The sequence below is a fragment of the Phodopus roborovskii genome, unplaced genomic scaffold (genome assembly GCF_943737965.1).
Source record: "Phodopus roborovskii unplaced genomic scaffold, PHOROB, whole genome shotgun sequence".
Taxonomy (NCBI): domain Eukaryota; kingdom Metazoa; phylum Chordata; class Mammalia; order Rodentia; family Cricetidae; genus Phodopus; species Phodopus roborovskii.
The window spans coordinates 14,713,317-14,774,962 of record NW_026126636.1 but is presented as its reverse complement, the minus strand read 5'-3'; the positions used below and the strand labels follow the sequence as shown (position 1 = coordinate 14,774,962).

The following is a 61,646-nucleotide window of genomic DNA, read 5'->3' as shown; positions in this document are numbered from 1 at the left end:
ATTACAGCTGGTTGTGAGCGACCTAACATGGATGCTAGGAGCCAGACTCAGGTCGTCTGGAAGAGCAGTCATGGCTCTCAACTCTCAGCTGCTGAGCCATCTCTCCAGCTCTATCTATTTATATTTATTTATTGAGACAGGGCTTCTCTGTAGCCTTGGCTGGTCTGGAACTCACAGAGGTTCACCTGCTTCTGCCTCCTGGATGCTGGGATTAAAAGCTTGGTCCACTACACCCAGATAATTTTTTTTTAATTTATTTAATAGATAGCCACACAAAAATCCCAGAACTGAGAAAAGGAAGTGGACACAAAGTCCCGTGCCTAACCAAGAAGCTATTTGCAACTGATAGCTGCTGAGAAAGACAGAATCAGCTTTTTCCAGTGGAGTGTCATGGATATACCAACCATACTCCAGGAGGGGGCTCATGCATGCCCTTGAGTAGTTGACCAGTACAAAATGACTCCAGCCAGGTAGTGGTGGCACACACCTTTAATCCCAGCACTCAGGAGGCAGAGTCCAGCCTGTCTACAGAGCGAGTTCCAGGACAGCTAGGACTGTTTCACAGAGAAATGCTGTCTTGAAAAACCAAAACCAAACCAAAAAAAAAAAAAAGGACTTTATGTTACTTTATGTTTTTTTCTATGTGTGTGTTTTGTTTTGTTTTCTGATGGCTTTTTTTTTTTTTTTTTTTTTTTTTTCTCTTTTTTTAAGTATGTTTGTCTTGATTTTTGTGTTTTGGGTTTTTGTTGTTTTTTTCCTTTTTTTTTTCTGAGAGAAAGAATCTGAAGCTAAATGGATGGGGAAGTGGGAAGGATCTGGGAAGACTTGGGGAAGGGGAAAGAATTTGCATAAATATATATTGCATAAAAAATTTTATAAATATAGATTATTAAAAATGTTATTGGCCAGGCAGTGGTGGTGCATACCTTTAATCCCAGCACTCAGGAGGCAGAGGCAGGTGTATTTCTGTGAGTTCAAGGGCAGCCTGGTCTACAAAGTGAGTTCCAGGACAGCCAAAGCTACACAGGGAAACCCTATGTGAAGAACCCAAAATAAGAGGAAAAAAAATTTACTTTAAAATGTTTTAGCCGGGCAGTGGTAGCACATGCCTTTGATCTCAGCACTCGGGAGGCAGAGGCAGGCGGATCTCTGTGAGTTCGAGGCCAGCCTGGTCTACAGAGAGAGTTCCAGGACAGCCTGCAAAGCCACAGAGAAACCCTGTCCCAAATAAATAAATAAATGATCTCTGGACTCCTTTGTGACTTACCCAGTCTGTGGTCTCCTGTTTGCCGCAGCAGAACACAGACTGAGACACACTCAACACCCTTTTTCTGGCTTGTGATGTCTCTGTAACCCCATCTCTTTGATCCTAGGCCTTAAATTCTGCTACATCTCCAGTGTGTTGGCACTAGGACTTTAGGCTTTGTTGTGTGAGCCTTTAGTCTCTTATCTTTCATTTTCCCTAGACATGTGAAATATGTTTACCTCCCAAGTCTCATGAGTCTCCTCTCTCCTTCCCAGAAGGAGTGCTTCTGAAATGAAACCTCTCTCTGAGAGGAGAAAAGTAAGAGAAACTGAGGTGGCTAGCATAGGTATTTGGGACTAGGGACACCTGTTGTCTCAGCACCACGGAGTTTCAGAAGTTTGAAGCCATCCTCATGAGTTCAAAGCCAGCCTCGGCTGAGCACCAACTGCTCTTCTAGAGGTCTTGAGTTCAAATCTCAGCAACCACATGGTGGCTCACAACCATCTATAATGAGATCTGGTGCTCTTTTCTGGCCTGCAGACATACATGGAGGCAGAATGTTGTATATGTAATAAATAAATATGTAAATATATATATGTATATATATATAATATGTACATTAATATACATAACACATACATTGAGGGGCCAATGAGATGGATCAAGGAGTAAACATATTTGCTGAATGGGCCTGGCTACCTGGGTTTAATCTTGAAACTCAGATCAGTAGGTAAAGTCCTTGCCATGTAAAGTTGAGGTAGGGAGTCTGGTCTGCAGACTCCATGCAGAGGTGTGGGGGGGGTGTGGGGAGCTGGGGGATGTTGGAGAGGCAGTTCACTGTGTAAGGATGCTGCCACCAAACCTGACAACCCAGGTTAGATCTCTGGGACTCACAGGATAAAAGGCAAGAACTATTCCTGCCACTTGACCTCTGACAGGTCCTACATGTGTTAGAGCTGCGCCCTTACACAGACAAATAAATAAAGATATACATTTTTAAAATTGTATATTTACTTTTGTTTGGTTGGGGTTTTGTTTTTGTTTTTGAGACAGGATCTCTCTACATTGCCCACCCTGGCCTGAAACTGACTTTGTAGACTTGGCTGGCCTTGAACTCACAGAGATCCACCTGCCTCTGCCTCTCTAGTGCTGGAACAAAAGATGTGTCCCACTGTGCCTGGTTCATGCATGTAATTAAAATAATAATAATAAAATAAAAACTGGCCATAGTGGTTTGCCAGTAATCTCAATGCCAGAGAGCCTGGCGGGACTCATTGGTCAGCATGGTCTACTTCATAAATTCCTGGCTGGTTACAGACCCTGTATCAAAATTCAGGGTAGGTAGTACCTGAGAAAAGGCCCCTGGAGCTGTCCTCTGGCTTCCACCTACATGCACACACACAGGCACACATTCTAGCACACATAAGTGCACCTCCCCCAAAACAAAAACACATAAATACAAGGGGCAATTATAGCCAGTGTTTATGGGGATAAGAGCCCCAGCAGCCACACTCAGAAAGAGGAAGTGTAAGAATTTGCAGAGTCATCCCAAACCTGGCATGTGGAAATGCAATGGGGAGCAGCCAGTAGCAAAAAAACAAACAAAACCAGTAAAACCCAAAGCTCTAAGATGCCAGGAAGACTTGGGATGACTCCCTGTGGTGCTGGGAAATCTTGTGAGGTCTTTGAACCAGGAAGAATAAAAGAAAAAGATGCTCAGTAACAGGAAGTAAATACTAAAGCCTGGGTGTGCCACTGGGCTGTGGTGACACATTCTCCTTTAATCTCAGCATTCAGGAGGCTGAGGCAGATGGAGAGTTCCAGACCAGGTAGGGCTGCATAGTGAGACCCAAGAGAGAGAACCAAACACACACGTGAGCGAGCACATAGAAAGACACATACACACAGAGAGACACAGAAAGACAATGAATGGTGGCTATGTTTGCTCATGCCTGTCATCCCAGCCCCAGCTCTCAGGAAGCAGAGGCAAACAGGATTGCTGCAGGTGTAAGGCTAGCTCTGTGTATACAGAAAGTTCCAGGCCTGACAGAACTCAGTAGTGAGACTCTGTATCAAAAAACAAAATCAAGCCGGGCAATGGTGGCCCACACCTTTAGTCCCAGCACTCAGGAGGCAGAGGCAGGCGGATCTCTGTGAGTTCCAGGACAGCCAGGACTACATAGATACACTCGTGTCTCGAGAAATCAGAGCTAAGGATGCAGCTCAGTTGGTAGAGTGCTTGCCTAGAATTCATAAAGCCGCAGTTTCTGCCCCCAGCACCCCCTTAACCAGATGTGATATTGCACACCTGGAGAGTCGGAGCAGGAGAGCAGAAAGAAAGACACGGGAATTTGAGTCCATCTTGGGACACAGGAGACCCTGTCTCAAACAAATGGAGGGAGACCGGCAAAGAAAGGGAGGAGGAAGGAGGTGGAGAGCCATGAAAATATTAGTATTAATATTAGTCTGGGTCTTTTTTCTCTATCTCTGTCTCCCTCCTTTACTTTCTGTCTCCTCTCTCTTTTCAGGCTCTTCATATGTGCCCCCAGGCTGGCCTCACGCTGGCATCCATCTTCCTGCCTCATCCTCCCAATGTCTGGGATTACAGGCACGCACCGCACCGGGGGACGGCCAATTTCTCGACTCATTTATTCATTAACATGACCCATAGACATATGAATGCCCAGGGACCCCGAGAACAGAATACCTGGAATCATCTCCAATCGCATAGATTCAAGAGATCGGAAGGCAGCGGTTGTAATGGTAGAGTGTTTGCCTGGCACAAGGCCCTGGATCCTGTCCTAACACTGAAAGAGAAAAAGACTATGACCATCCCCGCGCTCCCCCACCACCCAAAAAACAAAACAAAACCCTTAAGATTTCAGCTCAGAAAGGTTTGAGCTCAGATGTCAACTCTAATGCAAAAATAGTAGTAGTTGTCTGCAGTTGTAGCAAGGAAGACCTCTGATAACACGGATCTAGAGATCTATATACAGCCTGAAGATGTCTCATTAAACTCAAGTCCAGTCTTGGCTTGTTGGTTCCTTTCCAGAGGCTCCAGACCAGAATCCACTTGCTGACATTTTACAAATTATTACATTTTTATTGGGTGTGTGTGTTTGTGTGTCTGTGTGTCTCTGAGTGTGTGTCTCTGTGTGTTTGTGTGTGTGTTGGTGTGTACACATTGGACCTAAGAAGTTTTCTTCTTCTAACATGTGGGTTTTGGAGACTGAACTTGGGTTGTCGGACTGAGCAGCAAACAACTTGAACCACTGAGCCTTGTGAGGTGGAGTTCCTCACAGAGCCCTGTCTGGCCTCACTTCCCTATTGCCGAAGCTGATTACGAATTTCTTCTCCTCCAGAATGCTCAGTTTACAAATCCTCCTTCATCCATTGCCTTGTCATCTCTGTGAGGCTTGTGACCTCTCCTTCCCTCTCTCCCTCCTCTCCCTCCCTCGCTCAAGTCCACCTTCTGACTCACACCAGCATCTTCGCACCTCCCTCTCTGCTTCTGACCCTTGGGGGCATGGGGCTCAGTTGGTAAAGCAATTGCTTCCCAGCATAAAGGCCAGAGTGTTAAAAAATAAATAGGGCTGGAGAGATGGCCTGGAAGTTAAGAGCACTTACTGCTCTTGTAGAGAACCTGGGTTGCCAGTACCTACACAACAGCTGGCATACTCTTCTGGCTTCCTCTAAAGTCATGCGCGGGCGCGCACGCGCGCACACACACACACACACACACACACACACACGCACGCACGCACACACACAGGCTAAACACTCGTGAACACAAAATTAAGTAAAAAATATGAAAAATTAGCCTGGTGATGGTGGTATTCTCATTTAATCCCAGCACCCAGGGAGGGAGTGCTGTGAGTTCAAGGCCAGCCTGGTCTACAGATGAAGTTCCAGGACAGCCAGGGTTATACAGGGAAACCCTGTGTCAAAGTCTAGGAAAACCAAAGTGGGGGGGAATGACAGCTGAGTGTTTTCACAACAGTCCCTTCCTCTCTCTCTCCCTCTCTCTCTCCCTCTCCACTTTTGGCAATGCTAGGTATTAGTCCCCCCCACCTCTAATTTTTTGTTTTGAGACAGTTTTATGTAGCCCAAGCTACTCTCGACCTCTCGATCCTCCTGTCTCAGCACTCCCAAATTCAGGAATTACAGGTATTAGCTACACACCCAGCTTCCAGACTGTTTCTTAACTAATGACAAGTTAATAGCTTTAGAGAAAGCCCAGGGATGTCCTCTTTGGCTGGAGCTCTCTGTCTAGCTTAACATATAAGCCCTGCTCCTGCTTTGGGGTACAGGGATCCTCCTACATTGCCTCCTAATGCTTCTGGGAGCTGGAGAGATGGCTCAGCGGTTAAGAGAACTGACTGCTCTCCCAGAGCACTGGGTTCAATTCCCAGTCATGTCAGTTCACAACTCCAGTTCAGGGCACATTCTCACACAGGCATGCACGCAAAACAACAGTGTACCTAAAATAAAGTTGAAAAAAAAAAAAAAAAGACATACTTCTGCCTCTACGTCCCTGAGTCCCTCACAGATCTTGATCTGGATCTCCATGTCTTCAACACCTTCTTCTTTTGGTGGCCCATTCTTACATCTTTTCAAAAACCCTGGCTTTGGTAGCATTAGCAACTGTAGCCCTGAAAGGCAGATAGATGGCTGGGTGACTGATTCTTGCAGGCAACATGGAAGACAGGAGAGGTAGGGTGGAGGAGGGGCTGTGTATAGGAGGATTTGACGCTGGGGAAAAGAGGGAGGCAGACAGAACCTCAGATCCCAGAGCCCTTCCCAGAAAGCCTGATGCCCCCAGTGGGTAATGAGGCACCGACATTTCCCACAGGCAAATATCCGGAGCTAGGAAGCCTGAGAGAGGGGGCTAGGGGTCGGGGAGGGGAGAAACATTGTAACTGCGTGGCGGGTTGGAGGTTTCCTTTGGGAATGATGGGAATGCTTTAGAATTAGAGGTGATGGTTGTGTTGTCACTGGACCATGTTCTTTATTTATTGCTTGGTTTATTGTTTTGAGACAGAGCCTCATGTTGCCCATCTCCACATTGGTTAGCAGAGGGACAGAAAAGAAAACAGGAAGAAAACGACCACACCTTGTTTTGTTTTGTGTGTATGTGTGCTTGTGCGAACACTTTCATCTGTGTATGTGTGTGCACATGGCTGGGATCACTGTGTGCACACGGAGGCCACAAGAACAACTGTCTGCCTATGAAAAACAGTTTTCTTTCTATCTCCATTTTCTCCCTTGCTTCATTTTTTTTTAAATTAAAACATTTTATTTTGCCGGGCAGTGGTTTCACAAGCCTTTAACCCCAGCACTTGGGAGGCAGAGGCAGGCAGTTCTCTGTGAGGTCGAGGCCAGCCTGGCTACAAAGCCAGTTCCCGGAGAAACCCTGTCTCGAAAATGTGTGTGTGTATGAATGTCTGTGTGAGGGTGTTGGGTCCCATGGAAATGAAGTTGCAAACAATTGTGAGCTGCCATGTGGGTGCTGAGAATTGAACCTGGGTCCTCTGGAAGAACAGTGCTCTTAACTGCTTAGCCATCTTTCCAGGCCCTCTCCCCTATTTCTTAAGTGATTGATATTACTATGCCCTTCAGCAAATCTTTAAAAGAAACTATTATGCTTATTTTGTGTGTGTGTGTGTGTGTGTGTGTGAGAGAGAGAGAGAGAGAGAGAGAGAGAGAGAGAGAGAGAGAGAGAGAGAGAGAGAGGCTTGGATGCAAGTGCCTTTATCTAGTGAATCATTTGACTGGCTCCAGTAAATCTTTATCAAATGACAATGATGGAAACCTGTGCCTGTGATCCCAGTGCAGGAAAGGTAAAGGTAAGAAGGCCACTTCAAGGACAATTTGTGCACAAATTACAGGGCAATGCCTGTGACGGGAGACACTATCTCAAGCAAATAAACCAAAAAAAAAAAAAAAAAAAAAAACCCAAGCCAGATTTGACATTTTCCCCAGAGGTTGGCCAGACTGAAACAAAGTGAATTGATGGAGGGAATAGATAAGGGTGAAATTACGGAAGTCAAGGAAGACAAACAATTTGCGAATGGAGTGGTTGGTATGAGTGTGCGAGGGCGGGGGGTGTGCCTTATTAGAAAGTCAGATTTTAATCTAGGAATGTGTTAACTGCAGCAACCAGCGATGTCAGATCTAAGAAGTACTCATTGCCCAAATTTCTCCTTTCTGGTTTTTTTTTTTTTTTTTTTTTTTTTTTTTTTTTTTTTTAAAGATAAGGTTTCTCTGTGTAACAGTCCTGGCTGTCCTGAAACTCATTTTGTAGACCAGGCTGGCCTCGAACTCACAGACATCCAAGTGCCTGTGTCTGCTGAGTGCAGAGGATTAAAGGTATGCACCACCACTGCCTGGCCCACACTTCTGTCTTTAAGAGGGATTTGCTTTGTGGTCCTGGCTTTGTTGTGAGGTATTGGTGTATGCATTGGTGTTTGGCCTGTATGTATGTCTGTATGAGGGTGTCAGATCCCCTGGAACTAGAATGATAGACAATTTTGAGCTGCCATGTAGCTGCTGAGAATCAAACCTATGAAAGTCTTTAGTAACCCTCCAGTGACAATGTAGCATGAGCTTTTCTCAGAGTGAGCTTCTTCTTCTTCTTTTTTTTTTTTTTTTTTTTTTTTTTTGTTTGTTATTTGTTGTTGGTGGTGGTGGTTTTTCGAGTTTATATTTCTATGTGTAGCTTCGGAGCCTGTCCTGGAACTCACTCTGTAGACCAGGCTGGCCTGGAACAAACTCACAGAGGTCGGCCTGCTTCTGCCTCCCGAGTGCTGGGACCAAAGGCATGAACCACCAACACCCGGCTTCCGGGTGAGTTTTTAAGCACTGAAACCATGTCTTGGACTGACATATTTTAGTTAACAAGAACAGTTCACCAGAAGCAGAACTCCAGAAGCCAAAAAGCAAGGTTAGTAATACATTTGCCAACTTTCCCAGGACCGTGGACTTCGGTGGATTTTAGAGTTTTGTTCTCATTTTTGCAGGTTGCTGCCTATGTGCTGGAGTTCTAAAGTCATCATGGCATGGGTTGTGCTAAGGCTTGGGGGCCCGTCACAGCTTACTTCTGCCTGTGGGGTGATAGTCAACATATACACCAAAGTCAGGTGCAATCCTGTGGCCCCTGCACTCTGTGGTCTGAGGCAGGAAGATTCTTGGATTTAAGGACAGACTAAGCTATATAGTCACTTCCAGGCCAGCTGGGGCTATAAGAAACCGTCTCTGAAAAGCACAAAAAGTGCCAGGGGCGGGGCGGGGCAGGGTGGGGCGGGGTGGGGGCATTGGTGGTGCACTGCTCTGATCCTAGCACTCTGGACTCAGAGGCAGGAGTAAGGAGTTAGGTTTTCCCCTGCCAGCCTGGACCCACCACGGTGGCAGCCCCAAATAACACACACAGAGACTCTGTATTTGATATAATGCTGTTGGCCAGTTACTAGTTTCTTATCGGATAGCTCTGTCTTAATTATTAACCCATTTCTATTAATCTAAGTGTTTCCACGTGGTCTCATCTTACCGGAGAAGAGCCAGCTGGCATCTGCTCTCCCCAGTCTCTCCATGCTGACTCCTCCTTACTACTTCCTCGAATCCTCCTTGTCTCCTAGTCCCGCCTATCTTGCTTTCCTATTGGCCAACAGCGCTTCATTCCTTAACCAGTATTCTGTAAACATATTTACAGAATGACATCTCCCATCATCATCTCCTCTTTTCAAGGCCAGCCTGGTTTATGGAGTGAGTTCTGGGACAGCCAGTGCTACACAGATGGTGTAATTCGGTTGGTGGGGCTCTTCCTACTGGTAGGAAAGCCCTGGGTTTATAACCCAGCACCAAGTAAACTAAGCATGGGGGAGGGCGGTGACACCCACACCTGAAGAAGAAGGCTGAAACATCAGGAATTCACAGAGACCAGCCTGGGATACGTGAGATCTTGTCCCGACTTCGTCTCCTCCCACCCCCGACCCAAGATGATGGCAAAAGGCCTCAGTGTTCAGGCCGCTTTTTCTTCCAACAAGAAGATGAGCCACAAGCCTCACCCCCGGAGCCTGTTCTCTGACCACAAGCTACACCCTTATCCTGGAATCTACTTCAACAACATTCTGGAAGTGACTTTGTGGGTTTTTTTTTTTGTGTGTGTGTGTCTTCTTCTTCTTCTTCTTCTTCTTCTTCTTCTTCTTCTTCTTCTTCTTCTTCTTCTCCTTCTTCTTCCTTAAATGTATTCTTACTAGTTGCTGGAAACCCTCATACAATGGTTTCTTTACATTATTTATATTTTATTTGAATTGTATATGTGTTTTGCCTACATGTTTATATGTACGCCGTATGCATGCCTGATGCCTGTGGAGACCAGAAGAGGGTGTTGTATCCCCTGGAACTAGAGTTATAGAGCATTGTGAGTTGCCACGGTGTGGATTCTGGGACTTGAACCTCGGCCCTCTGATCCTTAGGGGGTTCTTTTTGTTTGTTCTTCCCTTTATGTTTATTGGTATTTTTCCTGCTACAGACAAGTATGAGGGGTCACATGGGTGCTGGGAATTGAACCTGGGTCCTCTGGAAGAGCAGCCAGTGCTTTTAACCACTGAGCCATCTCCATCCCCTTCCTTTCTTTTTAAAAGCACTTTTTTATTACATTCATTTATTTATTTAGGTGGGGAGGGGTATGTCTGTGGAAGTCACAGGACAGTTTTCAGGAGTGGGCTCTCTCCTCCCAGGGACCCCACTGTGGTCCTTAGGCTTGGAAGCAAGCACCTCTACCTGTGGAACCATTTTTCCCACCCTGGTTTCTAATTACATTCTTTTCCTTGTGTAAAAGTCTTCCCCAATAGTTTATCGGAGAAGCTGTCTTTTCTCCAATGTAAGCTTGAGACACTTTTGTCAAAAATGAGATGACCAGGGACGGTTAGCCGCCTTGATCTTATGAGCCACCTCTCCGGTCCTCTCCACCATGTTTATTAAGACAGGGTTTCTCACTTGAGCCCAGAGCATATGGATTCGAAGACTCTCGCTACAAAGTTTGCTTGAAAATCCCAGCTCCACTTCCTGAGCCCTGGGCTTTGCTCAGAATTTATACAGGTTCTGTCTGTAGTTTCCATTCTCTTTTGTTTGATTTTGCTTTTCTGAGACAGGGTTTCTCTGTGTTGCTTTGGAGGCTGTCCTGGAACTCGCTCTGTAGACCAATCTGGCCTCGAACTCACAGAGATCCACCTGCCTCTGCCTCCCCAGTGCTGGGCCTAAAGGCGTGGGCCACCACCGCCTGGCGACCATGGCAATTCTTATAAAGGAAAACATTTCATTGGGTCTGGCTTACAGTTCCAGAGGTTTAGTCCATTATCATCATGGGAGAACATGGCGGTGTGCAGGCAGACATGGTGCTGGAGAAGGAGCCAAGAGCTCTACATCAGGATCTGCAGGCAGCAGAATGAGAAACGTGTGTGTGTGTGTGTGTGTGTGTGTGTGTGTGTGTGTGTGTGTGTGTGTGTGTTGGGGCGGGGAAGTAGTTTGAGTATACATGAGACTCAGAGCCCGCCCCCTCACAGGAATACACTTTCTCCAAGAAGGCCACACCTACCTACCGGAGCAAGACCACGCCTCCTAATAGTGCCTAACCAGTCTCCATGGACCAAGCATCCAAACACATGAGTCTTTGGGGGGTAATTCCCATTCAAACCACCACAGCTGCCATTGCCGTGGTGATATATCACTAGTCCTGGCTCTGGAAGTCCATTTCTCCTAAGCTGATAACCAAAGAAGCTACAGCAGGGTCATCCTGTTAGGGGCTGCTACAGTGCAGTACCCAGGCCTGATTCCCCCTCTACGGGCCCTAGATTTGGTCAATGTGGTGGCACCAAAGATGATGTAGAAAGTGTCTTGGAACCCAAGAGGGGTAAGGGTGGGTAGCACGGGCCTCAGAAACCTGGAAGTGTACCAATGTGTGCTGTTTGTTTTGTAGACAGAACTGTGAAGCTGAGAGATGGTGAAACACCTCCCCAAGGCCACAGAACAGTGCAAAGCCTTCGGCCTCACTAAAAACAAAATGTTCAGGTTGGGCATAATGGCGCACACCTTCAATCCCAGCACTCTGGAGCAGAGGCAGGGGGATCTCTGTAAGTTCAAGGCCAGCCTGGTGTACAGAGTGAGTTCCAGGACAGTCAGAGCTGTCTATTGTCTCAAAAAAAGAAGTTAGCGTATTTTAACTACTTTATTCTGTGTGTGTGTGTGTGTGTGTGTGTGTGTGTGTGTGTGTGTGCATGTATGATGAGGCACAGGCCCCCGCATGCATGCACGTGGAGGTCAGAGGACACCCTGCATGAAGGAGTCTGTGTTATTCTTCTCATGGACCCTGGAGGCAGACGCCTTTTACCCAGCCTCACTTGAGTCCGTTGGTCCTTCAGTTCTAAATGCATTGTCCTAACCCTTCGGAACAGACAACTCAGGGAAAACAAAAACAAAGGCTGCTTGCTCCGTGCATGGAGCTTATTTGTTTGGACGTAATTATGATACGCTGCTAATTATATTAGCAGGACTGAAGGGGGGGGAGCGATCCTAATTACAGGGGTTTCCCCAGGGGAGCGCCCCATGAGTCAGGCAGAGCTCGACTCCAAAGTCCCAACTTCTCAGCATCCCCTCTTTACCGCCCTGTTCATACGCGGGACAAGAAAACTTCACAGAGGTCTTGTAGGTGCAATTTCAAATTTCACAGAGTTCTTGTAGGTGCAATTTCCAAAACGATAAGGTACGTTGTGGGAGGGGGGGGAGAGAGAGAGAGAAGTCTTTCTTGCCAAGCAGGGCTGGCAATGAAGTTCAGTTGCCGGGGCAACCAGCGGTCTCGCGGGGCCGAGGGCAGTCAGCGGTGGCGCGCGCGCACTCACCCTCTTTCCTTCCTGCTTCGCTCTGAGGTTTTTTTTTTTTTTTTTTTTTTGCCCTCCTGAAGCTGAAAGAAAGGGAAATGGAGCTCGGTGACGGACGGACGTCTTAGCTAATGGAAGCATGGGCCTGAGAAAGGCCAACCAATGGCACGCGAAGTTTGGAGCCGGCAGAGCCCGCCCTCCTTTCCACTTGGACCTGAATAACCTGACCCAGACGGAGCTTGTCTCGGAGCGACGGCGCTTTGAGCCAATGACAGCATTGATTTGGGGCGGTGCGGGAGGAGGGGGCGGGCCACGTCTCTACGGCAACGGCTGAAGGACAGGGGCGCGAGCCACTAGTTGCAGCCCGCTGGGTTTATTGACAGCGTGGGCGTGGCGGGGTTTTGTCGGGGCACCGACTGGGGGCCCGGAGAGGCGGGCGGGGAGGGACCAAAAAAAAAAAAAAAAGGGGAGCAATGAGATCCGGCCAATAAGAGCGTCGCGGGTTTCGTAGCAACGGGGGAGTGACGGCGAGCTGGGCCAATAGGAGTTCGCGTCGGCCGTCGGGGCGGCGCGGCGGCAGTGGTGTCTGCCGAGAGCCGGAGGAGGCGGTGGGAGGTGGAGGAGGTGGAGGTGGTGGTGGTGGCGGCAGCAGCGCGGGCGCCTGAGGAGAAGGAGGAGGAGGAGAAGCGGGTGAGGGGCGGCGCGGGGCCCGACCTCTGAGCCCCCTCTCGGCCCCCGCCCCGCGCCGCCCGGACTCCCAGTCGCCCCCTGACCCGGCTGTCCCCGGGCCCGTCCTCGAGCCCGGGCGCCCAAGTCTCCGGGCCCGCGCGGGTCCTCGCGCGCTCCTCCGCCGGGGGCTCGTCCGTGCAGACTCCTCTCTCGCTCCCCAGGTCTTCCCTTGCACCTCTGCACGGCGCGGGCGAGCTTGTCCCCGACACCCTTCGCCGGCATTGTAACCTCCCTCTCCTGTCACTCTCAGGCCACTTCCTGACTCCTGGCTCACTGCTCCCCCCACACCCTCCCACAACCTCCCCACGCTTGGCTCAGTCCCCTCCTCGAGCCCCTGGGGTCTCCCGCGTCCCCGTCACTTCAGATCCCCCAGGACTTCCCCCCCACCTACTTGGAACCGCTAGACCCTCCTTCCTCGGACCCGGGCCCCGTGCCTACCTACCTACCCTTCGGGTCTCCTGGGCTCCTCCCTTGCACCCGCAGATGCCGCCCCACTCCACCCCCCTCCCCGGTCGTCCTTTTGACTTACCTCCATGTTTGTAGTCTCTCTCCCTTAACCCCATAGTCCCCCAGTAACCTGGCTTTATTTGTCTTCCCTCATAAGCTCCTCCCCAGCTGCCAGGCTTTTCCTTAGCTCCCTCTTCCTTTAACCCAGACTTATTGTTTGTTTGTTTGTTTTGTCCAGATCTTTCTCCCACTTCTTACAGCTTCCCCTCGTGCCTCAGCCACCCTCCTGCCTTTCTTGTTCTTACCTAGCGCTTTCCCAAGGCGCACCTCGGTCCACACATCATGATGAGGGTACTGGGTATAACCTGTCCCTCGGTCTCATTTGGTTTTCCTGAATCTAATCCCCCCCCGCCCGCCCCCTTGCCTCCTTACCTTTTGTTTTGACTTGTTCCTTCTTCCTGGTTTTTGTCCCCTTGCGAGACACCCCCTTTGCTAGAATTCTCAGTCTGGGAGCAGGTACTGGATTCTTCCTGCCCTCCAGGGTGCCTGGGTCCCACCCTTTCGGCCACTGCCAGAGAAGGGTGTCCTTGGAGGGAGGTGGTAAAGACTGAGACCCAGCCCAGCAAGGGTCACCAAAAAGCAGGCTAGAAGCTCAGAAACATTGAGTTCATTTCTCACCTGTCCCTTGGTGAGGCCCAGCTGTGCCGACTCCCCTCCTGCAATGCTAAGCCTTTGGAGCTACCTCAGGTTGCCAATTAATCTGCCTTCCCCTGGGTGCACGGGGGACTTGTCTCCTCCAAGAGCACTTGGTCTGTGTGTGCTGACATCCACGAAAGTGTACATGTCCTGGGGGGAGGGTTGTGTGTGGCTGGGGGACCTGCGGGAGGAGACAGGGGGAGCTTATTGCACAAGAGACAGTGTTTCTCACGGAGGGGGGGGGTGGTGTCACTCCTGCACAGAGCCCTGTGTAGTCACTGTTGCTCACCCTCACCCCCACCCTGTGCTCTCCTACAGATAAGCAGGTTGTGGGGCCCGCAGACACCTCACACAGCTGAGTGGCACAGAGCACGTTCCCTGTGCCCTGTTCTGTGCCAGAAGCAGCATGGTCTTCAGAGCACCATGGGGCCTGACAGAGTGACAGCCCGAGAACTGTGTGAGAACGATGACCTGGCTACCAGCCTTGTTCTTGATCCCTACCTCGGCTTCCGAACCCATAAGATGAATGTCAGGTGAGGGGGTTTGGTTAATGGCAGGCCTGGCTCCTTACTCTTGTGTATCTTTACTCTCAGCCTGGCCTCCCTGAAGCTTCAGGTGGGGTCCAGGGTCCTGGGAGTCCCCTGGAACTGAGGCGCACTCTTCTTCCCAGCCCCGTGCCCACCCTCCGACGGCAGCACCACCTCCGCTCAGCACTGGAAGCTTTCCTAAGACAGCGGGACCTGGAGGCCACGTACAGGGCCCTGACGCTGGGAGGCTGGATGTCCCACTTCTTCCAGAACCGGGCCCCTCGGCAGGAGGCTGCCTTCAAGACCCATGTGAGGGAGCCCATGCCTTGCTCTGGCCTGCACTGTGCTCTCCCCATTTAGCCGGCAGACTCTGGAGCTCTTAGGAGAGCAGCCCCCAGGTCCCAGGCTACCTTGCCCCTGGAGACACCTGCAAGGCTCAGAATCCTAGAAGAGAAGAATTAGGGGCTGGTGAGCTTCGAGAGGAGTCCAGCCTCCTCTTCCTTTGACAGACGAGGACACCTAGGCCCAGGGAGGACCCAGGCCACACAGTCAATGACAAAGTAGACCCGGTCCAAGAGAAAGGGACCCCTGCGGTTGGCCCTACTCAACTTTCCTTCCCTCTCCCCGCTCTCCTCCCAGATCTTCTGCTACCTCCGCTCCTTCTTGCCCGAGAGTGGCTTCATCATTCTGCCCTGCACCCGCTACTCTATGGAGACCAATGGGGCCAAGATTGTGTCTACCCGTGCTTGGTAAGGGGACCGCTGGGAGCAGAGACTCTCGGCCCTTATGGGTGAGGGTAGGACCCAGAAGAATCGGGGCTAGTGAGATGTGAGGACCTGGTGGATGGGAGGGACACTGGAGAATGCAAGGGCTGGCCCTGCCCCTTGGAGTCCCTGTCTCCCCCCCCCAGGGGGTGATTCTGCATGAGAGGCCCTCATCCCCAGCAAGGGCTGGGAGGCCTTGCTCAGAGCCCTACAGCATAGGCTGCCGGCAGGAAGAAGAATGAGAAGCTGGAGCTGCTGGTCGGCTGCATTGCAGAGCTTCGCGAAGAGGACGAGCACCTGCTTAGGGCCGGGGAGAATGACTTCAGCATCATGTACTCCACCCGGAAAAGGAGTGCCCAGCTGTGGCTCGGCCCAGCTGCCTTCATCAACCATGGTGAGGGTAACAGCGTGTGTGTGTGCGTGCGTGTGCGCGTGTGTGCGTGCGTGCGTGCGTGCGTGCGTGCATGCAGGCAAGTGTGTGCCGGGGGCTGCCTTCCCTTGCTCACGTGTTTCTCTCTTTTCTCTTGTGTCCACCCAACCGGTGACAGACTGCAAACCCAACTGCAAGGTGAGACCTGTAGAGTGCGAGACGGGTGGGCACGTGGGAAATGAAGGTGCGGGAGGGATGCTTTTTGGACTCTCCCGACAAAGCAGTTTCCTATCCTTGATAGTCCCCCGTAGCTGGCGGCAGCACCTGGAGTGGGCAGCGTGGGAAGGCACGTGTCCCCAAGGTTATCAGGGGGGGGGGAAGGAGGATCAGTGTGTTTGCACTGAGAATTATAAGTGCTCGGCTAACCTGAACAACTTCAGTGAAACTATATTTCAAAGGGGCCAGGGAGGCTCTCAGGGTAGTTGCTTGCTTAGCATAGGAGTGGTCTGAGCTGGAAGCACAGGGCCAGCAGGGAACAGATGCAGAGTTTTAGCTGAGCACTCTGACTTGTGCCTGTGGCATCAGTGTTTGGGGATGGAGGCAGGAGGATTGATGCAAGTTGGAAGCCAGCTTGGTCTACTTTGTGAGTTTCAGGTCACTTAGGATGATGAAGTGACAAGATCCTATCTTCAAAAAACTGAAAAGAAACATAATAATAAAATAATAATAATAATAAACAATGGACTGGGCATTGGTGGTTCACACCTTTAATCCCAGCACTGGGGAGGCAGAGGCAGGTGGATCTCTGTGAGTTCGAGGCCAGCCTGGTCTACAGAGCGAGTTCCAGGACAGGCTCCAAAGCTACACAGAAAAAGAAACCCTGTGTCAAAAAGCCAATGATGATGATGATGATGATAGGAGCATCCCCGGGGATCCCTGACCCATTGTGTACTGTCAGGGCACAGACCTCCTGCCCTCTGTGGGAGCCCCCAAAGCATGAGTTAGGGTCAAAGCTCAGCTTCCTGACTAAGAACTGAGAAGGGCTATGGCTGCACTGGCTGGCCCAGGGTTTCTCCTGTCGACGCCCCTAAGACAGTTGTTGGGGTCAGGCGGTGGACATCTGACACTGTGCAGACTTGTTTCTTGTGTCAGAGGCTGTCAGGATGAATGACACACAGCCCTCACCAGGCCGTGCACTGGAGGGACAGAAAGCAAAGGACACCATGCACTGGGTCACCAGCTGGCCTAGGAGGATCAGAGCTTTTCCAAGTGTTGAAGGAAATCAGGGGCATAAGAGGCCAAGACGTTTCACATCCTATGACAGGGACTGTAACGAAGCAAAGATGGTGACAGCTGGGCTAGTGAGCCTAGCTGACTGTCCTTCTAGCTGCATAGTGGGAGGTTTGGTTTCTAGATGGCCGTGGTGGCACTTCGCGGGAGGCTTACTGGGAAGGAAAGGACTGTATAGTTAGGATGGCCGTAGGGAGATTGGCAGGTAAAGGTAGAGGGGAGAGGGACAAGGATACAGGAGGTGGCACACTCAGGAGACACTGGCCATTTGGCCTGGACCGTCAGGCCTCTTTGGGTATCAGGGTTGAGTGGCTGGCTGGCTGGATAGCCAGTATGACCACGTTCTCCCTCAGATAAAGAGTACAGAGGATTACAGAAACGAGACGAGTCAGTAGGGTAACCACGGGGCGATGGTCCCCAAGGCAGGGCTTCGGAGTGGACACAAGCCTGGGGAGGGGGGGAGGTGGCCACGGAGGCGGAGTGGCAAGGAGTCGAGTGGCTCTTGAGGAACTATACCGTGGGCAGGTGGGCCTGGGCTGTGGAGCACAGGTCAGGGGAAGAACACAAGGGAGGTCATGGCCCATAGGGAGGGGTAGACACACAAGACAGGCTCGGAAGGGGCCATGGGGAGCACAGGCTCTAGCCAGGGCAGCTGCCAATAAATGACAGAGTGGGGGTGGGGTTCCGCAGCTGCAGCCCGACCCGTTCCAGAACCCCTAGGCCAGTGTGCCTGGTCAGGATGCGAAACTGGACAGCTCCTGCCCCGTGCCCCCCCTCCCCGTTGGGATATTGAGTGGGCGTGGCCTCAGTTTGTGCCCTCAGATGGGAATACTGCCTGTGTGAAGGTGCTCCGGGACATTGAGCCAGGGGACGAGGTGACGTGCTTCTATGGCGAGGGCTTCTTCGGTGAGAAGAATGAACACTGTGAATGCTACACCTGTGAGAGGTAGGCGTGGCCGATGCGGGGGTGGGGTGGGGGGCGGTGGAGGGTCCCTGGGCTGCGATGCATCTTCAGGATTCACTCTGAGCCGCGTCTGACCCAGCATCTGCCTCTGCCCTTTTTTCTGTTCGTGCAGGAAGGGTGAGGGAGCTTTCAGACTTCAGCCCCGGGAGCCGGAGCTGCGGCCACAGCCCCTGGACAAGTATGAGCTTCGAGAGACCAAGCGGCGTCTGCAGCAGGGCCTGGACAGCAGCCAGCAGAGCCCGCTGGGCCCGCGGGTCTGCTCCCACCTGGCCCCGCTCCGCCCCCAACGTGACCCATTCTGCGGTGAGCGCACCCCTGGTGTCCAGCCTTTGGGTCATTTCTTTGCTGAACTGCCCGTAGGCGGAACTCTTCGGGCCCTGCTGACCCCTTTCCCCTTTACTTCTCTCTTCCCTGACTACCGCAGCTGCCTGCCAACCCCCATGCCTGCTGCCTGCCAGCCCCCAGCTGGACTACTTGCCCCTCTGGCTCCAGTGGATGCCTCAGCCCCAGCCCAGAGTGCGTCCCTGGAAGCGTCCCCGGAAGCGCCGCCGCCCCAGGATCCGCCAGGCTGCATCGCCCCCTGTCCTCCATGCTGTCTCTGTCTCCTTACACCGGTGGGGAGGCTGCGGTCCCCACTGCCAACTGCGGGCTGAGGCCGTGGTGGCCCTGAACCTGCTCCCCAAGACGCGCTGGACCCCTCAACAGGACTGGTACTGGGCCCGGCTCTACGGGCTACCTTCTGTGGTGCGTGTAGACCTGACCCGCCTAGACCTGACCCGCCTAGCCCCAGCCCAACCAGCTGCTCCTGTTCCTGTGGGGAGCCCGGCCCCTGTCCCCACCCCTGACCTGGTCCCTAAGCAGGCCCTTGCCTTTGCTCCTTTCTGCCCACCTAAGCGCCTCCGGCTAGTGGTCAGTCATGGCTCCATCGATCTGGACATCAACAGTGGTGAGCCGTGATAAGCTGCCTGCAGGGAGCCCAGACTGGAGTGCAGTCTCTGTCTTGGACACCTCCAGAAGGGAGGAAGGGGTTGACCCTTGACCCAGGTCTGATCCTGGGATCGTGTTGGTTAGGACATCCCTAGGGAGTTGATCCTTACTGCTCTATGACTGCTGACCCCTGAGCCACACCCCCACACACACCAAGCAGGGAGCCCTGGCCATTTGATGCTCCCTCCCCATCCCTGGCCCCGCCCCACCCCCAGAACTGTAGGAGACATCCCCTCCCCTCAGCCTCCTTCTCCCCCAGGGAGCAAAGCCATAAGGGGTGGGGGCCACTCCATGGCAACTCTCTAGAATTCTGCTCAGACCACGGAGGTGGAACTGACTTGGGGGCTTGCCCTCCCAAGCTGCCCCCACAGTGGGGAGTGGGTTGGCTCTCAGCCCTGCAGTTGTTGGAGGCAGGAGCAGTCAGAATGGGTGGGTGGTACCCAGGAACACATCCTTGGCCCTACCCACCCCATGGTCTCAGGGAGGCCAGGTGTGACCTCGTCTTTCTCACGGTGCTATCCCCGGTGCTACTGGGGTGTAGGGGAGGCTCCCTCTCCTCCCCACACCAGAATGGGGGTATGATGGGGGATTGGAAGAACTTGAACTTTTTATTAAAACGTTTTATGCCCTTAGGAGTTCTTATGTTTTAGGGGGGTGTCAGGCTGGAGGGTGAGGTCTCAGCCTTGCTGGGGAGATGAGGTGGCGTGCCTTGGACACTGATAGCTGCCCCGACAAGCCTTAAGAAGGGAGACGGGAGACGGGCAATGGGTTCCGGGGACTTCTGTACTAAGGTAAAGTCCCGTGACCAAGTGAGGAGATAAGTGGATGGCAGTGAGGCCATGTAAGGACTTGTCCCTTTCACTCCTCAGCCAGGTGCCCTTACCTCTAGTGCAGGGCCTGCTGTGGAGGCACCCCTTTAATTCTAGCACTCAAGAGGCAGAGGCAAGTGAGTTCAAGGCTAGGCTGGTCTACACAGGGAGTTCCAGGCCAGCCAAGGCTACATAGACTCTGAAAAATACAATACAATCTTCAGGGAGTTGTTGGGCCTGTGCAAAAGCAGGTTCTGGGGAGATGACATCGATAGGACCCAGAAACCCAGCCCTGGTGATGGGTGGGGGAACTCCCATGTAGCCCGGTCGGCCTCAGACTCCTTGTTGTACTCTCGGAGTTAATAAAATAAAATAAAAAGCTGGCGGGTGTAGCCGGCTTTCTTGGCAAGCACCAAGCCCTTCGTTTAACCCTCCGTGCCAGAAAAGAGAACTAAAGAGCTTGTGCAGAAAGTGCTGCCCCAACTGTTTCTCCCCTTGAACCCTGGAGGTTGACCAGATGACCCCAGGAGCCGCAGGACCCTGCAGGGAGAGCCGGTGTCTGGGAACAAAGTGGGCCCCGAGGACAGAGCTTGAAGAGCAGCATAAGTGCTCTGACCTCTGCCCAGGAAGCAACTACAGAGCCAGGGGAAAGAGAAGACAGGGCAATTGGTCATGTGTCCTCTGGCCAGGGGAGGCTGCTAAGAGCTGAGTGTAGCCCTGGGATCTTGGGAAACAGTTCGGTGGGTGTTAGGTGGGGAACACTCACCGAGGGGCCTAGAGAGAACCGTTGAGAGTTTGTGGTGGGGTTGTTCACACACAGGGTACAGGCAGGGTGCGGAGCAGCTTCCCACATAGCACGGGCAGGGTTGGCCTGGGGTGTAAGATGGCCCGGAGTGCGGCGCAGGATGGTGCACGTGTAATTCCAGCACTCAGGAGGACGGAGAGTCTGAAGCCAGTCTGGCCCGTAAAAGTGTTGGGAAGAGACAGCAAGTGATCAAGTGGCAATGACAACGGGGATTGTGGACCTGAGAAGGAAAAGGGGAGAAAACAGCCTCCAGACCCACGTCTCTGGGCCGGACAACGGTGGCTGCACAGCTAATGGCCCAGCCTCCTAACTGGTGACATCACTAAGTCCTCAGGCAGCATTTGACCTCTCCCCAAGACAGTGCTGTCTTATCCGCGGTATCTCCTGTGGGGATGGTGAGTGACCAATCTTCCGGTAGCCTTGTCCTCACCCTGTACTTCCACCATGCCCGTCTCTCTCGGGTTGTGGTCAGACAGCTCTGAGGCCAAGGTCTAGATGTAGTCATCCTGGGCCACATCTGGGGTGTGTCCTTGGTGGGTGGTGAGCAACCTATGGGGCAGGTAGTAGACAGGTCATGCAAGGGTGGGACCAGCCATACAACCCCCACCCCCATCCTGCTTCTGATAACGGGACTCTGAGCCATTTGCTTTACAGCTGGAGCTGGAGAAACTGGGGTTGGTTATTCAGGGAGGTGGTGTGCATAATCAAAGTTACATTGAAAACTGGGAGTAGTCACATGAGGCCTTTCAAGACAGTTTGCGGTTACTGCAGGTCTAGTCAGGAGGCTGGTAGCTGTGGGTAGCAGCAGGTGCCAACACAGCCAGGCTAGAAGCCTCTGCTTCTGTTAAGGATTACTGGTGCCGGGCTTGGTGGCTATAATCCCAACACGTGGGAAGTAGAGGCAGGAGGATTAAGAGTTCAAGGCTATCCTGTCTACAGGAGACTTATGGTAAACAAGCAAACAGGGTGACTTCAGGATGGAGAGGAGGCCCAGTGGCTTGGTTCTTCCAGAGGACCTGGCATCGGGCTGCTTAGTCTCCACCCAGCAACTACGGTTGTAAGGCATCTAATGCCGTCTCTTGGCCACCTCTCACTAGTACCCACTCTCGCCCTACTCAAATAACATTTTAAAAGGAGGGCCAGGGAGTCAGTTCGGCAGGGTGGTGGTGCGCACCTTTTAGCCCCAGTGCACAGGAGGCAGGCATGGGTAAGATGGGCTTCTGTGGGTTCAAGGCCAGCCAGGGCTAAGTAAACCTGTCCATAAAAAGGAGGAGGGTGTCACTCCTTATGTTTGGGAGATATTGCCGAGGAGCATCTGGACCCAGAACCATTGGGGGCTGAGTGTGCTGAAGGGGGCCAGTGGGAAAACAGAAGTGTGACATTTGCATGGAGAAAGGGACAGATGGCCTCATATGAGCACAGGGGTGGACCTGCATTAGACATCAAAGGGGCTCAGTGGATCTAAGTTCCAGGAGATGCAAGCCCTTACCCCCTTCTGGTCCCCTTGAGTACCAGGCACTCAAGGGGCGTGCGAACATACGTGAATATTTTATTCATGCACACATGTATACATGAATATCTTACTCATACACAAATTCTTTTTTTCCTTTTTAAATCAGAGGGTGTGGCTGTGGGGGACCTGGGGCTGCTGAAGGATAGAAAAGCCTTTGGGGCCCTACTGGGACAAGAGGGGCTCTTGTGGTGGAGACAGGATGATTTTGGAGGTAAATGGGAGGTAGGGCGCGATGGGAAATTGGTAAGAGCTTCAGGCTGGGTGGGTCCATAGGATACGCAGGAGGTGGGTCCGCAGGAGGGGAGGAGGCTGAAGGAAGGGAGCGGAGCAGGTAGGTGCGATGGGCAGACACCCTGACCCTGGAGCCCTGTAGGTGGAGTCTTTGTTGTGATTTTTTTGGGGGGGGGGTCGGGGTTTCACTATATATTGTAGCCTTGGTTGACCTTGAACTCACTATGTAGACCAGGCTAGCTTCAAATTCATAGAGACCCATGTACTTCTGCCTCCGGAGTGCTAGGCTAAAGGCATGGGCTACCTTGAATGTTGAGCTCTTGACTTGGTCGTCACAGGCAGAACCCAAGAGCCTCTAAGCTTGTTTCTACCTACCTGCCTTTGACTGCTTTAATTCTGAAGCAGCAATCCTTCTCCTTGGCCCCACGATCAAAAGAAGCAGTGTTGGGGGGGTGGGGTGTCAGCCGGTAAGCAATTACCATGTATGCTTGACGACCTGAGCGGGCACATAAAAAGCCTGGTGCAGCAGCCCTGTGGGAAGTCAGAGACAAGAGGATCCCAGCTAGTCTAGCCCATCGGTGAGTTCCAGGGTCGGGGGGGGGGGGAGGGGCGGGGGGAAGGAGAGGCAGAGAGTCTCAAAAACACAAAAACAAAAAGAAAAGAAAGAAGCAAAAAGCAAACATTAGCAGCACCATAACTTTATTTGTGGCGTGGAGATAGAGGTGGGTAACCCAGGCTGGGGCTTGGTCAGAGGGCAGCGGTCACTGGAGGACGATCCCTCCCTCCAGGGAGACAGCGCTCAACTGCACAGTCAGATTTTGCCCGGGAAAGTCCCCTGCTTGATCTGCTCGTTCCAGCGCTGCACCTGGAGAGGCAGAAGGGACCCCAGCGTCTGCTCAGCCCGAGTCTGAGCCCGCCACCCTCTCCACCAATCCCCCGCTCCGTCGCCCTCTCACCCAGCTGATGGGACACAGTGAACGGTACACGCGGAAATAGTACTCGCAGGGCTGTGTGCTCTTCCCGCGGTGGTTCATAGCCTTGATGCAACGGTGGTAGTCTGCAGAGAGTATCGGGGATGGGAGGTGGGGGAGGTGTCACGACACAAGCCACGCCCTTCTAGTCACTGGCACTGCCTAGGGCCCCTGGCCATTCCTCAGTCTTATCCTCTCCAACCAATCGGGCTCCTCCTTTGGACTATAGCCCTCCCCCCCCCACCAAAAAACCAAACCAAACCAAACCAAACCAAAACAAACCTCCCATCTTGACTGAGCTCTACTTGCTACCTGGCTAGGACCAGTCCCTTCTGGTTGTCTGCTTCACCTTGCCCCTCCTCCAGGACAAGTTCTGTCTGGGTCTCTATCAGGTGCCCGCCTCCCTTCACCTCTGCCCCCCCCTTTCTCTTGACCCAGCCCCCTCTCACTCCTGGCCTTGCCCTTTACTGACAAGGCTCCGTCCCTCCTGGCTCAAAACCATTTCACTCCAGGGTGGCAATCTTAATGCTTCCAAAACTGGCAGCCGCCTCCACTCCAGGCCCCGCCCCTCCGCGGCCCTGCCCCACCCACTTCGGTGCAGGCCCCGCCCCTGCGGGCTAAGGTCCGGCCTCCCATTCCAACGGTCTCTGAGGGTCTCCAGGTGGGGGCCTCCCCTCTAATCTGGCTCAACCGGTCTCACCCAGAAAATTCTGGTAGCAGTTACGAGTCTGGTTCTGGTTAGGGAAGCGCGGGTCAAAGGGGACCGTTTTCCATTCTCTCGAAGAGGGCATCTGGGCTTTAACATCCAACATCCACCGAAGGAAGGGTCAGCTCCTGCAGGAAGGGAGCCCCTCGCTCCGACCTTTCCCGGCTCCTGACCCAGTCTAACCCCACCCACCTTGCCCTCACCAGATGAGGTGGGCGAACTTAGCTGGCACACCAGGGCTGTGGACGTCCACTGGTGCGTTTAGCTCGCTCGAGAGTGAGGACTAGTCCCAAGAGCGCAGGAAAAATACGACCCTCAGGCCGGATTGGCTGGCCCTCAGGGTGTCCCGGCCAATAGGATCCCTCTGTAATGTGAGGGGTGGGGTCACCGGAGGCCCCGCCCCTCCTCCTTGCGGGGATGCTCACGCAGATAACAGGCTCCAAGGCTGCGCTTTGAGTCTCAGACTAAGACTTTTAATCCCCCACAAAGCTGAGCCAAAGCTGAGCTTCTCCCTGACATCTGCCCCGCCCCGCCCTCCCCAATATATAAACGTATATCTGGCTCTGGTCTCTACGGGAGAGGGAGGGTCTCCCCACCACCACACGCGGTTTTCTCAGTCGGGGTGCACAGCACCCTGCAGGCCTGTGAGGGAAGGAGGAAAGGGAGGATGATTCCTGGTTCCCGAGGCCCACTCCTCCAGGTCCAGATCTTCCAGGTCTAATGGGTACCTACCTTGGCCTCAATGGGCTTCTGGACAATTTGTTGATACATTGACTCTCCTGCATTGTTATCTTAAATCCTTGTGGGAGAGAAAGGCAGAGAATGTTTTAGGGGATGGTCAGAGAGACAGGTATCCAAGAGTATAGAAATTATATATATTTCACAGCTGTTGTTTACCCCTTAAAAGGTGGTCAATATATTTATCCTTTCTAGTGTTCAAAGACGTTCTGGTCACCCTTTAGGTTCCCCCCCCCCAACACATTAGACGTCATCCCCCATTCCTACAACTCTAAGCATTTTCTTTAAACCACCATCTTTTTTCTGTCTCTGTGGATATCTGGACACTTCATAGAAATTAATCTTATCTGGTTGGCTTAGGGTTCTGTTTCTTTCATTTGGTATGTGATAATTTGCTTTTATTTATTTATTTTTTCTCGAGACAAGGTCTCACCATGCCCTGGAAATTGTCTTGTTTGAACTGGGTATGTAGATCCCACCCACTTCTGCTTTCTGAGTGCTGAGACTCAAGGGGAGAGGGGCGACATGCCATGGGTGCTTACGTAGATCACAGGACAATTTGTGGAAGTTCATTCTCACCTTCCACCATGTGGGTCCCAAGGATGCCCAGCTTGGTGACAAGCACTTTTTCCCACTGAGCTATGGCAAGGGCTCTTATTTTCTTAGTTTGTGACTGGGTCAGTTTGTAGTTCAGGCTGGCCTCGATAATTATGCATAGCCAAAGGTGACTGTGAGCTCCTGATCCTATGCCTCTGCCTCCCCAAAAGTGTGTCCTGCCACACCCAGTTTTATTTGGTGTCAGCTACCACACCCTGTTTTATCAAATCCAGGGGCCTCCTGCCTGAACGCTAGGCAAGCAAGCCCTCTGCCAAGAGCATTATATCCCACACTTGCTCTGTCTCTTCCGATCGCTCCTTGCAGGTGACTTCGCCCATCTCACGGTTCTCACAGGCTGATAACTCCCCCAAGTCACTTCCCCCGAGTCCTAGGCTCACGCATCCCCACCATTGGTTGCACATCTGCCTCAGTCATCTGGGAATCGCTTCCCTGAGCCTCCCACTGCTGCTCTGGCTTTAGCATTCTGCAGGTCTGGCACCGTCAACTTGATGCCATTGAGGGTCACCCAGGAGACAAACATCTGGGCACATCTGTGAGGGCCAACGGAGGTGGGAAGACCCACTCTCAGTGTAGGTGGCACCATACTGCAGTCTGGAGTGCCTGGCTGAATAGAAACGAGAAAATGGGGCCGAGGCGATGGCTCAGTGGGTAAACTGCCTGTTGTGAAAGACACAACATGGCTTTGGGACCTGAGAACCCATGGGAAACCAAGGGATGGTGGCCCACTCCTGTACCCCAAGCATCACGCCTGGAATCTCAGCACTCGGGAGGCAGAGGCAGGCGGATCTCTGTGAGTTCAAGACCTGCCTGGTCTACAAGAGCTAGTTCCAGGACAGCCTCCCGAGCAATACCGAGAAACCCTGTCTCAGGAAAAAAAAAAAAAAAAAAAAGTTGGCAGTGGTGCCAGCTGTTAATCCCAGTCCCAAATACCTAAGCATGATGGTCGCTGAATTCCTTCCCTGGTACCTCATTTTTCTCCTCCATTTTTCTCTTATTCTCTATCTCCAAAGTGATGGGAAAGAGAACTTCCGAGTTTGGCCCTGCGACAGCCACAGGCTGCTGCTGTGTTTGCTTGAGTCCTTGATCTTTCACCCCAGGCTTTTGAGGCACCCTGACTGAGGTCTCTGTCTTAGAGATGAGGGATGTGACGGATGTCAATGGCTGGTATGGGTCCTCAGAATCTAAGGTGGGTATGGTGGTGCCAAACTTTGGAGTTTGGTACATCTTTGGCAGATCAGGTGCAGGTTCCTTGGAAGTCCTCAGCGAGTCCTCGGGTGGCTTCCCCTCCATCTGGGGCTGCGTGTTCTCCTTCACCTTAGTTTGGGAACTTGCTTGTCCCATGACTTTTACATGTCCCTGCTCTGGGAAGGTCATCGGGCTGGAGTTAAAGGGCAAATTGGCCAGCATAGACGTGGGAGACCCCTTGGAAGTCACAGAGAACCAGGTGGGCAGAGAGATGGTAGCTGGCTTCAGGTGCTGCTCTTTGGAGTTGGCCATGATCATCATCTTGGCAAGAGCAAGCCCCTCCACAGAGAAGGGCCTGTTGTCGTCTATGTGGGGGCCCTCAACAGCCACCTTCTGGGTCAGGATCCATTTCTTCTGCGTCTCTCTCTCCTTTGACTTCAGATCAGGCAAGTTCACGGCTGTCTCCTCCTTCACTTTGTGGGCCCTGTCTTCCACCTTGCCTCTGGCCTTCAAGGCCTCCAGAGTGACCTCCTGGGTTTTGCTAATCAAGATCTCCTTGGATTGCTTCTTGGTGGTGGCATTGGGCAGCTGCAGGGACATGGCCTGGGTCTTCATGTCTACTACTTTCGTCTTTTGCCCTCCCACCAATACCGCAGGCTCCTGTTTCCCTTCAGGCTTTCTCTCAAGCTTGTCTCCTGCCGGTAACCTGCTGGCATCCCCAGGGGCCTTTGCCCTTGAGTCAGGAGGTCTCTGAGACCGGACGGTCGGAGCCTTCTGAGATTGAGTATTTGGGGCTTGACAGTCCTTCTTTGGGGGCATGGCCTTCTGGAGAGCTTGGGGTGCTTGTAGAAGCTTCGGGATTGGGGGTAAATTTTTTTGGGGTGGGACTACAAGAACTGGGGTCTTCCGGGAGGGTCCAGGAATGGGTGCGGCCTTATGGGAAGCAGAAGGTGGACCCTTACAGGAGAGGCTAGGTATGGCTGAAGACTTCTGGGCGGACCATGGTGGCGCTGGGGCCTTCTGAGATGGAGCGGGAAGGCCTGGGGCCTTCTGAGCTGGAGCCGATTCCCCTGGTACCTTACTAGACTTGTCCAAAATGAACGGTGTTTTCCCTGATGTGACAGGGACAGATGCAGCCTTCTGGGAGGACAGTGGCCCCACATATTTCTTTGGGTCTTTGGACCTGGCCTTGTCACTGGACTTTGGATAGGAGGGACTCGGTGGGAAAATGTAGAAGGCAGGAGGGTAAGGGGCCATGTGCAAGGAAGAAGACAGTGTGGTGGACTCAGCGTCTATGAGATCTTCAAAGTCCTTCATCCACAGGAAGGTGTCCATGTTATCACAGGAGTTCATGAATGGTAAATCAGGACTGTCGTGAGAGACACACTGTGTAGGAGTCTCAATCAGATGGCCCCGGCCTGTGGCTCCCTCAGAATCAGATCTGTGGGTCTGTAAATGGATGGGGTGGGCATGTTCAGGACCAGGAGAGACACAAAGCTTGGGAATCTGTCTTTCAGCCATCATTCTTACCGCCAGGAGTCCACGCCCCAGCCTCCTCCCTTGGACCCCACAGTCCAGGCCCCAGCCTCCTCCCTTGGACCCCACAGTCCAGGCCCCAGCCTCTAGTAAATAGCTTGCCTTTGAACTGGACTGTTCCTGGTTCATCGTGCCAGAGATGATGCTAAAAATGGTCCGGATGGTGATACTAGCCTTCTCTGTAGGGCAGAAAGAAGTCTGAGCCCTCTGGGAAAGGGATCAAACTCACAAGCAGGTTCATGCATGTGGGAGAGGGTGGGCATTGGTCATACCAGAAACATGGATTAGAGTTTTGGATCCATCGGGGCAGGCATCTAGGTAGGATCTACAGAAATAATGTAGTGGAGCATTAGTGATGTCTGAGCCAGGGTCCTAAACACAACCAGCCAAAACAAACAAACAAACAGAACCCATTGCCTACTTCTTTTCTGTGACTTCCAGATGCTCAGCAGGTTGCAGATGTGACCAGATGAGAGGCAGAGAGTCACCCACAGCCTGAGACCTAAGTCTTTGCTTGACTGTCTGTCCATGGGCAGAGAACAGAGAGGAGTCAGTCAGAGTAGGGGCAGCCCCTGGGCCATGCTGGAACGTGCATGCATACACACACACACACACACACACACACACACACACACAGAGAGAGAGAGAGAGAGACAGAGAGAGAGAGAGAGTGTGCAAGCCCTGGTTGCCTCACCTTGGTCTTCCTTTGTTTTCGAGAAGGGAATATTTTGTAAGGAAAGGTGCGCTCAGTAGCTTCTCCTGGGGAGACAGAGAGAGAAGGGTCAAGGATCTTAGCGGGCTCCGATGTGGGGCAGGCTCTGAGGTCCCTGTGAGCTTAGCCAGGAGTGCAGAAGAACCTGCCCAAGTGTTTGAGCTCCACCCATGCTTTGAGGGAGGGTACCTGACATGCAGAGGAAGGTGGCTCAGCCTTTGACAGAGGTGGCTCACCTGTAAGTCCGCATCCAGGCTGGTCCTGTGGACAGAAGGGACAGTTGGCAGAGTCTTTCACTGGTCCCCCTTTCTCGGTTTAAGATTTGCTTGTTTATCCTTTTTTGTTTGTTTATTGTTTGTTTTTCGAGACAGGGTTTCTCTGTGGCTTTGGAGCCTGTCCTGGAACTTGCTCTGTAGACCAGGCTGGCCTCGAACTCACAGAGATCCACCTGCCTCTGCCTCCCCAGTGCTGGGACTAAAGGCGTGCGCCACCAACGCCCAGCTTGTTTATACATTTTTATGTGGAGGTATGAGTGCCTGCATGTATGTATGTATGTGTACCATGTCATGTTAACGTGGAGCCAATGGTAAGCAGAGCCCCTCAAGCTGGAGTTCCTTCTGTGGCTTTTCAGCACCCTGGGTCCTCTGCAAAAGCAGTATGTGTTCTTAACCACTTTTCCAGGCTTTAAAGTGTTTTATTGCATGTACTTATTTCTTTGTTGTTGTTGTTATTTGAGACAGGGTGTCTCAGTGTTAACAGTCACGACTGTCCTGGAGCTCACTCTGTAGACCAGGCTGGCCTCGAACTCACAGAGATCCGCCTGCCTCTGCTTTCCAAGTGCTGGGGTTAAAGTTGTGTGTCACCAACAGCCAGGCTATGTACTTACTCCTTTTGGGGACGTGGCGTGCACATGCCATGGCACCTCCTTGGAGGTCAAGGGACAGCTTTTAGGAGATTGCTGTCCCCTTCCACCATGTGGGACAGGGGATCCATCTCCAGTGGACAAGCTTGGAGACAAGTGCCCACTGAGCCCTCTCACCGCCCCACACACCTAGCCTGCCTTTGTACATGAATTCTGGAGTCAGGGTATGATTTAGACTCTTGAACTTGCAAGGGAAGTCCTTTATGGGCTCTTCAGCTCCCACTTTGCTTTTGTTGTTGACACAGGGTCTCACTCTATAGGCAACAATGTCCTTCTGAAACTCACCGTGTAGCCCAGGCTGGCCTCGAACTCATTGCAACCCTCCTGCTTCAGCCTCCCAAGTCTTGGGAATGACAAGCATAAACCACCAAAGCTTTTTTTTTTTTTTTTTTTTTTTTTATTAAGAATTAGAAGCTGGGGGTTTGTGGCGCACGCCTTCAATCTCTGTGAGTTCAGGGCCAGCCTGGTCTACAAAGCTAGTTCCAGGACAGGCTCCAAAGCAACACAGAGAAACCCTGTCTCGATAAACAAACAAACAAACAAAAAGAATTAGAAATTACAGGGGCAGTGGTGGTGCACACCAGAGGCAGAGGCTGAGACCTCTGTGAATTTGAGGACAGCTTGGACGACAGAGAGAGTTTCAGGACAGCTAGTGCTATTACACAGAGAAAACCCTGCCTCAAAGAGCCAAAAGAAAGGCCAGGCGTTGGTGGTGCACACCTTTACTCCCAGCAATCAGGAGGCAGAGGCAGGTGGATCTCTGTGAGTTCAAAGCCAGCTTGGTCTACAGAGCTAGTTTCAGGATAGACTCCAAAGCTACACAGAGAAACCCTGTCTTGAAAACAAAACAATAAATAAATAAACAGAAACCAAGGCCTGGCCAAGGGGCACAGCAAGAGAAAGCACCTTGTGGCTAAGCCTGATGACCTGAGTCTGATCCCCAGGATCCACATGGTAGGTGAGAACCGACACTCAAGTGTGCATTCTCACACATATACAAAAAGGAGTGTGAATAGGCTAGTGAGCTGAGGGTATAAACCAGACTAGCATCAATGGTTCTGTTAGTGTTGTTTCGGTCTTGGGTTTTTTATTATTTATTTATTTATTTATTTATTTATTTATTTATTTATTTATTTATTTTGAGATGGTGTTTCTCTGTATAGCCTTGGCTGGGCTTAAAGGCATGTGCTGTAACCTCCCAGCTGTCTCTGAGATTATAAGCACGTGCTGCTACACCCAGCATTTTTATGTGGGTTCTAAGGGGCTGAACTCAGGTCATCATACTCCCAAGGCAACACCTTAACCAACGGAGCTATTTTCCCTGCCCTGTGGTTTCCCGTCTGTTACCTACCCAGCCAGTCACTTCATCCCCAGCTTTCCTTCCTTGGTTCCATGAGGTCAGACCCTCCCTTCAGACCTAGCATTCTAGGAACCCAGCTCCTTTCCCTGGGCTCCCTAGGCTTTGGGCTGTTGGTCCTCTCTCTCCTCTATGGAATCAGGACAGTGGTCTGAATCCCCACCTGAAGGCGCCAGGTGGAGGCTGGCGCTCCGTTTACGGGCGTGTTCAGAGGGCTCGTGTTTAAGGTCCTGGGTGCCCAAGATATGGTAGGTTCATGAAGCAGGTTGATGAGGCGAATCCAGCGGTCAAACAGGAAGCTTAGTTCGTGGTCAGGGGCATCCAATTCCAGGTAGTAATAGCGGCCGGTGATCAGACGCAGCTTCAGGCGCCAGGAGGACAGATCGTGGACATAGAGGTGGGCAAGGTCTAGTGGAATCATCCTGCGGGAGGTGGGAGACCTCCCGGGTAGCTCGTGCCATAGAGAGGGAGGAGTGGAGTGAGCCAGGGGTAGAGCTCAAGGAACGAGGAGGAACGTACCTGGTCAGGTTCAGATTGGAGCACTCTCTACTCTCGGGGGGCCGAGCAAGCAACAGAATGTCAGGTAGCACTAGACCAGGCAGGGATGCCGCTACGCCCATAGTCAGCTTGTTGGTTTGGTGGTGCACAAACGCAGGAGCTCCACGATTGGTCACCTGGGGCAGCCAGGGAGCAGGGCTGGGACCAGTCTTTTTTCCAACATGCCTCCAGCATCCCCTCACCTGAGAGCCTCCTTGCTTTCCAAACCCACTCAGTCCGGGGCGGCGGGGCGGGGTGGGGTGGGGTGGGGTGGGTGGGTGGGTGGGGTGGGGTGGGTGGGTGGGGTGTCTCTCTCTCTTCCTGTGTCTCAGCCCTCCTCCCCCATTTCCCCGGGGCCCAGGGAGCCAGGGACCTGGACAAAGTTACTCTCGAACATGGGCAGCGGGCGGAGGGGCAGGTACTCGCCCTTCTGGAGGGTCTTCTGCAGCTCCCCAAGAATGGGGACCCACTTCTGGGGTTCCTGGGGAGGCTGGGTACGCCGAATGTTCAACAGCCGTTTCATGATGGCTGTCAGTACAGCGGGTGGGGATGTGTAGGCTCAGGGATCCAGGACCCAGGTGGAGCCCTGACCCCCACCCCAGCCCACCAGCCTTGGACCCCTGGGCTTCAAGGATGTCAGGAGCTCAGCAGTGACAGCAAGTGGATTGTCCCCAGGGCTGAGAGACTCTGGTATGGCCATGGCCCTGTGAGAGGTAGTCGGCTCTAGGCAGTGGGAGGAACCTTTGGGAGGGGCTTTGTGACCTCACCAGCCACCAGGGGCTGCCCAGAGGACTCAGCCTTCCAGAATATGGCCTTGGGTCTTGAGGACCGGGAGAGGTGAATCAGAACTCCATCCGAACACCCCGTCTCCTGGACCCAAAATTGCGAAGGCACAAGCGGCAACACCATAGGGTCTGTGTACCTATACAGGCCAGGGATCATTAACCCAAACGCTTGAATCACAGGCCGAGCTCTGCCAGTGACCCTCCTCCTGACACTCAGCAAGACCCAATGCCATGCTAAGCCTCAGTTTCCCAAAGGGGTGTGTGTGTGTGTGTGTGTGTACATGTTTGCATGACTCACAACAACTGAACCCTGAACTGTAAAGAAAGGGCCATCATAGCTGAGCATGGGGATGATAACTGTATTCCTAGCACTAGGGATATAGAGGCAGGGAAATCTTAAGTTTGAGGCCAGCCTAGGCTATATAACCATACCCCATTTTAGCCAGGCGTTGGTGGTGCATGCCTTTAGTCCTAGCACTCAGGAGGCAGAGGTAGGAGAATGTGAGTTTGAGGCCAGCCTGGTCTACAGAGCTAGTTCCAGGCTCCAAAGCAATACAGAGAAAGCTTGTCTTGAAAAACAAACAAACAAACAAAAAACAGAGCAATACCCTGTCTTAAAATCATTCAATTGTCAGTCATGGCACAAGCCTTTAATCTGAGCACTCAGGAGGCAGAGGCAGGCGGATCTCTGTGTTCAAAGCCAGCATGGTTTGCAGAGTTGGTTCCAGAACAGCTAAAGCTACATAGAGAAGCCCTGTCTCAAAATAACAAACAACCAAAAAGTAATCAACAAATAAATAAATTGAACCAAGCACATAGTTAAGTAGTAAAATGCTTGCCGGGCATGCACAGGGCCCTGGGTTCAATCCCAGCACCATAATGACACAACTACCTGTGTGACAACCACAACAGCAACAAGCTGGGCATGGTGACTCTCATCCCAGAACTCAGGAGGCAAAGACAGGCGCATCTCTGTGAGTTTGAGGCCAGCCAGAGCCTCACTATAAGACTCAAAAAGAAAAAAAAAGAAAAAACCTACAGAAACCAACCTCTGGGGCTGGAGAGATGGCTCAGAGGTTAAGAGCACTGGCTGCTCTTCCAGAGGTCCTGAGTTCAATTCCCAGCAACCACATGGTGGCTCTCAACCATCTGTAATGAGATCTTGTGCCCTCTTCTGGCCTGTGGGGATACATGCAGACAGAACACTGCATACGTAATAAATAAATGAATTAAAAACAAAAAAAAGAAAAAAGAAAAGAAACAAACTCCTCTCATTTGGGCCTCAATTTCCCTCTCTTATAAAACATGACATATTTTGAGGATCTGGGACAGTTATTTAAGTTAAAAAAATAAATAAATCCAGGCCCAGCATGGCCTAAAACATGGGCTCCAGTAACCACATTTCTTGCTTCCTTTTTTTTTTTTTTTTTCTTGTGGAGTGTGTACAGCAGGGTGAGAGACAGAGACTAATATTCTGTAATTCTAAAAATAGTGTTTATTATTGTCTCCAAATGTGCCATGCAAAATACAATCACGGTTAAAACTCTGGAAAATACAAGCACACACACGCGCGCAGGCACACACAAAAATAAGAGTCACCCCACAGTCCCATCTTGTGTTTTCAGCCCTGAGACAGTCATTGCCAAGATTATGGTGTTTCCATTTTCAAAAAGAAAATGCATACGTATATAGAAAAGTCTGGTTCCACTGCACCATCTGCCGTTCTCCCAATGCAGGGATGGACGTTCAGTGTCTAACGCGGTCTTCTCCCGGACATTTCGAGACTGGCTGGTCCATATTCCGTCACATGAATGTGTCCCTTTTCACTCATCCATCCCCTACTAGTGAGCCCAGGTTGTTCCCCATTGGCCAGCGTGGATGTCACAGGAAACTAACCAGTCTTGCACTTGGCAGCTCGGTACCACACAGGTGCTGGTCTAAGGTGGCGGAGGAACGGTCTGGAACATCCTTCTGTTAAATATCCACTGAATTTTGAAGTGGCTAGGCACTGGGTCAGACTGGGATCATTTTGGCACCCCCCTGCTAATTGCCTCTAAGTGGGTGTGTGTTTAAATCACTCCCTTTTCTGTCTCACAAAAAAAGTCTCACATTTTGATATAAAACCCCCATGGTTCCTTCTCTTCCCCCTCCCTTCTCCTCTTAACATAAAAAGTAAATTGTTTAATAAATAGTGGAGGAATGAATCCAGGAAGACATTGTGGATAGATTTCATAGAGACCCCAGAATCCAGGATCTCAGTTCCCTCTTCTTCAAGGGAAGAACCCGGCCCCGCCCACCCCGATTTCTTAAATAAATAAGTATAAATAAGCCACACAAGTGACCCCCACCCCTTACCCAGGTCTCCTGGAGGGAGTGTATCTAGCTGGGTGTCAGGAAGTGTGGGTGTGGCATGCCCCTGATCATCTTATCGTCCCCCCCCAAGTAACCAAAATAAATAAATAAATAAGATGTGGCTTTCAAAAGATGATATGGATGGTGGCTTTCAGTCCTGAGTCACAGCCGAGTCTTTAACAACAGCAGACCTCGCACAGCCCAGTCCAAGGTCAGGTGCAACCCTCCTAAGATGGCATGGGCAGCCCGGATGCTTCCCCATGCTGAGGTAGGAGGGCCCAAAGGGACTGAGGGTTGGTCTGGGGCTGCCTGAGGCAAAGCCAGGCGAGCCGTCTGTTGGAGAAAGAAACAAGGTTAGCAAAAGGCAAAGGGGTTTGGGTTTAGGATCTCTTCAGGGTCTTGGGGTCGGAGAGCTGAAGTTGGAGTGGTGTGGTAGTCCCAGCACTCCGGAGGTAGAAGTATCAGGGGTTCAAGGCTACGTAGGAAAGGCAGTTTGGGCTACATGAAAACCCTGATCGTTAAACAAAACAAAACACCCTTGCTGTGGAGAAGGCAGAAGGTTTGCACAATCAAGAGGGCCTGCGTGCAGATCTCTGGGACTCGTGTGAAAAAGCTGCGCATAGCCACTTGTGGCCTGTGCCTGTCGTCCCAGTGCTGTGGAAGTAGAGAGGGGAGGATTCTGGGAACCTGCTGGCTATCTATAGTCTAACTGAATTGGTGAGCTCCAGACTCAGTGAGAAATCTTGTCTCAAAAAGCAAGGCAGAAGCCGGGTGTTGGTGGTGCAAGCCTTTAGTCCTAGCACTGGGGAGGCAGAGGCAGAGGCAGGTGGCTCTCTGTGAGTTCTAGGCCAGCCTGGTCTACAGAGCTAGTTCCAGGACAGGCTCCAAAGCCACAGAGAAACCCTGTCTCAAAAAAAAAAAAAAAAAAAAAAAAAAAAAAAAAAAGCAAGTAGAATATGATCAATGGAGGAAGATGATCAATGTTACTTCTGACCTCCAGGCTTTTACACACACACACACACACACACACACACACATATACACACACACTCACACACACACACACACACACCAAGGTTACTATCCTAAAGGCCAGGTTAGGGGCTAGGGAATGAGGATCTGGTGCTTGCCAGGTCTTCTCAAGGGTGGTCAGGGCTAGAGTCTTAGAGCTTGGAATCTAGGGACCATGTCTAGGGCCTGGGACTAGAAGTAAGAATTTGAGATCTAAGGATCCTTGTAGTCCAGTCAGGGACCAACTTGGGAAGGCTTTGGGAGTATTGGATCTGAGGTTTTAAATTCTGGAGTCTTGATATTTTTTTTTAACTTCATGATATTGGAAATGAGACATAGGACTGGGGTATTTATTTATTTTGAGACAAGATCTCACATAGCCCAGACTGGCTTCAAACTCACTACACAGCTGAGGATGGCCTTGAACTTTCCACCCTTATGTTGCCATCTCCCAAATACTGGGGATCCAATCAGGTGCTGGCCATACTCAGGTTTTTTTTTTTTTTTTTTTTTTTTTTTTTTTTTTGTTATTCTGAGATGGTGTTCTGCTATGGAGCAATAGCTAGCCTGGAATCCACTAAGTAGACCAGGCTGACCTGAAACTTGTGACAGTCTCTACCTCTGACTCTTGAGTGCTGAGACCATAGGCAACTGCCACCATACTCAGCTAGGGTCTATACTTGAGGTTTTGGCACTGTAGAGTGAATCTCGAGGCCGGTTGAATCCGGATCTTGAATATTAGGGGCTCTGGGCTAGGTCCTTGAGATATGAGCATCTTGAGGCTGGGAGCTGGGGCTTCAGGGATCAAAGGTTTTAGACATCTTGAGGCCTAGGCCTCTAATTCTCAAGGGAAAACTTGGATCTGGGGGACTCAGGGCAGGTTTGTTGGGTCTCAGGTCCTGGGATTTAGAATCTAAACTTTCAGACAGGTTGTCAGGATTGGCGGGGTGGGGGGATTGTGGTCCATGGTATCATGGCGGGACACAAGATCATGGATTGTGATTGCTTGGAGCCTTGGGGGACAGTTAAGAGTTGCTCTGAAGGATTCTGGGGGTCTTGGGACCTCGAGGTCTCAAGGTTATGGGATCGTGTTTAATTTTCAGGGATCATATGGGTTTTCAAAGGCAGTCTGGGATCCCCAAGTGTTGAGAATCAAAGTCTCAGGGCACTGTTGTCTGGGGTCAAAGGTTTCAAAATGAACATAAAAGGTCTCGGAGTCAAAACGTACCAAGAGCTGTAGACGACGAAGTAGCCGATCCAGCCGGGCTTGCAGGGCACCCAACTCTGGTTCCAGAGTCTTTAGGGAAGAGCCACCTGCCCGGCGCAGCCACTGCACATGCCGGAGGTAGGACATCAAGTCTACTCGAAGCCTTGTCAGCACACCTGGAAGCTGAGGAGCAGGGATGCAAATCAGGGCGCAGCTGGCACAGTGTCCTTCAGTCCTCCCTACCAGCTGGCTCTAGCTCTCACCTGCAAGGCTCCCAGTGTCCCGGCGCTCATGGCCAAGGTCGGGAGGGAGTCCAGATTATGGTCTCCGTCGGCTGGGAATTTGTCTCTCTGGGGTGAGAAAGAAGCTGTGAGCAGGAGCCCAAGCTCTGCTGGTCTTCAGGTACCCAGGAGAGGGAAGGGACTGTCCTATACAGCCCCAGCCAGCCCGCCCCTGTCCCTCCAACTCTACCATGTGTGCTGCGAGTTGCCGAGTGTCTGCCAAAAGCGATCGGGTCAGGAGGACAGCGCTGTCCAGATCTGCACGAGGGTCTGAAGAGACTCGAGGGGAGCCAGACGGTGGCCCAGGGGCAACGGCTCTCTCTGGCCAGAGGCTCAGCACCACCAGGACCAGGTGACAAACACCTGGGGACAGGAGGAGGGAGAAATCAGGACGAACTCTGGGTCTGAGGAAGCTGGACTGGGGTCTAGATTCCTGCCTAAAGTACAGACCCCGGGTCTGAGTGGGGCAGGCTGGGGTCCCGAAGTTTGGTTTTGAGGTAGCAAGACTGAGGTCTGGAAGGATGGAGCCTGGATTCCCGGTCTGCCGGAGAAAGGCTGGGGCCCAGAACCCTCAGTCTAAATGGGGAGGCATGGGGCATGGACTGTAAGCTCTGAAAGATGAGGGCTGGAGCCTGGACTCCAGGTTCTTAGGGAGGACAGTTGAGGTTTGGACTCCCGAGTCTGAGGGAGGAGGGCTGGAGCCTGAACGCCTGGGTCTGAGGGAGGAGGACCTGGAGGTCTTGAGTCTCAGGGTGGGGCGCCCCGGGGCAGGTCGCAAAGCCCGAGCCCGGGCGGGCTTCCCTCTCCCTCCCTGGCTCTGGCTGCCCCGCCCGTCGGAGCAGACGCGGCCCGGGGCGGGTAGACGGGCCGGGCGTCTCCCGTCCGCCCCCGGACGCCGGAATCTGGGCCCCGGGGCGGGGCATGAAGGGGGGGGGGGAGGCACAGGCCAGGACCTGCCCCCTCCCCTGCCCAGGGAGCCTGAGCCGGCCTGGGAACAGGGGAAGGAGCCAGAGACTGGAGCTGACACCCGAACACACCGATTCCTCTCCAGGGAGGCGTCCCGGGCCCCCTACCATAAGCCCACGAAGGTGGCTGCGGGAGGCTGGGCCGCTGGGTCGGGGAGGACCGGGGCGCACCTGGCCTGCGAGGCGCTCGGGGACGCACGCAGCTGGAGACCCGGCTGGCAGCGTTCGGGGCTCAGGGGCTAGGGACAGCTCCTTTGCGGGCTGCCCATCCCCCAGCTGCTCCGCCCACCTCCGAGACAGCCAGCCAATCAGAGCCCCCCAGGCCTCCAAGCTCCGGTATCACACCCCCAGCCCGCCCCCTTGGTCCCCTCTGGCTGTAGCCCCTCCTCGGCCGTCTGTCGGTGCGTCCGTCCCCTTGCCGGTGCGCATCTGTCTGGCTCTTTAAGCTCTCTGTCCACACCCCTCTCTCGTCTGCCTCCCCTGCCTGGTCCCGTCCTCTGGGGCTTGCGGTCATCATCTGGGACTCTCTGCCTCAGTTTCCCTCCCTGAGCCTCGCTGTTGGAGTTTGTGGTTTTCTCTGTCCCTCGCTTCCCGCTGACTCCCCGGGACACCCGGACCCTTCGGGATCATCTCCCAGCATGTGTCCCTCTGTGTCTGTCTGTCCCTTCTTTTGCTTGCGTTTTATCTATGTCTCTGTGTCCGTCTCTCCTCTCAAACAAACTCCCACTTTTCTGACTGCTCTCCCTCTCTCTCCCCGTCTGACTCCCATGACGCCTGTCTTCGGCCCTCTTTGCCTACCCACCCTCGCCACCCCCTCGGTCCTTTCCTCCTCCCCCCCCACCCTGTCCCCTCACCCCATGAACTGGAACCAACTTACAGTTCATGTCCCCACAGGCCAGGGGTTCCCCAGGGCAGGGGGCAGGGAGCCGGGGGGCCTTTAACCCTTCCCTGTCCGCTGCCGGGGGATCCCAGGGGGTCAGCTGGGCCTCGGCCTGGGGAGGGGAGGTATGTGAGTGTGAGCTGCAAGGGCCAGGCAGTGAGGGAGTGTGTACGCCTGGGGGGTTATATAGGGGGCCGGGGCGGGCGGGCGGGGGGCAGGCAGCAGGGGAGGGCGGCCTGACACATCCTGACTCACCCTCCCTCCTGCCTTTTCCATTCAGACGAGCCGGCTGCCTAGCAAGGCTCACAGAGGAGGGCACGGAAGGAAAAGTTGGAAAAGTTGAAAAGTGAAGGGGGGGGGTGGTCTGAGAGGGGCCGGTGAGGTCATTGGCGTCCCCTCCCTCCACCTCCACGGGCTGGGACAGACACGCAGCTCGAAAGCTCCATGGAGCCAGGGCTGTGGATAGGGGTCTGGATGGACCTGCATGAGTACTTCTGGAGAGATGGGGAGGCAGGAGAGGCCAGTCGAGGGCCTGGGAAGATGGACAGCAGAGGGAGAATGTAAATGACAAAGAGGGATGAGAACCCTGGAACAGAGGTGCAGACTCCAAAACAGATGCACAGACAGGGGGACAGCAGGGTATAGAGATACCCAACCTCTGACGTGCAGAGACAGGGAAACTGAGGAGCTGAGGGGTGTGGCTCAGTTTGGCAGAGTGCTTGCCTAGTGTGCACAAAGGCCTTGGGGTTTTATCCCGGGCACACACCTGTGTGTGATGGCACACACCTGTGGTCTCAGCATTTGGGAGGTGGGGGCAGGAGGTTCAGGAGTTCAAGGTCATCATAGTGAGACTGAAGTGAGCCTAGGCTACATGAGACCTTTATTTATTTATTTATTGGTTTCTTTTTGAGACAGGGGTTCTCTGTGTAGCTTTGGGGCCTGTCCTGGAACTCGATCTGTAGACCAGGCTGGCCTCGAACTCACAGAGATCCTCCTGCCTCTGCCTCCCAAGTGCGGGGACTAAATGTCACCAATGCCCGGCAAGACCCTGTTTTTAAAAGGAACTAGGGATCCTGGGGGGGGGGGGAAGAGGGACGTGGGCCTGGAGAAAAGACGCTGCAGAAGACTGAACAGGGCCTGCGGAGAAGGCAAAGTGACCTGACCAAAGATGGGGTCGCCTGAGAGACAGAGGTTAGACCAGATGCTGAGGAGACAAGACGGGAAGGGCCAAAAGAAAGACACTGAGACCTCCACAGAAGTCTCTGGCTGCCACACCAGCACCACAACCCCACCCCACCCCCGCCTCAGTTCCGTTATCTGTAAATGGGGCTAGCAGGACTACGTTCTAGGGCTGAGGGGTCCCAGTGCTGAAGCGATCACTATGGCTGGACAAGTGGAGAGGGCAGGACCTGTGGGGCTCGCTGTCTTCCAGCCCCAGGTTCAGTGCGAGACCCTTTCTCAAGGGCATGAGGTTGACAGGGGTAGAGCAGGACCTCTGTACACTGCACACGGGTACGGTCTACACACGCCCACATACACACACATGCCTTCCTATCCCTAAACGCCACAGTGAGAGTCCTGCGCCAACGAGTATTACACGCACGGGTGGTCCCCGGGAAAGATGGCGAAAGTGAGCGAGCGGGTGCCAGAAACGGAGACAAAGCCACATCCAGAGAGGGGGGCATGATATTTATCCAGGTAAGAGCAGAACACACCAGACAGTGCTCGCACACCGTGTTCGATGGATGACTACCGTTGGCTCAGAATTCACAGCCCCTCAAGGGGTGGGGACAGAGAAATCAGCTCACACACATCTCCAGAAGCCTCCTCAGGAGAACGAGGTGGCTCTGAGCACGGGGACCCGGGTTGGGTACCTGTGGCCCTGGGTATGATGGGCCACCTCTGATATGGACTTCAAAAGCATCTCTCTGTAGACCACCCATAGAGAGATTGGCCTGGGGGGGTGGGGGCTGCTGGCTCTGGAACCGACTGGCAGCTAAAGGCTTCCCCTCCCTACCTTCCACCACTGGGGTGGGGGAAGGACTGCTCAGATCCCCCAGGAGGTGAGGTCACAGCCCCCCCATGGTGGGACATGACCTCATCAGCCTCAGGTAAGAGCTCTTTCTCTTTCATGGTCGGTCACACCACCCCTTTGAGGGGCCCCCCAGGGGCCCTCCTCAGCCCCTGCTCTTGCTGGGACCCAGGCTTCCGACCACTGGGTCTCCACCCCTCAGGGGGCCTGTTTCCGGCTGAGTCAGCGTGGGGGGCCTAAGGCTGCGTCAGTGAGGGGAGAGCTGACGTAGCCCCCCCAGACCATGGGGGCTAGCCAAGGTGACTCAGGCCACCAGCCTGGGGAATGGACTGGCCTGAGGGGATAGGGGACTGGGATTGGGGCCAGACATGGACCAATACCAGGGACTGCAAATGCCAGCCCCTTCCCCCAACTGGGATTGAAGAATTCACTCCATCTCACCTCCCTATCTGTCCCTGTTCCTCAAACCCAGGGTACAGACCACAGCCTTTTTCCTTCGGGCCCAGAGTCCCAGGTATTTAACCCCGAGAGGGTTAGTCTCGATACATGATACAGACCCCAGCCAGCCCTCCTCCCTCAGACCCAGGGTAGTAAACCCTAATTTTCATATGAGTGGAAGAAAATTCTGATGTTCAACAATTGGGGGACCTTTGTGTTTGAGGAAGTTTGCAGGTCTGGGTCATGGGCTGGCGCTAGTGTTTAGTCCTGCTTCACTCTTCACCCTGGGGGTTGTGGGGAAAGACTCATCTTCCCCAGGGTGACCACAAAAGGGCTGAAGAGTGGACTCGGGACTCCTGGACCTTCTTTTGGTGAGGGCAGGAATACCAGTTCTGTGGAAATAACAAGGCAGACAGGCAGGATTGGAGACTATGGGAATCCCCCCAAATGACGGAAGACAACGGACACAAACAAACAGGATCTCCAAGTCCTGTGTCAAGAGGACAGATGCAAGAAAAGATGCATGCTGGGGAGAGGAGGCAGAGAGCAGAAAACCTCCGAGTGTTTAGAGGCATCTGAGATGTCCCTAGGATGTGGGGGTCTAGCCAGGGGGGCCTTGATGGTGTGCTGGCCCCTGGGTGAGCTGGAGCTGGCTGGGTGTGATGTCAGCACATCCCAGGCTGTGTGTGTCCGTCTGTCTGTCCCTGGGGGGTCCTGTCTGGCCTCTGGGGGGGTGATGGGGCAGGTCAGCCACAGAGGCAGACCAAACCTGTCATTAGTGGTGAGGGCCTTGACGGTGTCCCCCCCCCCAATCCCAATCCGTGGTCCAGCGCCAGGCAGCCCCACCCCCCACCCCCTCCTTGATCCCTGAGGAATCCAGGGAATTGGGAAGTGGGTCCAGATGGTGTTGACACAGGAAACGGTCAGCAGCTGCCCGGCCTCAGCCCCACAACCCCTCTGACCCCCACCCCCATACCCCCTGCCGAGCCCCCTCGGACCTGTGTCATCTCTGACGGAGTCAGCCCAGGGCCCACTCAGCACCCTCTAGGATGTTTACTGGAGGGCCCCAGGATGAAAGGGATTCAGCCTTCTCTAAGGCTTCTTGGGAAACAGGGCTTGAACTCAGACCCCTCCCTCCCACAGGACGGACAACCTAGTCCCAGCCCTCTCCCCTCAGATCTGCAGTCCAGGAGGCCCCAGACTTTCCTTAGAATCATGGGTCCAGACCCCAACCCTCAGGCTTTGGGAGCCCCCCTTCTTGAAATCCCAGAGTCTAGGATTTAGCCTGGTCCCCTACTTAGACTCAGGGTTCATACCCAGGCTTCAGGAGTCCAGGACCTTTTTCCTCTCAGACTCAGGGGTTCCTATTCCCACTTCTCCCTCAGATAACGATGATAAGGGCTGAGTCCTCCTTTCCCACTTAGACCCAGGGGTCCAGACTTCAGCCATGTTTCTTCTCTTAGGTCCAGACTTCCCACAGCCAGTTCCCTTGCTTCCCTTAGATCCAAGGAAGGGTTCCATTCCCCAGACTCTCCACTCCCTTAGACCCAGGGATCCCAGCTCCCAGCCACCTTCCCTCCCTCCCTCCCCCCTCCCTTACTTCCCTTCCTTTCCCTCCCTCCCTCCCTCCCTCCCTCCCTCCCTCCCCCCCCCCAGATCCAGGGGTCCATGTTGCAGCCATACAAGTCCAGGGCAGATTCCAGACCTCTCTCAGGGACTGAAACCAAAGTCCCCTTCTCACTATAGTGAACTGAACTATGAACCATAGTGACATAGTCCCCCCCACCCCCCACCCCCAGCAGAGTCTGGCTTCCTGGATGCCTGGTTCCTCAGCAAGCTTGGGTAGACCAAACACAAAGGAAACTTGACATGCCCTGGTTTGTGTTCCCTCATTTACAGATGGGGAAACTGAGTCTCTTTGGGGACCTGGGACTTCTGGCACCAGTCACCATCACAGCCACTCAAGTGTCCACACCTTAATCTAAGGGCCAGGCACGATCACCCTGGTCCTGGCCTGTGTTCCCTACAGCAGAGGCCTGGCTCCCAGGGCCACCCCCACCAGCCCCTACTGTCCCTTCCTCCTTCTGATCTGGTCGCTGCGGAAACCCTTCTCTAACAATGGGACTCAATGAGACCTCAGTGTGCTAGGGCCATTTTTTCTTGGTTGCTAAAGGGAAGGACACCCTAGCAATGAGTTCTGAACTTGGCCCACTTGCGGCTGCCTCTCTGGACATTGGGGCAAGGAAAGAAAGGGATTCTGCAGCTTAAAGATCACCTCAGTTCCAGATCTGTACCCCATCAGGTACCCCATGGAAAAGGAGAGAAATCTCCAGCTCCAGGCTTGGTCCTGGTTTCTCTTTCCCTCTTCCCTTGCCGAGGAGGCTCGAAATCTGAAATCTCCCAATGCCCACCCACCTCTTCTCCACAGATGCTAAGGGAGCTACTTCCTAGACAGAAATGATGGGGCCAGGGCATCCCTCCTTGTGAACCCCTTGCTGAGGGGGCTCCCTGGCAACAGAACTGAGAATTCTGGGGCTGAGGCTTTGGGGCGGGGCCCAGTTGTTGCTAGGGTGATGTCCTTCAAGGTTTCTCTCCATAGAGGCCCCAGAGGTCTGGGGAGGTAACATGGTGGGGTCTGGGATCTCAGCTTTGGGCCTCCTCCTGCTCATGCAGGGCTCAGTAGGTGAGGGTACTGATAAGGACATTAGGGGGCTGTGGACAGGGCCACTTTGGCTGCCATACGATCTCCAACATTACCCCTTTCCTCCCACAGATGCGAATGGAATCCAGGGATTTTTCTATCCATGGAGTAAGCAGGAGACAAAATCCTGGGGCTCTGGGGAGGGGATCCCAAATTAAGACTGTAGGGTTTGAGGAAGGGTTGGGGTGTGGACCACTGGGTCTGAGGGAGGAGGACTAGGAATGTATAACCTCTGGGTCTTGGGGGGCAGTGCTACGGCCCTCAAATTCTGGGTCTTGAGGAAGGCAGAAGCCTGGAGTCTTGGGTCTGACTGAGGGAGGAGAGCTGAAGTCTGATTCCTGGGTCTGGAGGAAGGGCTAAGGCTTAGACCCCTGAGATCTGAAGGAAGAGGTCAGGAGACTCAACCCTGGGTATGTGGGGGGGCTAAGTCCTGAACCCCTAGGTCTGAGGGAGAAAGTCGAGGGAAGAGATGAAGAGCCTGAAAACTCTGATTATAAAGGAGGAGGGCTAGACCTTTGGTCCCTGTGTCTGAAGGGAGGTTTAGAGTCTGAGGTCTGAGTAAGGAGAGTTGGACCTTGACTCCCAGATTTGAGGGAGGAGGGCTGTGGTGTGGACCCTCTGAAGAAAGAGGGCTGGGGTCTGGAGGTCCAGGTCTGAGGGAGGAGGATGGGGCATGGGCCCTTAGTCTGAGGGTGGACTCTTGGCTCCTATATAGAATAGGGCCCAAAACACAGCAGTCCAGCCCCACAGCCTGGCTTTGGCCCCCTTGTGTCCGTAGCCTTCAGGGCCAGTTCTGATACTTAGTGCCTACTGTGGTGACCCTCAGGTTGTGAGGGAGATGTGTGGGACCGAGAGAGCTGTGGGGGTCAGGCGGCGATTGAGAATCCCAACCTCTGCCTGCGCCTGCGATGCTGCTACCGTGATGGTGTGTGCTACCATCAAAGGCCAGATGGTGAGTGGCCTGGCCCGAAGCTGGATGTTACAGAGGGTGAGGGTGCACAGCTGCAGGATCTCTGGACCTTCCTCCTCCCCCTTTTTCTAGAAAACATGCGCAGGAAGCACATGTGGGCACTGGGCTGGACCTGCGGCAGCCTGCTCTTCCTGATCGCCAGTATCTGCCTCTTCTGGTGAGTGTGGTGGGAGCGGCCAACAGGCATGCTTCCTCAAAGAAGGTGCAGGTGGCTCAGGCTGAACATGTGCTCGCTCTCCCCACCAGGTGGGCCAAGCGCCATGACATGCTGCACCTGCCACAATTTCTGCAGGGGAAATGCGACCTGTCACGAACAGTCTCCCTACTGTCTAAGGACCGACAATCGGTCAGCAAGAAGTCAACCTCGCCCCCCACACCTGTCTCAGTGCCCATAGACGCGGCAGAACCCTCCGGAGGAGGCACTGAACCAGAAGTTACAGAGGGCGGGGACGATACAGAGGGAGGAGATGATGATTAGGGGCAACCTTGTAGGTCCCCTCAATATAGATATGGCATATAATTGTGTGTCTTTTTTTTAGATCCGTGGGGAGCAGGTGGTTTTATGGGAACCTTGCACCATGTGTGCTTTGAGGAAGCTTAAGGGGATAAGGACTGAGTTGTTATGATGGGGAGGGTGTTGGTTTGTGGAAGAGGATGGGAGGTAGTTCTGCATAAGGGAGCTTATGGGGAGCTACAATGAAGTGAGCTTGCAATAGGGTGACTTGGGATGTTAGGGGCACACATATCCATGGAAATGTGTCCCAAGTTGTCCTGCTTCAGGGAGCATCACTGGCTAAGTCTCTTGCCCCACCCCTCTCCAGCACCAATGCCTTGAGTGGGTATAGAACAGTATGGGGCTTGGAGCTGGAGACAGGCTCAGTGGTTAAGAGCATTGACTGCACTTACAGAGGACCTGGGTTCAGTTCCCAGAAACCCACATGGCAGCTGACAACTATCTGTAACTCCAGTTCCAGGGGACCTGATACCCATGGCAAACATCAATTAAGAATATATGGGCATCATCCAGTAAGGACTTATAGGCTATGCCGGAGTCCCCACTGGCCAAGCCTTTTCTTGGAAGTGTATTGCCTGCATCAATGCCACCCTCCATAAACACCGTGCCCCCCCACCCCCCGCCACCGCTGCCACTGCAGGGAGTATCTTGCAAGTTCAGCATGTCTCTATGTCTGCTCTTAGAAGATCCAAACTACCCTAATGGAAGTCAAGGCTGAGTGGATGAGTCTGCACTCAAGAGCCTCTCCCCTCCCTGGCGCCCCTAGTGGAAGATCAGTGAGAAGTTGGGATCCTGTATCCCCAGTGGCATGGGTCTCCTAGATCAAAGGTGGCTTGGCCTGGCACTCTCCTTAGCCAGTTCAGGCCTTCAACCAGACAGGTAAACAGTGCTCCAAAATCGAGACATTTATCCATGTGAGGGGACTGGTGGGTATCCTGGTGGCCAGGCGATGTGCAGGGCAGCTGTGTATCTCAGTCAGGTCCTGGGGGATGAGGTTGTCTGTGGGAAAGGAAGGTGGGTGACTAGTTAGGATTGCTTCTCTTCTGAGGTCCCCTCCCACGGAAGGTCAGGGAGCCCCTCACTCACTGATGGACACTCAAGCCCACCTGCACCCAAGAGTGTGTGCGCACAAATGTGTGTGCTTTTAACTCACCGGAGTCCACTGATACAGGTGAGTTTGTGACAGGAAAAAGCAAAGAGAGGCATCTGGGGAGTCACAAAGACAAGGAGACAAACAGAGATGGAGAAAACAGGCAAAGATAGAGAAAGAAAAGCTGGGGGAATCCTAATGCCTGGGTCTTCAAGGCCAGTCTACAATGCATGGTTTGAGGCCAGCCTGGGCTACAGACTGTGAGATCCTGTCACAAAATAAATACAAATAAAAATCAAACCAAGGGGCTACAGAGACAGGTAAGGTTGCTTGCAACCAAGCCTGAAAACCTGTTTGTCTCTTGGATCCCCATGGTGGATGTGTACACCCCAGAGCACACACATACATACATACCCCCAGATAAATAGATGTAATTAGAAACAAAATGAAAACGAGCCAAAAAACAAAAACAAAAACAAAAACAAAAAAAAAAAAAAAAAAAAAACAAGCCAGATGAGGTGGCTCACACCTGTAACCCCAGCATCCAGCATTTAAGAGGCAAGAGAGTACCACATATCAAATCAAACGCCAGCCCAGGTTATATAGGAAGGTCCAGGCCAGCCTGTGTTATATGATGAGACCATGTTAGGAAAGCGGAGGCAGGAGGATTGGAGGAGGAGAAGGGAGACAAAGAGGATGAAGAGGAGGAGGGGGAGGAGGGGGAAGAAGAGAAGAGGAAGGGGAGGAGGAAGAGTAGGAGGAAGAGGAGGGGGAAGAGGAAGAGGAAGAAGGGGAGAAGGAGGAAGAGGAGGGAAAGAAGATTTGCCCATGTGTGGATTCTGGTCCCCGGGGGAAGTTGGCATTACTAGAGGTCTACCCAAATGCACACTTCTGAATACTGTCAAGGATCTTCAAGAGCCATTTTAACTACAGATGGTTATTTTGGCATATGTCAAATGTTGTAATCCAACATTTGTTCATGCTTCACGTGTACATAGTTGTTCAGTCTTTAAATATTGTGTGTGTGTGTTTTTTTTTTCTCTTTGGTTTTTTGAGGCACGGTTTCTCTGTAGCTTTGGAGTCTGTCCTGGAACTCGCTCTATAGACCAGGCTGGTCTCAACTCACAGAGATCTGCCTGCCTCTGCCTCCAGCGTGCTAGGATTAAAGGGGTGCACCACCACCACTTGGCAATGTGTGTGTGCATGTTGTAAGATTTTTTATTTTATGTGCATGTTTTGCCTGCATGTATGTCTATGTGCCTGGAACCTTTGGAGACCAGAAGAAGGCATCAGATCTGAAACTGGAGTTACAGACACTTGTGAGCCACCATGTGGGTGCTGGGAATGGATTTTAGGACCTCTGGAAGGGCAGCCAGTGTTCTTAACTATTGAGCCATCTCTCCAGCCACTGTTCTCCTGTCCTGAAAGTCTCACTATCACTAGCCTGGAGCCCACTATGTACATCAGGCTAGTCTCAAACTTCCTGTGATTGCCTGAGTGCTGGCATTACAGGGATTACCAACCATGTCTGGTTTTATGTGGTGCTGGGAACTGCACCCACGGTTCATGCATGCTAGGTAAGCCCTCTACAGCTGAGCCACACACCTCCAGTCCTCACTATTCATTCTTAAATCACTTTCCTCATTTGAATGACAGAACAGAGAATCCAATTCTTAGTTCTCACAAGGCACAGACTAGGATTACTAATACTCTGGATGCCCAGGAGAAAAGAAACTGCTTTTATGGGTAAAAGCACTTGCTGTATAATCCTAAACTCTATGGTGGAAGGAAAGAACCCATTCATGAAAGTTGTCCTCTGAGCTGTACAGATGCACTGCGGTACATATTTAGTATCACGCATGTACGCGTGTGACACAGGCACACAGATGTTTTAGAGTTTAATTCTTGTACACAAGTCCCACCTAGGAGCCAGGCGGTGGTGGCACATGCAGAGGCTCTGTGAGTTCGAGGCCAGCCTGGTCTTCAGAGTAAGTGGCAGGGACAGGCTCCAAAGCTACACAGAGAAACCCTGTCTCAAAAACAAAACAAAAACTCAAAAACAAACAAACAAACAAAAAAAAAAAAAAGAGAGAGAGAGAGAGAGAGAAAGAAAAAAAAGAAAGGAATTCCCATCTAGGAAATGGATTCAGTCATTCCTATCCACCCATTCACCCATCCATCCATCCATCCATCCATCCAACCACTGTGCTTCTCTTCATCCAGCCCTATTCATGCACCAACCCATTTACCTAATCTGATGCTGCTGAAGCAGGAGAACCACACACTGTGAGCCCGGGATACACAGCCAAGACCCTGTCTCAAAAACAACACCCAACCATAGCTCATTTATCTGTCTATCATATTAAACCACATATTTACCATTCTACCCATCCATCAACGAATCCATTAATTCTACCTGCTCCCATGCAAGCAATTCATCAGTGAACTCTTCCTTCTATAAACCATTCATCAATCCACCCCATCCATCAGCCAACTCATCCATTCTCCATCTATCAATTAAAGCGCATGCACCCGTCCATCTACCCATCCTCCATTTATCAATCTGTAACATTTACCCACCCTCCATCTGCCGTCTATTTATTGAGCCATCCTTCCACTCCCCTAGCCATTATCAACCTTTCCTGAGTTCATAGTTCTTGCTGGGTAGTGTTAGGAACAAAGACACAAAAGATCTGGGCTTTACCAGTACAGGGCTTCCTGTCAGATGTGAGAACCAGCTCCTAGAGACATACTCTATGGCTATCCAAGCAGCAACAGGAATGGCTCAGAGAGTATGAATACTCAGAGGGGGGCAGAGGAGTGAGCTGGTACCTAGATCACGCAGGGAGTTTTCTGGCTGGATTGCAAATAGCAAAGGCTCTCCTGGTTATAAAGGATATCTGTTGTCTGTGGTCTGAGAGAGATGAGACATATAAGATATGAGAGACAGTGTAGAAAAAAAAACGAGATGAGTAGAGGTCGCACACGCCTTTGACTCTAGCACTCGGGAGGCAGAAGCAGGGGGATCTCTGAATTCTGGGTTTGAGGACAGCCTGGTCTACACAGAGAAACTCTGTCTTGAATAACAGAAACAAACAAAAAGAGTCTGGAAGCAGAAGTAAAAAAGCAGAGATTCCACACATTGGCAAGTGGCCTGGGTTTAATAAGAGGGCAAGAGGGAGCCCTAGCCAGTCTTTGAGCAGAAGCTGGAAAGCCGAAGAAAGTGTACAGGGGCTGGAGAGATGGCTTAGAGGTTAAGAGCACTTGCTGCCCTTCCAAAGGACTCGAGTTCAATTCCCAGCAACCACATGGCTCGAAGCTGCCTAATTACTCCAGTTCCAGGGGATCTGGCACATAATCTTTAAAAACAAAAATGGGGGCGGGGCGTTGGTGGCGTACACCTTTAATCCCAGAACTCCAGAGGCAGAGGCAGGCTAGATCTCTCGAGATCGGAGCCAGCCTGGTCTACAGAGTGAGAGTTCCAAGACAGCTCAGAGCTACACAGTGAGACCGTGTCTCAAACAACAACAGAGAAAGAGAAAGGAACGAGGGTGATTTCCCTCGCCGCGTCTCATCAGGACAGCCTGTCTGGACAAATGGCGCTCTTCCGCCTGCACATTGTGTGGTCCGGACAAGAGTGGCGCCTACCTCCGGGGCTAATATATTGTACAGTAGCAGTAATGAACTCATAGAACTGGGCACAGAGAGAGAGGATGGACACGTGGGGCGAAGGCAGGGTGCGCTGGGATGCCGAACCTCTGCTATCTCTGACTCCCTCCTCTCCGGTGTCCCCTTTCGGCGGCGACGTGTCTGTCCCTCCCCTCTCCCCCTCTTTGTACGCGTCCTCACCTGGGGGCTCACTCGCTGCCCGCGCCCGCCGCTCCGGGCCCCGCCTCGAGCGTGGCGAGCTGCAGGCGCACGCGGCGGGAGCCGGAGGCGGACGCCTGGGGCGCGCGGGCCGCCCTGCGCGCCGCGCGGAGACCCGGTGTCGCCCGGGGACTGGCGGTGGCGGGCGCCGACCAGCGGCGGGACAGCTTGCGCGCGAGGCGGGCGATCGCCGAGGGCCGCAGGCCGTAGTCGCGCTCCAGCTCCTGGCGCGAGATCTCGATGTTGCCGGTGTACCAGAGGATCCAGCCCAGCAGGCTCAGGAAGACCAGCAGCGCCCCGGAGTAGATGAGCAGGTCCCCGAAGTCGCGGCCGCGCACCTGCAGCTGCGCGAACACGCCGGTCAGGAGCGCCGCCATGCCCGCCACGTCCAAGGCCACCGCCAGCAGCAGCGCCATGCGGCAGCGGCCCAGGCCGGTGGCCGGAGCCGGCGCGGGCGCGGGCGGCGACGAGGCGCCGGCCGGGGACGCCTGTGAGCCGCACACCGGTGACACCGCCGCCATGGCCCTCGGTGGCCCGCCGCCGCCTGCTCCCCGAGAGCGTCCCGGGGTGCGGCTGCCCGGGGCGGGGTCAGGGCCCTGCGCCAGGTGTGCCCAGCGCCTGTATGGGTCACCTGAGCCGGACTGGAGCTCGCAGCCTGGACCTGGTGGCCCGGGTGAAGCTCTCTGTGGCTCAGACATCTGGGAGGGAGCAGCTGCGCAAGATCCTGTCCATTAAGGAGCGCCAGGTGACTAGGGCCAAACTTGATGGTGGCGAAAGCAAACTAGATGGTAACTTCTATTTAGTGCCATGGTGAACCCCAGTGGGGATCAGAAATCATTGCTGGGCAGGCTGGGGATGTAGCTTGCTTGGTAGAATGCTTGCTTGCTTAGCAATGCCCTTGCCAACCGAGCGCGACGCCAATGTTCTTGCTTAGCGCACACTTGCCTGCCGTGGCCTGTACAGCATAAAAACATTCTCTGGGGGCACAAGATCAGTAGCCAGAGCCCCGAAACTCTCCTGCTCTTTGGGAATCACAGGGCCTTGTGAACCCGAGGTGGGAATGAACCCATCTCTCAGGTCCAGTCTACGCCAGCCTTCTTACCCATAGTACACTAAGGTCAGAGCTAGTCAGATGGGACCCTGACAAAAACCTCACGTAGTTTCTAGTCCTAATTCCCGGGATTCCCAGGAAAGGCATCCCAGAGGACGTGGCAGGGACACTCGCTTTCATTCTTCTGGTTTTTCGAGACAGGCTGTCCTGGAACTCGCTCTGTAGACCAGGCTGGCCTTGAACTAAGAGATCTGCCTGCCTCTGCCTCCCAAGTGCTGGGATTAAAAGCATGCACCACCAACGCCTGGCGAAACTGTGGCTTTTATATTGATAGATGCTTCTAGGAAAAAAAAAAAAAGTCCTTCCCTGCTGTGGAAGCTGACCACTGAAGATGACTTTGACTTCAAGAGAGCTTAGTGGATATCGCGCTCTGGAAATGGGAGGAAGCATGGTACACGCAACTGTCTGGGCTAACCCATTCTTGCTGCTGTAAACAACACAAAGGAAACTCGCCGGGACACACACACACACACACACACACACACTCAGATTAACGGCGGTGGGAGAAGGGACAAGAGTGTTGGGGTGTGTGTGTGCGCGCGTGTGTGTGTGAATATGACCAAATTACATACACACCTGAAAATGTCATGTAAACCCATTTTATGTATAATTAACAAATGCTAATAAGACATTAAGAAAGACTGAAGCGGATTGCCAGTGGGCTGGCTGCTGCAATTGGCCAGATATTGCTGAGGATAGACATGGAGAATTAATTTCTGCATAGACTGAACCAGGCATGAGAGAATTTTACAGGGCATCTGAAAATGGTCCACCGCACCGCACCGGTGCGCAAGTGGCACGTAGTCCAGTGATTATGAAAAGCAAAACCACCCTGAAGACTCACCAGTGCGCAAAATAGTTCGTGCATTCATTTCAAGATAAGTCGAGGACAGGAGAGGTGGCTCGGTGGTTAAGAGCACTTGCTGTTCTCGCAGAGGGCCATGGTTCAGGACCCAGGTTTTGTTCCCAGCACCCGCATGATTGTTCACAACTGTAAGTCAGGTTCCAGGGAACCCAGTGCCCTTCTCTGGCCTCTGCAGGCGCTAGGAAAGCAGACAGCGGCCATACATCACATATCCAGGCAAAAACAGTAAGAAACAACACAAAGAAAACTCGCCGGGACACACACACACACACACACACACACACACACACACACCATGAAAACTCATACACATTTCACAAAAAGACATGTCGGTGCCAGAGTAATGGCTCAGCGGTTAATAGCACTGGCTGCTCTTCCAGAGCACCCAGGTTCAAGTCCCAACACCCACATGGCAGCTCACAACTGTAACTTCAGTTCCAGGGTGTCTGACACCGTCACACGGACATACATGTGGGCAAAACATCAATATACATAAAAACAAAAATAAGCCTTTAAAAAAATAAATAAGTCTTAAAATCAATTAATTCTTAAGCCTGGTGTTATGACGCACTCCCGGAATCCTCAAGGGAGGATCTGAGTTGGAAATCCGCTACACAAGAGACCAGCAAGCAACCTTCTTCAAAATGTTTATTCAGTGCCCGCCATGTGCCAAGCGCTAACTGAACAATCAGAGCGATGAGCTGGGCACCTCGGGGGCCTCTGCTTTCGGGACCCCTCGGAAAGCCAATCTGAGTCGCCACACTTCCCAACGCGAGAACTCGCCGCCGGGCCTCCAGCCGAAGGTTTCCGAAAGTTCCCGAAGTAGAGACGATCAAACAAACAAACAAAAAAAAAAAAGCCGACTCGGAGGCGGAACCCAAGGACGGGAGGAAGCGGGGTGGACGACTTCGCGAGCGCCCGGGGAGGAAGCGGAAACGCGTTGCCATTTTAAAGGCGCCGACCCGCCCCGGCCGCCCCTCTTTCCGTCTCCGGCCGCCGCAGGGAGAGGAGGTGAGTGCGAGTCGTCTCTTCGTCCCTCGTGGCCGCCGTGCCGCGCCCGCCGCCTCTCTCTGCGTCCTGCGCGCGCTGCCCCGCGGCCCGGCCGCCTTTGGTGCTCGTTGCGGCCTGCAGGACCGGAGCTCCCCACCCCCTTCCCCTGCTCGTCTCCCGGCGGCGATCCCCGCCACCCGGGCGGCCGGGCCTGACGCCTGTCGCGTGCCCCGTTTCTCCGCAGCCGCCGCCATGTCTGCGCATCTGCAGTGGATGGTCGTCCGGAACTGCTCCAGTTTCCTCATCAAGAGGAACAAGCAGACCTACAGCACCGTAAGTGGGGCGCGCGTGGAGGGGCGCCTGGCTGTGGGCCCTCCCGGCCCTCACTCGCCGTCTCCCGCACCTCTTGCAGGAGCCCAATAATCTGAAGGCCCGCAACTCCTTCCGCTACAACGGGCTGATTCACCGCAAGACTGTGGGAGTGGAGCCCGCGGCCGACGGCAAAGGGGTCGTGGTGGTCATGAAACGCAGATCCGGTGAGCCTCTGTAGACGAGGGGTTGGTTAAAGAGAGGGATAGGTTTCCCACGGGCTTTTGTTAAGACTAACGAACGGTCGGGTGGAAAGACACACAGTCAGCAGTTTCCTGGTGTGAGGTTCTGGGTTCCCTTCTGGGAGATGGCTCTCTGAAGGGCCCACACAGGTGGACTGATTCCTAGGTTCCCCGTAACCAGGTCAGCGGAAACCAGCCACGTCTTACGTAAGGACCACCATCAACAAGAATGCTCGGGCCACTCTCAGTAGCATCAGGCACATGATCCGAAAGAACAAATACCGCCCAGATCTGCGCATGGTGAGTGCCGATGGATCCGTAGGGCAGGAGGGTGAGCGGCTGGTACTGCGCCCGAGGGACTGACTGGCTCCCTGACTCTGCTTAGCTGGAGCTAGACTGAAGGAGTCTGTCCCTAGCTCTAGGGGAGCCTGCCTCCCTGTAGGCCTGGGAAGCAGGCTTCGGTAAATGACAGTGCCTTTGTATCCTGTTCCCAGGCGGCCATCCGCAGGGCCAGTGCCATCCTGCGAAGCCAGAAGCCCGTGGTGGTGAAGAGGAAACGGACCCGTCCCACCAAGAGCTCTTGAGCCCTCACCCCAGAAGCAATAAAGAGTCCACTGACTTTTTTGACCATCCCCATTGGCCCTCCTTTTTTGTGGCTTGCTGGGAGCCGTTCTGTCAGAATTCTCAGTAATGCTTGGCTTTGTTCATCTGAAGGGGGGCTGTTCCCAGGGCTAGATCATGGAGAATGGAGCTGACTTGAGGTCTAAATAATTACTCAGTATCTAAAAATTGTCTTCTGCCTAGAAAAGTTCAGGGTTAAAAGCTGTTTACAGGAGCCAGGTGTTGGTGGCACAGGCCTTTAATCCCAGCATTCTGAGGCAGAGGCAGGTGGATCTCTGTGGTGAGTTCCAAGACAGGCACCAAAGCAATACAGAGAAACCCTGTCTCAAGAGAAAAATAGCTGTTCACAGGAAAGACTGGACTGGCAGCTGTAGAGAACCCTAGTTTTGCATTCTCTTTGAAAGGAGAGTGCTGATAAACAATGCAGGCTTCTGATCAGCTGACATCGTCATGTCCTGAGCCTCTCTGCCTGAGATTGATTCTGTCTCAGCCGGTCCCAGTCCTCTGACTCAGATTCCTCTACTCTTCAGTTAATATGCCTCCTTGTCAGAATCAAGTGGGTTAATAAGAGGCTGAGGGGTTCCTATGTGCAGTACATGCAGTTACTGTCTGACCTTACAGCTGCGGTTTCCTGCTGCACACATTTACATGTGTGACCTCAGCATTCTGGTAGGTTGAGAGGCAGGAGAATCTTGAGATTAAGGCCATCGTGTCTAAACAGATTGCTTTTAAAAGCACATGCCTTAACCCCAGTACTAGTTGGGGGAGCACAGGTGAGTGAATATTTAATTTAAGGCCAGCCTGGTCTGCATGGCAACTCCCAGGAGAAAGTTATACAGACCCTGTCTCAAAAATAAACCATTGTAAGTCAGGATGGGGACAGGTGGTGTGTGAGGCAAGTACTTGGCTGGGCACCCCTCTCCATCTAGCTCTCCCGTGAAACCAATGTTAGCTTCACCTTACACAAGGAGAACTGAACTGCCGGGCTTTGGGACTGATGGAGCCTGCCTTGTAAAGCTGGCAGAAGTGCTGATGTAGGTCTCCTTTAGGTCATTGTCATCCATCCACAGTCCTGCTTAGTCAGATCCTATGGGACCCTGCTGAAGTTTAACTCCTGGCTCCCAGTCTTCAACTAACTAATAGGGGGATCCTGCCTTAGTTTACCCTAGATAACTTTGCCCCTCATTACTTACACCACAAGTCAACCTGCTGGTTAGTACAGTGTTCTAGCCTATTGCAGAGAAAGGCCAGTAGGGCCACTCGGTGACCTATCCATAGGAGAAATAACAGGCATTTTGTGTGTTCTTTGAGACCATTCTTTGTAACAGCCTTGGCTACCCTGAAGCTGCTTTCTAGATTCACCTGCCTCTAGTGGCAATGGATTTTTTTTCTTCCAGACAGGGTTACCCTATGAAGCTTGGACTGTCCCGAACTCACTGTAGATAATGTAGGTTTTAAGCTAGCTTTTCCTCATGGTTTTTATTGGTGTATAAATAACCTGAAATCTGTCCCTCCTTTAAAGATTTATTTTACACGAATTGGTGTAGGAACAGGAGTTGACAGTGTGAGCTGCCGTGTGTTGGGAATTAGACCCTGGTCCTCTGGAAGAGCAGTCATTGCTCCTAACCCCTGAGCCAGCCATTCCTGCAACTCAGAATTTGCCCTTTTCAAAAAAAGTATGTGTGGTACATAGAAGTCAGCATATCTGTTGTCCTAAATATTTTTTTTATTATTTTACATATTGATGTCCCCCCTCCCAACCCCTCAATATTTCTTAAAACAGGGTCTCACTGAACCTGGAGTTACACAATGGAAGGCAGCAGTCCCTGGGAGGGGAGGAGGTTCCAATTATCCATGAGTGCACACAAGGTCAGAAGACAACTTAGTGGTTTTATTCTTTAGGAGCATTCTGGGGCTCAACACAGGTTGCTAGGCTTGCAAGGCAAGCTGTTTGCTAAGCCATCTCGTTGGCCCATGACTAGCTTTTTAACTTTTTTCTTTCTTCGTGACAGGGTCTTTCTGTGTAGCCCTCCCTAGATGTCCTGTAGATCAGGCTGACCTCACAGAAATCTGTCTGCCCCTGCTTCCCAAGTGCTGGGATTAAAGGCTTGTGCTACCACTGTCAAGCTTTTATTTATTTATTTATTTTTTTTTTTTTTTGAGGCATGGTATCAGTAGCCCTGGCTGCTAGAACTAGTTCTAGTGCTGGGATTAAGGACGTAAGCCACCACCGCCTGACTTTAATGTTTTATTTATTTTAAATGTGATAGGGTCTCTCGTAGTCTTGGCCGTCCTGGAACTCCCAAGATCTGTCTCCTGGGATTAGAGGCATGTGCCACCACACCCAGCTATGACTGGCTTTTTAACATGGATGCTTGGGATATGTCTCTGTCTCAGTGTTGGGAATGCAGTTTATGTATCATCACAAAATTCAGCCTTTCCACTGTGCGTAATATCCTGTAGGTTAGTTAACCACATGGCATCGTTACCTGTGTTTCCTTAACCTGGCTGAGCAGGGCTCAGCTGTCTGCAAGTGTAGAGGTGGGTTGAGCCCCTAGAGCTAGTGAAGAGACACATGTGGACCTCCTTGTTGACTAAGGTCGGTTAGCTTAACCTCTGCCGCCACATGAGAAGGCTCAGAGGACTCAGTTCCATGCTCACAGCTGCCTGTGTAACTCTGGCTTCAGGGAGAGCTGCCGTTACACAGGCTCTCCGATCCCTTCATGTACACACACCCACACAATACAAACACACAACATGGGAGCCAACCTTGTAACGCCTGCATGTCATTCCTGCTGTGTAACAGGTGTCAGTAAGTACTTGTCACTGAATGAACAGAGGCCAGGTCCATTTCAACAGCTTCCTTCCAGTTTTTGTTAACTACACACCACAGACTCCCAGTGGAATCACTAGAACACAGTCTGTAGGCAGACAGCACCACACAAGGGAGCCTCCTTCCCCAGAAGTGATACAGTGATTATGCTCATGCTTGTTAGTCAGGCAGAGACAGGGTTACAGGAAAGACATCCCAAGGCCTCAGTTCTCTTCAGTAGGTCAAGGGCCAGAGACAAGTGTTTGTTTGGCACGAGCAGCACCCGAGTGACCAGGCTGGCTGAGCTAATGTGTACTGTACACTGTTGCCTTCACTACATTGAACATATGGTAAGTACAGAGATCCAGCTGTAGGGATGCTGTCTGTAGACATCAGTCGTCATTTTTAAAGTTGGATGGACCTCAGGCTAGTTTGGGCTCAGGCAACTTTCACAATTTTTCTGTATACTCAAAACTGTCCTAAAGAGGATTAAATGATGTCCTAGGTAGGCATGGTGGCACATGCCTATGATGTCAGAATTCAGGAGGCTGAGACGAGAGGACAGTTAGAAGCTACCCTAGGCTACCTAGTGAGATCCTATCTAATGGAGAACTTAACCAGGCACACATATTTCTAACTATGCACCAGAAGTTAGTATGGCTGTACTTGAGCATTTACCTTTACCCACTGAAATTTCACCAACCCTACATATTTAAATTTGTTGCATTCAGACAGACTTTTCCTACAAAATACACAAGATTGCTGGTAACATTGGTAGTCTCCAGTTAAGGAACCTAGGTGCAAGAGAGAGGAAGAGAATGAATTATTATGCAGAATTAAAGTAATCTTTAAACCTTAAAAGGTTTGGGTTTGCAAGATGGCTTGCCTTTAAGTCTGAGGAGCTGAGTTCCACCCCTGGAAAGCTTGTGTAGGAGAGAACTGTTTCCACATGTATAATGTCACACATGCATACATATGTGTGTTCTCCTGTGAATACTTGTGAAAATTTATGAAGATTCTGGGGATCGAAACTCTGGTCCTCAACCTTGTGTGGCAAGTGCATTCACTGTGCAATCTCTCCACACTAAAATATTTTCAAAAGATTTACTTTCATGTATATGAGTGTTTTGCCTGCATGCATGTATACCATGTATGTGCCTGGTACATGAAGATCAGAAGGTGGCTTCATATTCCCTGGAAGCAGAGTTAGCAGATTTATGAACTACCATGTGTGTACTGGAAATTGAACCCAAGTCCTTTTAACCACTGAACCATCATTCCAGTTCCTCTCCTAGGACTACATTTTTGCATTTAAAAATAAATTTAAAAAAAGAGACAGGCTGAGGCAGAGGCAGGCAGATCTCTGTGAGTTTGAGGCCAGCCTGGTCCACATACTGCATGCCAGGCCAGCAGGGTTACACGGTGAGACTGGATCAAGGCACTTCCTAGCATACTCGAGGCCCTGGATTCAATCCATGAAAGTAAGTGGAGTAAAGAAATGGAGGTGTAAAGGCGATAGAGCTTGTTTAGCATTCACCAGAAGGCCCTAGGTACAGGCCCCGGTGCTGCATGAAGTCGGGCGTGGTCCTACAGGCCTGCGACCCCAGCACTCAGAGGTTCAAGATAGAAGTAAGCAAATACACATGTCTAGGGCCAGATAGTGTAGGCGCTTGTCGCCAAGCCTGGCTGACTATATGGAGAAAACTGACTCCAGTAAGTTGCCCTCTAACTTCCCTATACATACACAGATAAATAAATAAATAAATAAATAAATAAATAAATAAATAGTTTTTTTTTTTTTTTTTTTTTTTTTTTGCTTTTCAAGACATGATTTCTTTAGCCCTGGCTATCCTCGAACTTAAGAGATCTGTTTGCCTCTGCCTCGTAAATGCTGGGATTAAAGGCACCTAGCAAATGCAGTCATTTTTCAAAGCATATATAACTAAGTCATAAAAGTCACAAGGGAACCTGACAGAACATTTAAGAGCACTGGCTGTTCTTCCAGAGGATCCAGGTTCAATTCCCAGCACTCACACGGCAGCTCACCACCATCTCTAGCTCCAGTTCCAGGGTATCCAATGCAATTTCATCTCTGCAGGCACTAAGTATGCACATAATGCACAGACATACATGTAGACACACATATATAATATAAATGATATTATAAATAAAAAATAATCCACAAAAAACACAAGGAAGCTGCTCCCCCTTAACTCATGGTACTGTTTATAGATAGAGCCCATTGTGATTATTGGAATACTCTTCGATTTCTTTCCTTTGGTTGGTTTGGTTTGTTGGGTTTTTTTTAAAGACAGCCTACTAGCTTGGAACTCACAGCATTCATCCTGTCTGTCTCCTTAGTACTGGGACCACTATGCTCAGGTCAGTCTTGGTCCTTTATCTTGCTTATGCTTCCCTGCCACTGGGATTTAAATCGGATGTCCCTCCCTACATCTGCTTTTTCCCTCGGTTTTATGTGTTTTTGATTTTTTTGAGGACAGATGTCCTGGAACTCTATCGATTGACCCCAAACTCACTGCTATCTGCCTGCCTCTGCCTCCCGAATGTTGGGAAGGAGTGTACCACCACTACCTGGTTTGGCTTTACTTTTTGAGACATGGTTATGCTAGGTTGCCCAGGATGTTTTTGAACTTGGTCTGTAGGCCAGGACAGCACTAGACTTGAGCATATTTCTCTCCTAGCCACTAGAGTAGCTGGGATCACAAGCCTGGCTGGTCCACTAGGCCCAGACTTTTATTTTTTGAGACAAGGTTTTTTTTTTTTTTTTTTATGTAGCTCTTAGTGTCCTTGAACTTATTATACAGACAAGGCTGGCCCTGGATTTACAGAGATCTTCTTGCTTCTGCTTCCTGAGTGTTGAGATTAAAGGTATAAGCCATTACACCTGTTGAGTCTTTTAATTTTTGTTTTTTCAGACAGGGTTTCTCTGTATAGCCATGGCTGTCCAGTAACCTGATCTGTAGGCAATGCTGGCCTCGAACAAGAGATCTGCCTGCCTCTGTCTCCCAAGTGCTGGGAGTAAAGGCGTGCGCCATCACCACCCAGCAAGCCTTTTAATTTTTACAAAGTATTATATGTGTGTAGAGTGTGTTACTCCAGTCCTAGGGGACGATAGCTTCATCTGACCTCTTTAAACATGATAAACACATCTGTTGTACAAACAAATGCAGGCACAACATTTACATACATAGAAGAAAAATAAATAAATATGGGGCTGGAGAGATGCCCCAGTGCCCTTCCAGAGGACCTGGGTTAAGTTCTGAGCATGAGATGACAGTTCACAAATGTTAACTCCAGTTGGATCCCAGGGGATCCAACACCCTGCACTGGAATCTTCTGGCAGCAGACACACACCAAACACCCATTAAAACAACAACAAAAACAAAGTCTTTTTAAGTTAAAAAAAAAAAAAGTATGATCAATACTAGATCATTTAAAAAAGTTTAATAGGACTGTTGGCCACGTTGCCTAAGTAGCTTGGAGGCCTCTTTTCCAGGGAACAGCAGTTAGGTAGGCATTCTACCACTATGCTACACCCATGTATATTTTTTAAAATTTACCAACATTTGAACACCTATCATATTAATTTCCCCTTTACTAAATAACCAATTCTCGGACTTGCCATATCAGTTGGTAGCTAATAATTTAATTCTAATACCACCCAGAGCTAGCACAGGCAGGCCTCAGGTTAAGGGCTGAATTCCACAAGACCATCAGACTTCATATAACATTCCTGATGTTCAGTGATTGGTTGTCCTAGCTCACAGAACTAGTAAAGAAATTTATTACTGGCTTTATTATATATAAAACACAACTGGCTGGGCAAAGGCAAGTGGATTTCTGAATTTGAGGCTATCTTGGTCTGCACAGCAAGTTCCAGGCCAGCCAGGATTGCAGTGAGACCTTGCCAAAAAAACAAACGGCTCAAGAAACGCATAGAGGCACATGCATATAATCCCAATAGCTATGAATACCAAACTTACAGTTGGATACCAACTAGGGCTAGTGATATAAAGACCTATAGTCTCAAAATGAATGCTTGAAATCC

General features: G+C 52.1%; 7 protein-coding genes across 8 annotated transcripts; 3 read left to right on the top strand and 4 right to left on the bottom strand.

Annotated features, from left to right (window-relative positions):
- The first annotated feature begins 12,759 nt into the window (after window positions 1-12,759).
- Kmt5c (lysine methyltransferase 5C) lies at window positions 12,760-19,526 on the top strand. The gene is made up of 9 exons (XM_051206978.1): window positions 12,760-12,810; window positions 14,311-14,525; window positions 14,663-14,828; window positions 15,159-15,268; window positions 15,514-15,677; window positions 15,832-15,851; window positions 17,753-17,889; window positions 18,020-18,210; window positions 18,332-19,526. Exons 2-9 carry the CDS (start codon window positions 14,416-14,418, stop codon window positions 18,862-18,864), a joined length of 1,431 nt encoding a protein of 476 aa, XP_051062935.1. The 5' UTR covers window positions 12,760-12,810; window positions 14,311-14,415; the 3' UTR covers window positions 18,865-19,526.
- A 3,454-nt stretch (window positions 19,527-22,980) lies between these two features.
- Window positions 22,981-24,192, bottom strand: LOC127238390 (cytochrome c oxidase subunit 6B2). Of its 2 annotated transcripts, XM_051206981.1 has the most exons (3): window positions 23,924-24,192; window positions 23,209-23,309; window positions 22,981-23,117 (listed from the first exon to the last, which is right to left on the bottom strand). In XM_051206981.1, the coding sequence occupies exons 1-3, from the start codon at window positions 24,033-24,035 to the stop codon at window positions 23,064-23,066; spliced, it is 267 nt and encodes an 88-aa protein (XP_051062938.1). In that variant the 5' UTR covers window positions 24,036-24,192; the 3' UTR covers window positions 22,981-23,063. The 2 variants fall into 2 exon arrangements, with proteins under 2 accessions (XP_051062938.1, XP_051062937.1); XM_051206980.1 differs by lacking the exon at window positions 22,981-23,117 and having other exon boundaries at window positions 23,149-23,309.
- A 1,499-nt stretch (window positions 24,193-25,691) lies between these two features.
- Window positions 25,692-32,057, bottom strand: Garin5b (golgi associated RAB2 interactor family member 5B). The gene is made up of 10 exons (XM_051207119.1): window positions 31,908-32,057; window positions 31,517-31,671; window positions 31,143-31,419; window positions 29,210-29,219; window positions 28,683-28,762; window positions 28,428-28,528; window positions 28,279-28,331; window positions 28,126-28,185; window positions 26,252-27,918; window positions 25,692-25,889 (listed from the first exon to the last, which is right to left on the bottom strand). The coding sequence occupies exons 1-10, from the start codon at window positions 32,055-32,057 to the stop codon at window positions 25,692-25,694; spliced, it is 2,751 nt and encodes a 916-aa protein (XP_051063076.1).
- Window positions 32,058-34,759: 2,702 nt separating this feature from the next.
- Window positions 34,760-41,148, bottom strand: Il11 (interleukin 11). The gene is made up of 7 exons (XM_051207118.1): window positions 41,033-41,148; window positions 38,208-38,424; window positions 37,902-38,072; window positions 37,361-37,711; window positions 37,153-37,239; window positions 36,911-37,072; window positions 34,760-35,004 (listed from the first exon to the last, which is right to left on the bottom strand). The coding sequence occupies exons 1-7, from the start codon at window positions 41,146-41,148 to the stop codon at window positions 34,834-34,836; spliced, it is 1,275 nt and encodes a 424-aa protein (XP_051063075.1). The 3' UTR covers window positions 34,760-34,833.
- Window positions 41,149-44,015: 2,867 nt separating this feature from the next.
- Tmem190 (transmembrane protein 190) lies at window positions 44,016-45,676 on the top strand. Its single transcript, XM_051206982.1, has 5 exons — window positions 44,016-44,168; window positions 44,259-44,294; window positions 45,013-45,138; window positions 45,229-45,313; window positions 45,403-45,676. Exons 1-5 carry the CDS (start codon window positions 44,111-44,113, stop codon window positions 45,632-45,634), a joined length of 537 nt encoding a protein of 178 aa, XP_051062939.1. The 5' UTR covers window positions 44,016-44,110; the 3' UTR covers window positions 45,635-45,676.
- Window positions 45,677-46,434: 758 nt separating this feature from the next.
- Window positions 46,435-51,321, bottom strand: Tmem238 (transmembrane protein 238). The gene is made up of 2 exons (XM_051206979.1): window positions 50,610-51,321; window positions 46,435-46,669 (listed from the first exon to the last, which is right to left on the bottom strand). The coding sequence occupies exon 1, from the start codon at window positions 51,146-51,148 to the stop codon at window positions 50,618-50,620; it is 531 nt and encodes a 176-aa protein (XP_051062936.1). The 5' UTR covers window positions 51,149-51,321; the 3' UTR covers window positions 46,435-46,669; window positions 50,610-50,617.
- Window positions 51,322-53,462: 2,141 nt separating this feature from the next.
- Window positions 53,463-54,766, top strand: Rpl28 (ribosomal protein L28). The gene is made up of 5 exons (XM_051207239.1): window positions 53,463-53,614; window positions 53,838-53,926; window positions 54,006-54,129; window positions 54,326-54,444; window positions 54,639-54,766. Exons 2-5 carry the CDS (start codon window positions 53,846-53,848, stop codon window positions 54,726-54,728), a joined length of 414 nt encoding a protein of 137 aa, XP_051063196.1. The 5' UTR covers window positions 53,463-53,614; window positions 53,838-53,845; the 3' UTR covers window positions 54,729-54,766.
- Window positions 54,767-61,646: the final 6,880 nt, after the last annotated feature.

Coding starts and splice junctions, on each gene's coding strand:
- Kmt5c (XM_051206978.1), top strand. CDS start 14,416: ATGGGGCCTGACAGAGTGACAGCCCGAGAACTGTGTGAGAACGATGAC. Junction 15,269..15,513: donor ATTGTGTCTACCCGTGCTTG/GTAAGGGGACCG, acceptor GGCTGCCGGCAG/GAAGAAGAATGAGAAGCTGG. Junction 15,852..17,752: donor ACTGCAAACCCAACTGCAAG/GTGAGACCTGTA, acceptor GCGTGGCCTCAG/TTTGTGCCCTCAGATGGGAA.
- LOC127238390 (XM_051206980.1), bottom strand. CDS start 24,035: ATGTTGGATGTTAAAGCCCAGATGCCCTCTTCGAGAGAATGGAAAACG. Junction 23,310..23,923: donor CTGCTACCAGAATTTTCTGG/GTGAGACCGGTT, acceptor TACTCTCTGCAG/ACTACCACCGTTGCATCAAG.
- Garin5b (XM_051207119.1), bottom strand. CDS start 32,057: ATGAAACGGCTGTTGAACATTCGGCGTACCCAGCCTCCCCAGGAACCC. Junction 28,332..28,427: donor CTGGAAGTCACAGAAAAGAA/GTAGGCAATGGG, acceptor TTATTTCTGTAG/ATCCTACCTAGATGCCTGCC. Junction 25,890..26,251: donor AAATGGAGGAGAAAAATGAG/GTACCAGGGAAG, acceptor GTTTCTATTCAG/CCAGGCACTCCAGACTGCAG.
- Il11 (XM_051207118.1), bottom strand. CDS start 41,148: ATGAAAGAGAAAGAGCTCTTACCTGAGGCTGATGAGGTCATGTCCCAC. Junction 37,240..37,360: donor GGCAACTCGCAGCACACATG/GTAGAGTTGGAG, acceptor TTCTCACCCCAG/AGAGACAAATTCCCAGCCGA. Junction 37,073..37,152: donor GGACACTGGGAGCCTTGCAG/GTGAGAGCTAGA, acceptor CCTGCTCCTCAG/CTTCCAGGTGTGCTGACAAG.
- Tmem190 (XM_051206982.1), top strand. CDS start 44,111: ATGGTGGGGTCTGGGATCTCAGCTTTGGGCCTCCTCCTGCTCATGCAG. Junction 44,169..44,258: donor GCTCATGCAGGGCTCAGTAG/GTGAGGGTACTG, acceptor TTCCTCCCACAG/ATGCGAATGGAATCCAGGGA. Junction 45,139..45,228: donor CTACCATCAAAGGCCAGATG/GTGAGTGGCCTG, acceptor CCCTTTTTCTAG/AAAACATGCGCAGGAAGCAC.
- Tmem238 (XM_051206979.1), bottom strand. CDS start 51,148: ATGGCGGCGGTGTCACCGGTGTGCGGCTCACAGGCGTCCCCGGCCGGC.
- Rpl28 (XM_051207239.1), top strand. CDS start 53,846: ATGTCTGCGCATCTGCAGTGGATGGTCGTCCGGAACTGCTCCAGTTTC. Junction 54,130..54,325: donor GGTCATGAAACGCAGATCCG/GTGAGCCTCTGT, acceptor CCCCGTAACCAG/GTCAGCGGAAACCAGCCACG. Junction 54,445..54,638: donor ACCGCCCAGATCTGCGCATG/GTGAGTGCCGAT, acceptor TCCTGTTCCCAG/GCGGCCATCCGCAGGGCCAG.